Consider the following 72,089-nt stretch of genomic DNA (forward strand, 5'->3'; position numbering starts at 1 on the left):
TAAGGAAAGTCAGTCTTCTTGTACTTAATTCGGCATTGTGCCCTTTTAATTTAATGCCGACGCAATGTCTGTGTTTCATCGTCAATAAGAACGTCAGAGGGATACAGTAAATCTGAAGTGAAGCATCGGAATCTATAACTAGTGTCACAGGAATGGTTCAAAACATAGTCAGTATGCAGAGTCAGAATTCTTGTACTAAAGTCGGCATTGTGCATTTTATATTTAATTCCGATGCAATTTATGTGTTTCATCGTCAATAAGAAGGACGAAGGGACACAGTAAACCTGGAGTGAAGTTTCGTAATCTATAACAAGTGTCACAGGGATGGCTCAAAACATAGACAGTAAGAAGAGTCAGTATTCTTGTACTTAAGTCGGCATTGTGCCTTTCGTATTTAATTCCGATGCAATTTCTGTGTTTCATCTCCAATAAGAAGGTCAAAGGGATACAGTAAACCTGAAGTGAAGCATCAGAGTCTATAACTAGTGTCACAGGAATGGTTCAAAACATAGTCAGTAAGAAGAGTCAGTCTTCTTGTACTTAAGTTGGCATTTTGCCTTTTGTAATTAATTCCGATGCAATTTCTGTGTTTCATCGTCAATAAGAAGGTCCAAGGGATACAGTAAACCTGAAGTGAGGCATCGGAATCTATAACTAGTGTCACAGGAATGGTTCAAAACATAGATAGTGGGAAGAGTCAGTATTTCTTGTACTTAAGTCGGCATTGTGCGTTTTGTATTTAATTCCGATGCAATTTCTGTGTTTCATCATTAATAAGTGGGTCAGAAGGATACAGTAAACCTGAAGTGAAGCATCGGAATCTATAACTAGTGTCACAGGAATGGTTCAAAACATAGTCAGTAAGAAGAGTCAGTCTTCTTGTACTTAGGTCGGCATTGTGCCTTTTGTATTTAATTCCGATGCTATTTTTGTGTTTCATCGTCAATAAGAAGGTCAAAGGGAGACAGTAAAACGGGAGTGAAGCATCGGAATCTATAACTAGTGTCACAGAAATGGTTCAATGCATAGTCAGTAAGAAGAGTCACTCTTTTTGTAGTTAAGTCGGCATTGTGCCTTTTGTATTTAATTCCGATGCAATTTCTGTGATTCATCGTCAATAAGAAGGTCCAAGCGATACAGTAAACCTGGGGTGAAGCATCGGAATCTATAACGAGTGTCACACAAATGGTTCAAATCATAGTCAGTAAGAAGAGTCAGTCTTCTTGTACTAAAGTCGGCATTGTGCCTTTTGTATTTAATTCCGATGCTATATCTGAGTTTCATCGTCAATAAGAAGGTCCAAGGGATACAGTAAACCTGGAGTGAAGCATCGGAATCTATAACTAGTGTCACAGGGATGGTTCAAAACATAGACAGTAAGAATAGTCAGTACTCTTGTACTTATGTCGGCATTGTGCCTTTTGGATTTAATTCCGATGTAATTTCTGTGTTTCATCTTCAATAAGAACGTCCAAGGGATACAGTAAACCTGAAGTGAAGCATCAGAGTCTCTAACTAGAGTCACAGGAATGGTTCAAAACATAGTCAGTAAGAAGAGTCAGTCTTCTTGTACATAAGTCGGCATTGTGCCTTTTGTATTTAATTCCGATGCAATTTCTGTGTTTCTTCGTCAATAAGAATGTCCAAGGGATACAGAAAACCTGAACTGAAGCATCGGAATCTATAACTAGTGTACCAGGAATGGTTCAAAGCATAGACAGTGGGAAGAGGCAGTCTTCTTGTACTTAAGTCGGCATTGTGCCTTTAGTATTTAATTCCGATGCAATTTCTGTGTATCATCGTCAATAAGAAGATCCAAGGGATACAGTAAACCTGGAGTGTAGCATCGGGATCTATAACTAGCGTCACAGGAATGGTCCAAAACATAGTCAGTAAGAAGGGTCAGTCTTCTTGTACTTATGACGGCTTTTGCCTTTTCTATTTCATTCCGATGCAATTTCTGAGCTTTATCGTCAGTAAGAAGGTCGAAGGGATATAGTAAACCTGCAGTGAAGCATCGCAATCTATAACTAGTGTCACAGGAATGGTTCAAAACATAGACAGTAACTATGGTCAGTCTTCTTGTACTTAAGTCGGCATTGTGCCTTTTTTATTTAATTCCGATGCAATTTCTGTGTTTCATCGTCAATAAGAAGGTCCAAGGGATACAGTAAACCTGGAGTGAAGCATCGGAATCTATAACTACTGTCACAGGAATGGTTCAAAACATCGACAGTAAGAAGAGTCAGTCTTCTTGTACTTGATTCGGCATTGTGCCTTTTGTATTTAATTCCGATGCAATTTCTGTGTTTCCTCGTCAATAAGAAGGTCCAAGGAATACAATAAACCTGAAGTGAAGCACCGGTATCTATAACTAGTGTCACAGGAATGGTTCAAAGCATAGTCAATAAGAAGAGTCAGTCTTCCTGTACTTAAGTCGGCATTGTGCATTTTGTATTTAATTCCGATGCAATTTCTGTGTTTCATCGTCAATAAGAAGGTCAAACGGATACAGTAAACCTGGAGTGAAGCATCGGAATCTATAACTAGTGTCACAGGAATGGTTCAAAACATAGACAGTAGGAAGAGTCAGTCTTCTTGTATTTAAGTCTGCATTGTGCCTTTTCTATTTACTTCCGATGCAATTTCTGTGTTTCATCGTCAATAAGAAGGTCCAATGGATACAGTAAACCGGGAGTGAAGCATCGGAATCTATAACTAGTGTCACAGGAATGGTTCAAAGCATAGACAGTAGGAAGAGTCAGTCTTCTTGTACTTAAGTCGGCATTGTGCCTTTTGTATTTAATTCCGATGCAATTTCTGTGTTTCATCGTCAATAAGAAAGTAAGATGGATACAGTAAACCTGAAGTGAAGCATCGGAATCTATAACTAGTGTCTCAGGAATGGTTCAAAACATAGACAGTAGGAAGAGTCAGTCTTATTGTACCTAAGTCGGCATTGTGCCTTTTGCATTTTATTCCGATGCAATTTCTGTGTTTCATTGTCAATAAGAAGGTCAGAGGGATACAGTAAACCTGAAGTGAAGCATCGGAATCTAAAACTAATGTCACAGAAATGGTTCAAATCATAGACAGTAGGAAGAGTCAGTCTTCTAGCACTTAAGTCGGCAGTGTGCCTTTTGTATTTAATTCCGATGCAATTTCTGTGTATGATCGTCAATAAGAAGGTCAGAGGGGTACAGTAAACCTGAAGTGAAGCATTGGAATCTATAACTAGTGTCACAGGAACGGTTCAAACATAGACAGTAAGAAGAGTCAGTTTTCTTGTACTTAAGTCAGCATTGTGCCTTTTGTATTTAATTCCGATGCAATTTCTGTGTTTCATCGTCAATAAGAAGGTCAGAGGGATACAGTAAACCTGAAGTGAAGCATCGGAATCTATAACTAGTGTCACATGAATGGTTCAAACATAGACAGTAAGAAGAGTCAGTTTTCTTGTACTTAAGCCGGCATTGTGCTTTTGTATTTAATTCCGAAGCAATTTCTGTGATTCATCGTCAATAAGAAGGTCAGAGGGATACAGTAAACCTAAAGTGAAGCATAGGAATCTATAACGTGTCACAGGATTGGTTCAAAACGTAGACAGTAAGAAGAGTCTGTTTTCTTGTACTTAAGTCGGCGTTGTGCCTTTTGTATTTAATTCCGATGCAATTTCTGTGTTTGCTCGTCAATAAGAAGGTCAGAGGGATACAGTAAACCTGAAGTGAAGCATCGGAATCTATAACTAGTGTCACAGGAACGGTTCAAAAATAGACAGTAAGAAGAGTCAGTTTTCTTGTACTTAAGTCGGCATTGTGCCTTTTGTATTTAATTTCGATGCAATTTCTGTGTTTCATCGTCAATAAGAAGGTCAGAGGGATACAGTAAACCAGAAGTGAAGCATCGGAATCTATAACTAGTGTCACATGAATGGTTCAAACATAGACAGTAAGAAGAGTCAGTTTTCTTGTACTTAAGTCGGCATTGTGCTTTTGTATTTAGTTCCGGAGCAATTTCTGTGATTCATCGTCAATAAGAAGGTCAGAGGGATACAGTAAACCTAAAGTGAAGCATAGGAATCTACAACGTGTCACAGGATTGGTTCAAAACATAGACAGTAAGAAGAGTCTGTTTTCTTGTACTTAAGTCGGCGTTGTGCCTTTTGTATTTAATTCCGATGCAATTTCTGTGTTTGCTCGTCAATAAGAAGGTCAGAGGGATACAGTAAACCTGAAGTGAAGCATCGGAATTTATAACTAGTGTCACATGAATGGTTCAAACATAGACAGCAAGAAGAGTCAGCTTTCTTGTACTTAAGTCGGCATTGTGCCTTTTGTATTTAATTAAGATGCAATTTCTGTGTTTCATCGTCAATAAGAAGGTCAGAGGGATACAGTAAACCTGAAGTGGAGCATCGGAATCTATAACTAGTGTCACAGGAATGGTTCAAAACATAGACAGTAAGAAGAATCAGTTTTCTTGTACTTAAGTAAGCATTGTGCCATTTCTATTTAATTCCGATGCAATTTCTGTGTTTCATCGTCAATAAGAAGGTCAGAGGGATACAGTAAACCTGTAGTGAAGCATCGGATTTTATAACTAGTGTCACATGAATGGTTCAAATCATAGACAGTAAGAAGAGTCAGTTATTTTGTACTTAAGTCGGCATTGTGCCTTTTGTATTTAATTCCGATGCAATTTCTGTGTTTCATCGTAAATACGAAGGTCAGAGGGATACAGTAAACCTGAAGTGAAGCATCCGAATCTATAACTAGTGTCACAGGAATGGTTCAAAACATAGACGGTAAGAAGAGTCAGATTTCTTGTACTTAAGTCGGCATTGTGCCTTTTGTATTTAATTCCGATGCACTTTCAGTGTTTCATCGTCAATAAGAAGGTCAGAGGGATACAGTGAACCTGAAGTGAAGCATCGGAATCTATAACTAGTGTCACAGGAATGGTTCAAAACATAGACAGTAAGAAGAGTCAGTTTTCTTGTACTTAAGTCGGCATTGTGCCTTTTGTATTTAATTCCGATGCAATTTCTGTGTTCGATCGTCAACAAGAATGTCAGAGGGATGCAGTAAACTTGAAGTGAAGCATCGGGATCTATAACTAGTGTCACAGGAATGGTTCAAATCATAGACAGTAAGAGGAGTCAGTTTTCTTGTACTTAAGTCGGCATTGTGCCTTTTGTATTTAATTCCGATGCAATTTCTGTGTTTCATCGTCAATAAGAAGGTCAGAGGGATACAGTAAACCTGAAGTGAAGCATCGTAATCTACAACTAGTGTAACATGAATGCTTCAAACATAGACAGTAAGAAGAGTCAGCTTTCTTGTACTTAAGTCGGCATTGTGCCTTTTGTATTTAATTCCGATGCAATTTCTGTGTTTCATCGTCAATAAGAAGGTCAGAGGGATACAGTAAACCTGAAGTGAAGCATCGGAATCTATAACTAGTGTCACAGGAGTGGTTCAAAACATAGACAGTAAGAAGAATCTGTTTTCTTGTACTTAAGTCGGCATTGTGCCTTTGGTATATAATTCCGACGCAATTTCTGTGTTTCATCGTCAATAAGAAGGTCAGAGTGATACAGTAAACCTGAAGTGAAGCATCGGAATCTATATTTAGTGTCACAGGAATGGTTCAAAACATAGGCAGTAAGAAGAGTCAGATTTCGTGTACTTAAGTCGGCATTGTGCCTTTTGTATTTAATTCCGATGCAATTTCTGTGTTTCATCGTAATAAGAATGTCAGAGGGATACAGTAAACCTTAAGTGAAGCATCGGAATCTATAACTAGTGTCACAGGAATGGTTCAAAACATAGACAGTAAGAAGAGTCAGTATTCTTGTACTTAAGTCGGCATTGTGCCTTTTGTATTTAATTCCGATGCAATTTCTGTGTTTCATCGTCAATAAGAAGGTCAGAGGGATACAGTAAACCTGAAGTGAAGCATCGGAATCTGTAACTAGTGTCATAGGTATGGTTCAGAACATAGACAGTAAGAAGGGTCGGTTTTCTTGTACTTAAGTCGACATTGTGCCTTTTGTATATAATTTCGATGCAATTTCTGTGTTTCATCGTCAATAAGAAGGTCAGAGTGATACAGTAAACCTGAAGTGAAGCATCGGAATCTATAACTAATGTCACAGGAATGGTGCAAAGCATTGTCAGTAAGAAGAGTCAGTATTCTTGTACTTAAGTCGTCATTGTGCCTTTTGTATTTAATTCCGATGCAATTTCTGAATTTCATTGTCAATAAGGAGGTCGGAGGGACACAGTAAACCTGAAGTGAAGCATCGGAATCTATAACTAGTGTCACAGGAATGGTTCAGAACATAGACATTAAGAAGAGTCAGTTTTCCTGTACTTGAGTCAGCAATGTGCCTTTTGTATTTTATACCGATGCAATTTCTGTCTTTCATCGACAATAAGAAGATCAGAGGGATACAGTAAACATGAAGTGTAACATGGGAATCTATAACTAGTGTCACAGGAATGGTTCAAAGCATTGACTGTAAGAAGAGTCAGTTTTCTTGTACTTAAGTCTTCATTGTGCCTTTTGCATTTAACTCCGAAGCAATTTCTGTGTTTTATCGTCTATAAGAAGGTCAGAGGGATACAGTAAACCTGAAGTGAAGCATCGGAATCTGTAAGTAGTGTCACAGGAATGGTTCAAAACATAGACAGTAAGAAGAGTCAGTTTTCTTGTACTTAAGTCGGCATTGTGGCTTTTGTATTTAATTCCGATGCAATTTCTGTGTTTCATCGTCAGTAAGAAGGTCAGAGGGATACAGTAAACCTGAAGTGAAGCATCGAAATCTATAACTAGTGTCACATGAATGGTTCAAAACATAGACAGTAAGATGAGTCAGTTTTCGTGTACCTAAGTCGGCATTGTGCCTTTTGTGTTTATTTCCGATGCAATTTCTGTGTTTCATCGTCAATACGAAAGTCAGAGGGATACAGTAAACCTGAAGTGAAGCATCGGAATCTATAACTAGTAGCACAGGAGTGGTCCAATACACATACAGTAAGAAGAGTCAGTTTTCTTGTACATAAGTCGGCATTGTGCCTTTTGTATTAACTTCCGATGCAATTTCTGTGTTTCATCGTCAATAAGAAGGTCAGAGGGATACAGTAAACCTGAAGTGAAGCATCAGAATCCATAACTAGTGTCACATGTATGATGCAAAACATATAAAGTAAGAAGAGTCAGTTTTCTTGTACATAAGTCGGCATTGTGCCTTTTGTATTTAATTCCGATGCAATTTCTGTGTATCATCGTCGATAAGAAGGTCAGAGGGATACAGTAAACCTGAAGTGAAGCATCGGTATCTATAACTAGCGTCACAGAAATGGTTCAAAACATAGACAGTGAGAAGAGTCAGTTTTCTTGTACTTAAGTCGGCATTGTGCCTTTTGTATTTATTTCCGATGCAATTTCTGTGTTTCATCGTCAATAAGAAGGTCAGAGTGATACAGTAAATATGAAGTGAAGCATCGGAATCTATAACTAGTGTCACATGAATGGTTCAAAACATAGACAGTAAGAAGAGTCATTTTTCTTGTACTTAAGTCGGCATTGTGGCTTTTGTATTTAATTCCGATGCAATTTCTGTGTTTCATCGTCAATAAGAAGGTCAGAGGGATACAGTAAACCTGAAGTGAAGCATCGGAATCTATAACTAGTGTCACATGAATGGTTCAAAGCATATAAAGTAAGAAGAGTCAGTTTTCTTGTACTTAAGTCGGCATTGTGCCTTTTGTATTTAATTCCGATGCAATTTCGGTGTATCATCGTCAATAAGAAGGTCAGAGGGATACAGTAAACCTGAAGTGAAGAATCGGAATCTATAACTAGTGTCACAGGAATGGTTCAAAACATAGACAGTAAGAAGAGTCAGTTTTCTTGTACCTAAGTCGGCATTGTGCCTTTTTCATTTAATTCCGATGCAATTTCTGTATTTCATCAACAATAAGAAGGTCAGAGGGATACAGTAAACCTGAAATGAAGCATCGGAATCTATAACTAGTGTCACAGGAATGGTTGAAATCTTAGACAGTAAGGGGAGTCAGTTTTCTTGTACTTAAGTCGGCACTGTGCCTTTTGTATTTAATTCCGATGCAATTTCTGTGTTTCATCGTCAATAAGAAGGTCAGAGGGATACAGTAAACCTGAAGTGAAGCATCGGAATCTATAACTAGTGTCACGGGAATGGTTCAAAGCATAGACAGTAAGTAGAGTCAGTTTTCTTGTACTTAAGTCGGCATTGTGCTTTTTGTATTTAATTCCGTTGTAATTAATGTGGTTCATCAGCAATAAGAAGGTCAGAGGGATACAGTAAACCTGAGCATCGGAATCTATAACTAGTGTCACAGGAATGGTTCAAAACATAGACAGTAAGAAGAGTTAGTTTTCTTGTACTTAAATCGGCATTGTGCCTTTTCTATTTAATTCCGATGTAATTTCTGTGTTTCATCGTCAATATGAAGGTCAGAGGGATACAGTAAACCTGAAGTGAAGCATTGGAATCTGTAACTAGTGTCATAGGTATGGTTCAGAACATAGACAGTAAGAAGGGTCGGTTTTCTTGTACTTAAGTCGGCATTGTGCCTTTCGTATATAATTCCGATGCAATTTCTGTGTTTCATCGCCAATAAGATGGTCAGAGTGATACAGTAAACCTGAAGTGAAGCATCGGAATCTATAACTAATGTCACAGGAATGGTGCAAAACATTGACAGTAAGAAGAGTCAGTTTTCTTGTATTTAAGTCGTCATTGTGCCTTTGTATTTAATTCCGATGCAATTTCTGTGTTTCATCGTCAATAAGAAGGTCAGAGGGATACAGTAAACCTGAAGTGAAGCATCGTAATCTACAACTAGTGTAACATGAATGGTTCAAACATAGACAGTAAGAAGAGTCAGCTTTCTTGTACTTAAGTCGGCATTGTGCCTTTTGTATTTAATTCCGATGCAATTTCTGTGTTTCATCGTCAACAAGAAGGTCAGAGGGATACAGTAAACCTGAAGTGAAGCATCGGAATCTATAACTAGTGTCACAGGAGTGGTTCAAAACATAGACAGTAAGAAGAATCTGTTTTCTTGTACTGAAGTCGGCATTGTGCCTTTGGTATATAATTCCGATGCAATTTCTGTGTTTCATCGTCAATAAGAAGGTCAGAGTGATAAAGTAAACCTGAAGTGAAGCATCGGAATCTATATTTAGTGTCCCAGGAATGGTTCAAAACATAGGCAGTAAGAAGAGTCAGATTTCTTGTACTTAAGTCGGCATTGTGCTTTTGTATTTAACTCCAAAGCAATTTCTGTGATTCATCGTCAATAAGAAGGTCAGAGGGATACAGTAAACCTGAAGTGAAGCATCGGAATCTTTAACTAGTGTCGCAGGATTGGTTCAAAACATAGACAGTACGAAGAGTCAGTTTTCTTGTACTGAGGTCGGCATTGTGCCTTTTGTATTTAATTCCGATGCAATTTATGTCTTTCGTCGACAATAAGAAGATCAGAGGGATACAGTATACATGAAGTGAAACATGGGAACCTATAACTAGTGTCACAGGAATGGTTCAAAACATTGACCGTAAGAAGAGTCAGTTTTCTTGTACTTATGTCGGCATTGTGCCTTTTGTATTTAACTCCGAAGCAATTTCTGTGTTTCATCGTCAATAAGAAGGTCAGAGGGATACAGTAAACCTGAACTGAAGCATCGGAATCTGTAACTAGTGTCACAGGAATGGTTCAAAGCATAGACAGTAAGAAGAGTCAGTTTTCTTGTACTTAAGTCGGCATTGTGCCTTTTGTATTTATTTCCGATGCAATTTCTGTGTTTCATCGTCAACAAGAAGGTCAGAGGGATACAGTAAACCTGAAGTGAAGCATCGGAATCTGTAACTAGTGTCACAGGAATGGTTCAAAACATAGACAGTGAGAAGAGTCAGTTTTCTTGTACTTAAGTCGGCATAGTGCCTTTTGTATTTAATTCCGATGTAATTTCTGTGTTTCATCGTCAACAAGATGGTCAGAGGGATACAGTAAACCTGAAGTGAAGCATCGGAATCTATAACTAGTGTCACATGAAGGGTTCAAAACATAGACAGTAAGAAGAGTCAGTTTTCTTGTACTTAAGTCGGCATTGTGGCTTTTGTATTTAATTCCGATGCAATTTCTGTGTTTCATCGTCAATAAGAAGGTCAGAGGGATACAGTAAACCTGAAGTGAAGCATCGGAATTTACAACTAGTGTCACATGAATGGTTCAAAACATAGACAGTAAGAAGAGTCAGTTTTCGTGTACTTAAGTCGGCATTGTGCCTTTTGTATTTAATTCCGATGCAATTTCTGTGTTTCATCGTCAATAAGAAAGTCAGAGGGATACAGTAAACCTGAAGTGAAGCATCGAAATCTACAACTAGTGTCACAGGAGTGGTTCAAAACATATACAGTAAGAAGAGTCAGTTTTCTTGTACATAAGTCGGCATTGTGCCTTTTGGATTTACTTCCGATGCAATTTCTGTGTTTAATCGTGAATAAGAAGGTCAGAGGGATACAGTAAACCTGAAGTGAAGCATCGGAATCCATAACTAGTGTCACATGTATGATGCAAAACATATAAAGTATGAAGAGTCAGTTTTCTTGTACTTAAGTCGGCATTGTGCCTTTTGTATTTAATTCCGATACAATTTCTATGTTTCATCGTCTATAAGAAGGTCAGAGGGATACAGCAAACCTGAAGTGAAGAATCGGAATCTATAACTAGTGTCACAGGAATGGTTCAAAACATAGACAGTAAGAAGAGTCAGTTTTCTTGTACCTAAGTCGGCATTGTGCCTTTTGTATTTAATTCCGCTGCAATTTCTGTATTTCATCAACAATGAGAAGGTCAGAGGGATACAGTAAACCTGAAATGAAGCATCGGAATCTATAACTAGTGTCATTGCAATAGTTGAAATCTTAGACAGTAAGGGGAGTCAGTTTTCTTGTACTTAAGTCGGCATTGTGCCTTTTGTATTTAATTCCGATGCAATTTCTGTGTTTCATCGTCAATAAGAAGGTCAGAGGGATACAGTAAACGTGAAGTGAAGCATCGGAATCTATAACTAGTGTCACAGGAATGGTTCAAAACATAGACAGTAAGAAGAGTCAGTTTTTTTGTACCTAAGTCGGCATTGCGCTTTTTGTATTTAATTCCGATGCAATTTCTGTGTTTCATCGTCAATAAGAAGGTCAGAGGGATACGGTAAACCTGAAGTGAAGCATCGGAATCTATATTTAGTGTGACAGGAATGGTTCAAAACATAGGCAGTAAGAAGAGTTAGATTTCTTGAACTTAAGTCGGCATTGTGCCTTTTCTATTTAATTCCGATGAAATTTCTATGTTTCATCGTCAATAAGAAGGTCAGAGTTATACAGTATACCTGAAGTAAAGCATCGGAATCTATAACTAGTGTCACAGGAATGGGTCAAAACATAGACAGTAAGAAGGGTCAGTTTTCTTGTACTTAAGTCGGCATTGTGCTTTTGTATTTAACTCCGAAGCAATTTCTGTGATTCATCGTCAATAAGAAGTTCAGAGGGATACAGTAAACCTGAAATGAAGCATCGGAATCTATAACTAGTGTCACAGGATTGGTTCAAATCATAGACAGTAAGAAGATTCTGTTTTCTTGTACTTAAGTCGGCGTTGTGCCTTTTGTATTTAATTCCGATGGAATTTCTGTGTTTCATCGTCAATAAGAAGGTCAGAGGGATACGGTAAACTTGAAGTGAAGCATCGGAATCTATAACTAGTGTCGCAGGACTGGTTCAAAACATAGACAGTACAAAGAGTCAGTTTTCTTGTACTTAAGTCGGCATTGTGCCTTTTGTATTTAATTCCGATGCAATTTCTGTGTTTGATTGTCAATAAGAAGGTCAGAGTGGTACAGTAAACCTGAAGTGAAGCATCAGAATCTATAACTAGTGTCACATGAATGGTTCGAACATAGACAGCAACAAGAGTCAGCTTTCTTGTACTTAAGTTGGCATTGTGCCTTTTGTATTTAATTCCGATGCAATTTCTGTGTTTCATCGTCAATAAGAAGGTCAGATGGATACAGTAAAAATGAAGTGGAGCATCGGAATCTATAACTAGTGTCACAGGAATGGTTCAAAACATAGACAGTAAGAAGAATCAGTTTTCTTGTACTTAAGTAAGCATTGTGCCATTTCTATTTAATTCCGATGCAATTTCTGTGTTTAATCGTCAATAAGAAGGTCAGAGGGATACAGTAAACCTGTAGTGAAGCATCGGATTCTGTAACTAGTGTCACATGAATGGTTCAAATCATAGACAGTAAGAAGAGTCAGTTATTTTGTACTTAAGTCGGCATTGTGCATTTTGTATTTAATTCCGATGCAATATCTGTGTTTCATCGTAAATACGAAGGTCAGAGGGATACAGTAAACCTGAAGTGAAACATCCGAATCTATAACTAGTGTCACAGGAATGGTTCAAAACATAGACGGTAAGAAGAGTCAGATATCTTGTACTTAAGTCGGCATTGTGCCTTTTGTATTTAATTCCGATGCACTTTCAGTGTTTCATCGTCAATAAGAAGGTCAGAGGGATACAGTGAACCTGAAGTGAAGCATCGGAATCTATAAGTAGTGTCACAGGAATGGTTCACAACATAGACAGTAAGAAGAGTCAGTTTTCTTGTACTTAAGTCGGCATTGTGCCTTTTGTATTTAATTCCGATGCAATTTCTGTGTTCGATCGTCAATAAGAATGTCAGATTGATGCAGTACACCAGAAGTGAAGCATCGGAATCTATAACTAGTGTCACAGGAATGGTTCAAATCATAGACAGTAAGAGGAGTCAGTTTTCTTGTACTTAAGTCGGCATTGTGACTTTTGTATTTAATTCCGATGCAATTTCTGTGTTTCATCGTCAATAAGAAGGTCAGAGGGATACAGTAAACCTGAAGTGAAGCATCGTAATCTATAACTAGTGTAACATGAATGGTTCAAACATAGACAGTAAGAACAGTCAGCTTTCTTGCACTTAAGTCGGCATTGTGCCTTTTGGATTTTATTCCGATGCAATTTCTGTGTTTCATCGTCAATAAGAAGGTCAGAGGGATACAGTAAACCTGAAGTGAAGCATTGGAATCTATAACTAGTGTCACAGGAGTGGTTCAAAACATAGACAGTAAGAAGAATCAGTTTTCTTGTACTTAAGTCGGCATTGTGCCTTTTCTATTTAATTCCGATGCAATTTCTGTGTTTCATCGTCAAAAAGAAGGTCAGAGGGATACAGTAAACCTGAAGTGAAGCATCGGATTCTATAACTAGTGTCACATGAATGAATCAAATCATAGACAGTAAGAAGAGTCAGTTATTTTGTACTTAAGTCGGCATTGTGCCTTTTGTATTTAATTCCGATGCAATTTCTGTGTTTCATCGTCAATAAGAAGGTCAGAGGGATACAGTAAACCTGAAGTGAAGCATCCGAATCTATAACTAGTGTCACAGGAATGTTTCAAAACATAGACAGTAAGAAGAGTCATTTTTCTTGTACTTAAGTCGGCATTGTAGCTTTTGTATTTAATTCCGATGCAATTTCTGTGTTTCATCGTCAATAAGAAGTTCAGAGGGATACTGTAAAGTTGAAGTGAAGCATCGGAATCTATAACTAGTGTCACAGGAATGGTTCAAAACTTAGACAGTAAGAGGCGTAATTTTTCTTGTACTTAGGTCGGCATTGTGCCTTTTGTATTTAATTCCGAAGCAATTTCTGTGTATCATCGTCAATAAGAAGGTCAGAGGGATACAGTAAACCTGAAGTGAAACATCGGAAACTATAACTAGTGTCACCGGAATGGTTCAAACATAGACAGTAAGAAGAGTCAGTTTTCTTGTACTTAAGTCGGAATTGTGCTTTTTGTATTTAATTCCGATGCAATTTCTGTGTTTCATCGTCAATAAGAAGGTCAGAGGGATACAGTAAACCTGAAGTGAAGCTTCGGAATCTATAACTAGTGTCAAAGGAATGGTTCAAAACATAGACAGTAAGAAGAGTCAATTTTCTTGTACTTAAGTCGACATTGTGCCTTTTGTATTTCATTCCGATGCAATTTCTGTGTTTGATCGTCAATAAGAAGGTCAGAGGGATGCAGTAAACCTGAAGTGAAGCATCGGAATCTATAACTAGTGTCACAGGAATGGTTCAAAACATAGACAGTAAGAAGAGTCAGTTTTCTTGTACTTAAGTCGGCATTGTGCCCTTTCTATTTAATTCCGATGCAATTTCTGTGTTTCATCGTCAATAAGAAGGTCAGAAGGATACAGTGAACCTGAAGTGAAGCATCAGAATCTATAACTAGTGCCACAGGAATGGATCAAAACATAGACAGTAAGAAGAGTCAGTTTTCTCGTACTTAAGTCGGCATTGTGCCTTTTGTATTTAATTCCGATGCAATTTCTATGTTTGATCGTCAATAAGAAGGTCAGAGGGATACAGTAAACCTGAAGTGAAGCATCGGAATCTATAACTTGTGTCACAGGAATGGTTCAGAACATAGACAGTAAGAAGAGTCAGTTTTCTAGTACGTAAGTCGGCATTGTGCCCTCTGTAGTTAATTCCGATGCAATTTCTGTGTTTCATCGTCAATAAGAAGGTCAGAGGGATACAGTAAGCCTGAAGTGATGCATCGGAATCTATAAGTAGTGTCACAGGAATGGTTCAAACATAGACTGTGAGAAGAGTCAGTTTTCTTGTACTTAAGTCGGCATTGTGCCTTTTGTATTTAACTCCGATGCAATTTCTGTGTTTCATCGGCAATGAGAATGTCAGAGGGATACAGTAAACCTGAGGTGAAGCATCGGAATCTATAACTAGTGTCACAGGAATGGTTCAAAACATAGACAGTAAGAAGAGACAGTTTTCTTGTACTTAATTCGGCATTGTGCCTTTTGTATTTAATTCCGTTGCAATTTCTGTGTTTCATCGTCAATAAGAAGGTCAGAGGGATACAGTCAACCAGAAGTGTAGCATCCGAATCTATAACTAGTGTCACAGCAATGGTTCAAACTTAGACACTAAGAAGATTCAGTTTTCTTGTACTTAAGTCGGCATTATGCCTTTTGTATTTAATTCCAATGCAATTTCTGTGTTTCATCGTCAATAAGAAGGTCAGAGGGATACAGTAAAACTGAAGCGAAGCATCGGAATCTATAACTAGTGTCACAGGTATGGTTCAAAACATAGACAGTAAGAAGAGTCAGTTTTCTTGTACTTAAGTCGGCATTGTGCCTTTTGTATTTAATTCCGATGCATTTTCAGTGTTTCATCGTCAATAAGAAGGTCAGAGGGATACAGTGAACCTGAAGTGAAGCATCGGAATCTATAACTAGTGTCACCGGAATGGTTCAAAACCTAGACACTAAGTAGAGTCAGTTTTCTTGTCCTTAAGTCGGCAATGTGCCTTTTGTATTTAATTCCGATGCAATTTCAGTGTTTCATTGTCAATAAGAAGGTCAGAGTGATATAGTAAACCTGAAGTGAAGCATCCGAATCTATAACTAGTGTCACAGGAATGGTTCAAATCATAGACTGTAAGAAGAGTCAGTTTTCTTGTACATAAGTTGGCATTGTGCTTTTGTATTTAATTCCGATGTTCAATTTCTGTGTTTGATCGTCAATAAGAAGGTCAGAGGGATACAGTAAACCTGAAGGGAAGCATCGGAATCTATAACTAGTGTCACAGGAATAGTTCAAAACGTAGACAGTAAGAAGAGTCAGTTTTCTTGTACTTAAGTCGGCATTGTGCTTTTTGTATTTAATTCCGATGCAATTTCTGTGTTTCATCGTCAATAAGAAGGTCAGAGGGATACAGTAAACCTGAAGTGAAGCATCGGAATCTATAACTAGTGTCACATTAATGGTTCCACACATAGACAGTAAGAAGAGTCAGTTTCTTGTACTTAAGTCGGCATTGTGTCTTTTGTATTTAATTCCGATGCAATTTCTGTGTTTCATCGTCAATAAGAAGGTCAGCGGGATACAGTAAACCTGAAGTGAAGCATCGGAATGTATAACTAGTGTCACAGGAATGGTTCAAATCATAGAGAGTAAGAAGAGTCAGTTTTCTTGTACTTAAGTCGGCATTGTTCCTTTTCTGTTTAATGCCGATGCAGTTTCTGTATTTCATCGTCAATAAGAAGGTCAGAGGGATACAGTAAACCTGAAGTGAAGCATCGGAATCTATAACTAGTGTCACTGGAATGGATCAAAACATAGACAGTAAGAAGAGTCAGTTTTCTTGTACTTAAGTCGACATTGCGCCTTTTGTATTTAATTCCGAAGCAATTTCTGTGACTCATCGTCAATAAGAAGGTCAGAGGGATACAGTAAACCTGAAGTGAAGGATAGGAATCTATAACTAGTGTCACAGGAATGGTTCAAAGCATAGACAGTAAGAAGAGTCAGTTTTCTTGTTCTTAAGTTGGCAATGTGCGTTTTGTATTTAATTCCGATGCAATTTCAGTGTTTCATTGTCAATAAGAAGCTCAGAGTGATACAGTAAAAATGAAGTGAAGCATCCGAATCTATAACTAGTGTCACAGCAATGGTTCAAACATAGACAGTAAGAAGAGTCAGTTTTCTTGTACATAAGTCGGCATTATGCCTTTTGTATTTAATTCCGATGCAATTTCTGTGTTTCATTGTCAATAAGTAGGTCAGAGGGATACAGTAAACCTGAAGCGAAGCATCGGAATCCGTAACTTGTGTCACATGAATGATTCAAAGCATATAAAGTAAGAAGAGTCAGTTTTCCTGTACATAAGTCGGCATTGTGCCATTTGTATTTAATTCCGATGCAATTTCAGTGTTTCATCGTCAATAAGAAGGTCAGAGGGATACAGTGAACCTGAAGTGAAGCATCGGAATCTATAACTAGTGTCAAAGGAATGGTTCGAAACATAGACAGTAAGAAGCGTCAGTTTTCTTGTACTTAAGTCGGCATTGTGCTTTTGGTATTTAATTCCGATGCATTTTCTGTGTTTCATCGTCAATAAGAAGGTCAGGGGGATACAGTAAACCTGAAGTGAAGCGTCGGAATCTATAACTAGTGTCACAGGAATGGTTCAAAACATAGACAGTAAGAAGAGTCAGTTTTCTTGTACTTAAGTCGGCAATGTGCCTTTTGTATTTAATTCCGATGCAATTTCAGTGTTTCATTGTCAATAAGAAGGTCAGAGTGATACAGTAAACCTGAAGTGAAGCATCCGAATCTATAACTAGTGTCACAGGAATGGTTCAAATCATAGACTGTAAGAAGAGTCAGTTTTCTTATACTTAAGTTGGCATTGTGCCTTTTGTAGTTAATTCCGATGCAATATCTGTGTTTCATCGTCAATAAGAAGGTCAGAGGGATACAGTAAACCTGAAGTGAAGCATTGGAATCTATAACTAGTGTCACAGGAATGGTTCATAACATAGACAGTAAGAAGAGTCAGTTTTCTTGTACTTAAGTCGGCATTGTGCCTTTCGTATATAATTCCGATGCAATATCTGTGTTTCATCGTCAATAATAAGGTCAGAGGGATACAGCAAGCCTGAAGTGAGGCATCGGAATCTACAACTAGTGTCACAGGAATGGTTCAAAACATAGACTGTGAGAAGAGTCAGTTTTCTTGTACTTAAGTCGGCATTGTGCCTTTTGTATTTAACTCCGATGCAATATCTGTGTTTCATCGTCAATGAGAATTTCAGAGGGATACAGTAAACCTGAAGTGAAGTATCGGAATCTATAACTAGTGTCACAGGAATGGTTCAAAACATAGCCAAAAAAAATGGTTCAAATGGCTCTGAGCACTATGGGACTCAACTGCTGAGGTCATTAGTCCCCTAGAATTTAGAACTAGTTAAACCTAACTAACCTAAGGACATCACAAACATCCATGCAGGAGGCAGGATTCGAACCTGCGACCGTAGCGGTCTTGTGGTTCCAGACTGCAGCGGATTTAACCGTACGGCCACTTCGGCCGGCAAAACATAGACAGTAAGAAGAGTCAGTTTTCTTATACTTAAGTCGGCATTGTGCCTTTTGTATTAAATTCCGTTGCAATTTCTGTGCTTCATCGTCAATAAGAAGGTAAGAGGGATAGAGTAAACAAGAAGTGTAGCATCGGAATCTATAACTAGTGTCAGAGCAATGGTTCAAACTTAGACACTAAGAAGAGTCAGTTTTCTTGTACTTAAATCAGCATTATGCCTTTTGTATTTAATTCCAATGCAATTTCTGTGTTTCATCGTCAATAAGAAGATCAGAGGGATACAGTAAAACTGAAGCGAAGCATTGGAATCTATAACTAGTGTCACAGGTATGGTTCAAAACATAGACAGTAAGCAGAGTCAGTTTTTTTGTACTTAAGTCGGCATTGTGCCTTTTGTATTTAATTCCGAAGCATTTTCCGTGTTTCATCGTCAATAAGAAGGTCAGAGGGATACAGTGAACCTGAAGTGAAGCATCGGAATCCATAACTAGTGTCACAGGAATGGTTCAAAACTTAGACAGTAATAAGAGTCAGTTTTCTTGTCCTTAAGTCGGCAATGTGCCTTTTGTATTTAATTCCGATGCAATTTCAGTGTTTCATTGTCAATAAGAAGGTCAGAGTGATACAGTAAACCTGAAGTGAAGCATCCGAATCTATAACTAGTGTCACAGGAATGGTTCAAATCATAGACTGTAAGAAGAGTCAGTTTTCTTGTACTTATGTCGACATTGTGCCTTTTGTATTTAATTCCGATGCAATTTCAGGGTTACATGGTGAATAAGAAGGTCAGAGGAATACAGTGAACCTGAAGTGAAGCATCGGAATCTATAACTAGTGTCACAGGAATGGTTCAAAACATAGACAGTAAGAAGAGTCAGTTTTCTTGTACTTAAGTCGGCATTGTGCCTTTTGTATTAAATTCCGATGCAATTTCTGTGTTTGATCGTCAATAAGAAGGTCAGAGGGATACAGTAAACCCAAAGTGAAGCATCGGAATCTATGGCTAGTGTCACAGGAATGGTTCAAAACATAGACAGTAAGAAGAGTCAGTTTTCTTGTACTTAAGTCGGCATTGTGCCTTTTGTATTTAATTCCGATGCAATTTCTGTGTTTCATCGTCAATAAGAAGGTCAGAGGGATACAGTAAACCTTAAGTGAAGCATCGGAATCTATGACTAGTGTCACAGCAATGGTTCAAACATAGACAGTAAGAAGAGTCAGTTTTCTTGTACATAAGTCGGCATTAAGCCTGTTGTATTTAATTCCGATGCAATTTCTGTGTTTCATCGTCAATAAAAAGGTCAGAGGGATACAGTGAACCTGAAGTGAAGCATCGGAATCTATAACTAGTGTCACAGGAATGGTTCAAAACATAGACAGTAAGAAGAGTCAGTTATCTTGTCCTTAAGGGGAGTTGGAATGCCGGAAAATGGAAAAAATTCACATTTTCAGTTTTTAACCTTATAACTTAATTTGAAATTTTCTGCTTAAAATGGTGCAAAATTTGTTAAGAAATTCCAATTGGAAGTATTTTTATTTAATTTTTCAAAATTACATGTGCGCCCAGCAAAGTTACCCATCTTGTGATTTGTACACATTTAAATCTTCGCATTTCCGAAAACATTACATATAGAAGGCTGTGGATTTCACTCTTCAGTTGTAGAATCTTTGATCCTTCCATAGGTACCATTGTTTTTACGACTAGCTGTGTTTATTGTTCAGTTTTTGATCTGTGAGTGTTTGTTTTGAGCCTCGAGTTTAGTTTGTCGCTCATTTGGAGTTTGTTATCTGTCTTGTTTTGACTTTCAGTGGTGAGTGCGTAGTTTCTACGATGCCTAGGAGTGCATCATTATTTAAAAAGCGAAAGTTTCGCGGTAATAGATTTACAAATAACGTTTGTTCAAGTGATTCTGCTTCAGCACCTGTTGATGCTGGTGAAAGTTCTGACGTTTGTACAGCTGAGATGTGTGAAGGAGACACGCCCACCAGTGCATCAAAAAAGAAGTTATCAAACTGTGCAAGTGAAATTACAGATGAAGCTTCTAATGAACAATATGTTTTAGTCGACTTTCCTGTTTTTACTGAGTTTATGAAGAAATGTTTGTGTTGTAATCTTTGTGGAGGTTCTTTTGATATGAACATAACAAAATCTATAGGACTTTCCTGCAAAATTGCTATAGTTTGTGCCAGTTGTGAAAATGAGACCTGTTTTTGGAGCTCTAAAACATGCAGTAGCAATTTGTTTGAGAGTAATATCAGGCTAATGTATGCAATGAGAGCAATTGGTAAAGGACATACTGCTGCTCAAACATTTTGTGCCATAATGAATCTTCCACCTCCACCTGCTAAAATTGACAATTACACTGAAGTGATAGGAGATGCTGTTCAGTCTGTAGCAGATTTATCAATGAAAGCTGCTGCCAGTGAAGCAAAATATATAAATGAAGGAAACCCAGATATCCCTGTTGCTTTTGATGGAACCTGGCAGAAAAGGGGTCACACATCCAAAAATGCTGTTGCTACTGTTACTAGTGTGGACAGCGGTAAAGTTTTGGACTATGAAGTGCTCACTAAACATTGTTACCATTGTGCATCTGGTAAGATAGAAGCAGCTCACATATGTAGCAAGAATTATGAAGGTACGAGTGGAGGCATGGAGGCTGCCGCTGCTGTGAAAATGTTTAGCAGATCAGAAAAAGAACGGGGAGTATTTTACACAAAATTCCTTGGAGATGGGGACTCCAAGGCATACAAAAGTGTTACAGAATCCATGCCATATGTCAATAAGACAATAACTAAACTAGAATGTGTCGGTCATGTTCAGAAACGAATGGGCACTCGTCTAAGGAAACTGAAACAGAATCTGAAGGACAAAATTTTGTCAGATGGTAAAACCATTAGAGGTCGCCTGTCAGATAAAATTATAAATGAATTACAACAATACTATGGTATGGCAATAAGAAATAATGCAAATAATTTGCAGGAAATGAGACAAGCTGTATGGGCCACATATTTACATCGATCATCAACTGATGATAATCCTCAACATTTTGCTTGTCCAGATGGTCCTCAGTCATGGTGCAATTATAGAAAATCTCAAGCTACTGGGGATCCTTATCACCATAAAAATTATATTCCATTGGCTGTTATGGAAGTAATTAAACCAATATATAGAGACTTGGGGCATCCTGATCTTCTGCGAAAATGTCTTCATGGTTGTACCCAGAATCAAAACGAGTCGTTCAACAACCTCATTTGGACTCGTGTACCTAAGAATGTATTTGTTGGGATAAAAACATTGAAATGGGGAGTCAGTGATGCTGTTATTTCATTCAATGATGGTCATATGGGTAGGCTAAAGGTCATGGCAAGGCTCGGCATTGCTCCTGGTATCAACACCATCAGAGGTCTTCAGCTTCTGGACAGCGTGCGAGTAAGGAAGGCTCAGTATGCAGCTGAATTTAATACAAAAAAAGCAAGGGCAGCAAGGAGAAGAAAGCTTCTAGGTGAAGAAGAAGAACTAGAAGATGACCCTGATTACTCTGCTGGACACTTTTGATAATAGAATAAAAGGTATTTGTGAATTTTCATAATAAATTACTTTAATCGCATTTTCTGGCATTTGACATTTTTAGTGTTACATGTACCTTTATCTCATAAACCACTCAACCAACAACATTCAAATTTTCAGAAATGCTGCAAAACAGTTCAAAGAGGCCACTGAACTAGAATCATGACAAGAACTGGCTTATTCTCTGAACTAGGGAAGTTTATGTTATACTTTTTCCAATAAAAAATGGCTTAATGGTAAAAAATTCATAAATACTATACCAACAAAAAGAAAACATTGGTTCTAGTTCAGTGGGCTCACAATATATGCTGAAAACCTCTGCCAGAATTTCAAAGTTCTGAAGATAATAGTTCCAAAGAAAAAGGTACACAAAGTTAGCAAATTTAACATTGGCGAGATAGGGCATTCCAACTCCCCTTAAGTCGGCAATGTGCCTTTTGTATTTAATTCCGATGCAATTTCAGTGTTTCATTGTCAATGAGCAGGTCCAAGGGATACAGTAAACCTGAAGTGATGCATCGGAATGTATAACTAGTGTCACAGGAATGGTTCAAATCACAGACTGTAAGAAGAGTCAGTTTTCTTGTACTTAAGTATTTAATTCCGATGCAATTTCAGGGTTTCATCGTGAATAAGAAGGTCAGAGGAATACAATGAACCTGAAGTGAAGCATCGGAATCTATAACTAGTGTCACAGGAATGGTTCAAAACATAGACAGTAAGAAGAGTCAGTTTTCTTGTACTTAAGTCGGCATTGTGCCTTTTGTATTTAATTCCGATGCAATTTCTGTGTTTCATCGTCAATAAGAAGGTCAGAGGGATACAGTAAACCTGAAGTGAAGCATCGGAATCTATGACTAGTGTCACAGCAATGGTTCAAACATAGACAGTAAGAAGAGTCAGTTTTCTTGTACATAAGTTGGCATTATGCCTTTTGTATTTAATTCCGATGCAATTTCTGTGTTTCATCGCCAATAAGAAGGTCAGAGGGATACAGTAAACCTGAAGCGAAGCATCGGAATCTGTAACTACTGTCACATGAATGATTCAGAACATATAAAGTAAGAAGTGTCAGTTTTCTTGTACTTAAGTCGGCATTGTGCCATTTGTATTTAATTCCGATGCAATTTCAGTGTTTCATCGTCAATAAGAAGGTCAGAGGGATACAGTGAACCTGAAGTGAAGCATCGGAATCTATAACTAGTGTCACAGGAATGGTTCAAAACATAGACAGTAAGAAGAGTCAGTTTTCTTGTCCATAAGTCGGCAATGTGCCTTTTGTATTTAATTCCGATTCAATTTCAGTGTTTCATTGTCAATAAGAAGGTCAGAGGGATACAGTAAACCTGAAGTGAAGCATCCGAATCTATAACTAGTGTCAAAGGAATGGTTCGAAACATAGACAGTAAGAAGAGTCAGTTTTCTTGTACTTAAGTAGGCATTGTGCTTTTTGGATTTAATACCGATGCAATTTCTGTGTTTGATCGTCAATAAGAAGGTCAGAGGGATACAGTAAACCTGAAGTGAAGCATCGGAATCCATAACTAGTGTCACAGGAATGGTTCAAAACATAGACAGTAAGAGGAGTCAGTTTTCTTGTACTTAAGTCGGCATTGTGCTTTTGGTATTTAATTCCGATGCAATTTCTGTGTTTCATCGTCAATAAGATGGTCAGAGGGATACAGTAAACCTGAAGTGAAGCATCGGAATCTATAACTAGTGTCACAGGAATGGTTCAAAACATAGACAGTAAGAAGAGTCAGTTTTCTTGTCCTTAAGTCGGCAATGTGCCTTTTGTATTTAAATCCGATGCAATTTCAGTGTTTCATTGTCAATAAGAAGGTCAGAGTGATACAGGAAACCTGAAGTGAATCATCCGAATCTATAACTAGTGTCACAAGAATGGTTCAAATCATAGACAGTAAGAAGAGTCAGTTTTCTTGTACTTAAGTTGGCATTGTGCCTTTTGTATTTAATTCCGATGCAATTTCTGTGTTTGATCGTCAATAAGAAGCTCAGAGGGATACAGTAAACCTGAAGGGAAGCATCGGAATCTATAACTAGTGTCACAGGAATGGTTCAAAACATAGACAGTAAGAAGAGTCAGTTTTCTTATACTTAAGTCGGCATTGTGCTTTTTGTATTTAATTCCGATGCAATTTCTGTGATTCATCGTCAATAAGAAGGTCAGAGGGATACAGTAAACCTGAAGTGAAGCATAGGAATCTATAACTAGTGTCACAGGAATGGATTAAAACATAGACAGTAAGAAGAGTCAGTTTTCTTGTACTTAAGTCGGCATTGCGCCTTTTGTATTTAATTCCGATGCAATTTCTGTGTTTCATCGTCAATAAGGAGGTCAGGGGGATACAGCAAACCTGAAGTGAAGCGTCGGAATCTATAACTAGTGTCACAGGAATGGTTCAAAACATAGAGAGTAAGAAGAGTCAGTTTTCTTGTACTTAAGTCGGCAATGTGCCTTTTGTATTTAATTCCGATGCAATTTCTGTGTTTCATCGTCAATAAGAAGGTCAGAGGGATACAGTAAACCTGACGTGAAGCATAGGAATCTATAACTAGTGTCACAGGAATGGATCAAAACATAGACAGTAAGAAGAGTCAGTTTTCTTGTACTTAAGTCGGCATTGCGCCTTTTGTATTTAATTCCGATGTAATTTCTGTGTTTCATCGTCAATAAGGAGGTCAGGGGGATACAGCAAACCTGAAGTGAAGCGTCGGAATCTATAACTAGTGTCACAGGAATGGTTCAAAACATAGACAGTAAGAAGAGTCAGTTTTCTTGTCCTTAAGTCGGCAATGTGCCTTTTGTATTTAAATCCGATGCAATTTCTGTGTTTCATTGTCAATAAGAAGGTCAGAGTGATACAGTAAACCTGAAGTGAATCATCCGAATCTATAACTAGTGTCACAAGAATGGTTCAAATCATAGACAGTAAGAAGAGTCAGTTTTCTTGTCCTTAAGTCGGCAATGTGCCTTTTGTATTTAATTCCGATGCAATTTCAGTGTTTCATTGTCAATAAGAAGGTCAGAGTGATACAGTAAACCTGAAGTGAAGCATCCGAATCTATAACTAGTGTCACAGGAATGGTTCGAATCATAGACTGTAAGAAGAGTCAGTTTTCTTGTACTTATGTCGACATTGTGCCTTTTGTATTTAATTCCGATGCAATTTCAGGGTTACATGGTGAATAAGAAGGTCAGAGGAATACAGTGAACCTGAAGTGAAGCATCGGAATCTATAACTAGTGTCACAGGAATGGTTCAAAACATAGACAGAAAGAAGAGTCAGTTTTCTTGTACTTAAGTCGGCATTGTGCCTTTTGTATTAAATTCCGATGCAATTTCTGTGTTTGATCGTCAATAAGAAGGTCAGAGGGATACAGTAAACCCAAAGTGAAGCATCGGAATCTATGGCTAGTGTCACAGGAATGGTTCAAAACATAGACAGTAAGAAGAGTCAGTTTTCTTGTACTTAAGTCGGCATTGTGCCTTTTGTATTTAATTCCGATGCAATTTCTGTGTTTCATCGTCAATAAGAAGGTCAGAGGGATACAGTAAACCTTAAGTGAAGCATCGGAATCTATGACTAGTGTCACAGCAATGGTTCAAACATAGACAGTAAGAAGAGTCAGTTTTCTTGTACATAAGTCGGCATTAAGCCTGTTGTATTTAATTCCGATGCAATTTCTGTGTTTCATCGTCAATAAGAAGGTCAGAGGGATACAGTGAACCTGAAGTGAAGCATCGGAATCTATAACTAGTGTCACAGGAATGGTTCAAAACATAGACAGTAAGAAGAGTCAGTTTTCTTGTGCTTAAGTCGGCAATGTGCCTTTTGTATTTAATTCCGATGCAATTTCAGTGTTTCATTGTCAATGAGCAGGTCCAAGGGATACAGTAAACCTGAAGTGATGCATCGGAATGTATAACTAGTGTCACAGGAATGGTTCAAATCACAGACTGTAAGAAGAGTCAGTTTTCTTGTACTTAAGTCGACATTGTGCCTTTTGTATTTAATTCCGATGCAATTTCAGGGTTTCATCGTGAATAAGAAGGTCAGAGGAATACAATGAACCTGAAGTGAAGCATCGGAATCTATAACTAGTGTCACAGGAATGGTTCAAAACATAGACAGTAAGAAGAGTCAGTTTTCTTGTACTTAAGTCGGCATTGTGCCTTTTGTATATAATTCCGATGCAATTTCTGTGTTTCATCGTCAATAAGAAGGTCAGAGGGATACAGTAAACCTGAAGTGAAGCATCGGAATCTATGACTAGTGTCACAGCAATGGTTCAAACATAGACAGTAAGAAGAGTCAGTTTTCTTGTACATAAGTTGGCATTATGCCTTTTGTATTTAATTCCGATGCAATTTCTGTGTTTCATCGTCAATAAGAAGGTCAGAGGGATACAGTAAACCTGAAGCGAAGCATCGGAATCTGTAACTACTGTCACAAGAATGATTCAGAACATATAAAGTAAGAAGTGTCAGTTTTCTTGTACTTAAGTCGGCATTGTGCCATTTGTATTTAATTCCGATGCAATTTCAGTGTTTCATCGTCAATAAGAAGGTCAGAGGGATACAGTGAACCTGAAGTGAAGCATCGGAATCTATAACTAGTGTCACAGGAATGGTTCAAAACATAGACAGTAAGAAGAGTCAGTTTTCTTGTCCATAAGTCGGCAATGTGCCTTTTGTATTTAATTCCGATTCAATTTCAGTGTTTCATTGTCAATAAGAAGGTCAGAGTGATACAGTAAACCTGAAGTGAATCATCCGAATCTATAACTAGTGTCACAAGAATGGTTCAAATCATAGACAGTAAGAAGAGTCAGTTTTCTTGTACTTAAGTTGGCATTGTGCCTTTTGTATTTAATTCCGATGCAATTTCTGTGTTTGATCGTCAATAAGAAGGTCAGAGGGATACAGTAAACCTGAAGGGAAGCATCGGAATCTATAACTAGTGTCACAGGAATGGTTCAAAACATAGACAGTAAGAAGAGTCAGTTTTCTTATACTTAAGTCGGCATTGTGCTTTTTGTATTTAATTCCGATGCAATTTCTGTGATTCATCGTCAATAAGAAGGTCAGAGGGATACAGTAAACCTGAAGTGAAGCATAGGAATCTATAACTAGTGTCACAGGAATGGATTAAAACATAGACAGTAAGAAGAGTCAGTTTTCTTGTACTTATGTCGGCATTGCGCCTTTAGTATTTAATTCCGATGCAATTTCTGTGTTTCATCGTCAATAAGGAGGTCAGGGGGATACAGCAAACCTGAAGTGAAGCGTCGGAATCTATAACTAGTGTCACAGGAATGGTTCAAAACATAGAGAGTAAGAAGAGTCAGTTTTCTTGTACTTAAATCGGCAATGTGCCTTTTGTATTTAATTCCGATGCAATTTCTGTGTTTCATCGTCAATAAGAAGGTCAGAGGGATACAGTAAACCTGAAGTGAAGCATAGGAATCTATAACTAGTGTCACAGGAATGGATCAAAACATAGACAGTAAGAAGAGTCAGTTTTCTTGTACTTAAGTCGGCATTGCGCCTTTTGTATTTAATTCCGATGTAATTTCTGTGTTTCATCGTCAATAAGGAGGTCAGGGGGATACAGCAAACCTGAAGTGAAGCGTCGGAATCTATAACTAGTGTCACAGGAATGGTTCAAAACATAGAGAGTAAGAAGAGTCAGTTTTCTTGTACTTAAGTCGGCATTGTGCTTTTTCGATTTAATTCCGATGCAATTTCTGTGTTTCATCGTCAATAAGATGGTCAGAGGGATACAGTAGACCTAAAGTGAAGCATCGGAATCTATAACTAGTGTCACAGGAATGGTTCAAAACATAGAAAGTAAGAAGAGTCAGTTTTCTTGTCCTTAAGTCGGCAATGTGCTTTTGTATTTAATTCCGATGCAATTTCAGTGTTTCATTGTCAATAAGAAGGTCAGAGTAATACAGTAAACCTGAAGTGAAGCATCCGAATCTATAACTAGTGTCACAGGAATGGTTCAAATCATAGACTGAAAGAAGAGTCAGTTTTCATGTACTGTAGTTGGCATTGTGCCATTTGTATTTAATTCCGATGCAATTTCTGTATTTGATCGTCAATAAAAAGGTCAGAGGGATACAGTAAATCTCAAATGAAGCATCGGAATCTGTAACTAGTGTCACATGAATGATTCAAACATATAAAGTAAGAAGAGTCAGTTTTCTTGTACTTAAGTCGGCATTGTGCCATTTGTATTTAAATCCGATGCAATTTCTGTGTTTCATCGTCAATAAGAAGGTCGGAGGGATACAGTGAACCTGAAGTGAAGCATCGGAATCTATAACTAGTGTCACAGGAATGGTTCAAAACATAGACAGTAAGAAGAGTCAGTTTTTTTGTCCTTAAGTCGGCAATGTGCCTTTTGTATTTAATTCCGATGCAATTTCAGTGTTTCATTGTCAATAAGAAGGTCAGAGGGATACAGTAAACCTGAAGTGAAGCATCCGAATCTATAACTAGTGTCAAAGGAATGGTTCGAAACATAGACAGTAAGAAGAGTCAGTTTTCTTGTACCTAAGTTGGCATTGTGCTTTTTGGATTTAATTCCGATGCAATTTCTGTGTTTGATCGTCAATAAGAAGGTCAGAGGCATACAGTAAACCTGAAGTGAAGCATCGGAATCCATAACTAGTGTCACAGGAATGGTTCAAAACATAGACAGTAAGAAGAGTCAGTTTTCTTGTACTTAAGTCGGCATTGTGCTTTTGGTATTTAATTCCGATGCAATTTCTGTGTTTGATCGTCAATAAGAAGGTCAGAGGGATACAGTACACCTGAAGTGAAGCATCGGAATCTATAACTAGTTTCACAGGAATGGTTCAAAACATAGACAGTAAGAAAAGTCAGTTTTCTTGTACTTAAGTCGGCATTGTGCCTTTTGTATTTAATTCCGATGCAATTTCTGTGTTTCATCGTCAATAAGAAGGTCAGAGGCATACAGTAAACCTGAAGTGAAGCATCGGAACCTACAACTAGTGTCACAGGAGTGGTTCAAAGCATAGACAGTAAGAAGAGTCAGTTTTCTTGTACTTAAGTCGGCATTGCGCCTTTTGTATTTAATTCCGAAGCAATTTCTGTGATTCATCGTCAATACGAAGGTCAGAGGGATACAGTAAACCTGAAGTGAAGCATAGGAATCTATAACTAGTGTCACAGGAATGGATCAAAACATAGACAGTAAGAAGAGTCAGTTTTCTTGTACTTAAGTCGGCATTGCGCCTTTTGTATTTTATTCCGATGTAATTTCTGTGTTTCATCGTCAATAAGGAGGTCAGGGGGATACAGCAAACCTGAAGTGAAGCGTCGGAATCTATAACTAGGGTCACAGGAATGGTTCAAAACATAGACAGTAAGAAGAGTCACTTTTCTTGTACTTAAGTCGGCATTGTGCCTTTTCGATGTAATTCCGATGCAATTTCTGTGTTTCATCGTCAATAAGATGGTCAGAGGGATACAGTAAACCTGAAGGGAAGCGTCGGAATCTATAACTAGTGTCACAGGAATGGTTCAAACATAGACAGTAAGAAGAGTCAGTTTTCTTGTACTTAAGTCGGCAATGTGCCTTTTCGATTCAATTCCGATGCAATTTCTGTGTTTCATCGACAATAAGATGGTCAGAGGGATACTGTACACCTGAAGTGAAGCATAGGAATCTATAACTACAGTCACTGGAATGGTTCAAAACATAGAGAAGAAGAAGAGTCAGTTTTCTTGTACTCATGTCGGCATTGATACTTTTCTAATTAATTCCGACACAATTTCTGTGTTTCATCGTCAATAAGAAGGTCAGAGGGATACAGTAAACCTGAAGTGAGGCATCGGAATCTATAACTAGTGTCACAGGAATGGTTCAAAACATAGACAGTAAGAAGAGTAAGTTTTCTTGAACTTAAGTCGGCATTGTGCCTTTTGTATTTAATTCCGAAGCAATTTCTGTGATTCATCGCCAATAAGAAGATCAGAGGGATACAGTAAACCTGAAGTGAAGCATAGGAATCTATAACTGGTGTCACAGGAATGGTTCAAAACATAGACAGTAAGAAGAGTCAGTTTTCTTGTACTTAAGTCGGCGTTGTGCCTTTTGTATTTAATTCCGATGCAATTTCTGTGTTTCATCGTCAATAAGAAGGTCAGAGGGATACAGCAAACCTGAAGTGAAGCATCGGAATCCATAACTAGTTTCAAAGGAATGGTTCAAACCATAGACAGTAAGAAGAGTCAATTCTCTTGTCATTAAGTCGACATTGTGCCTTTTGTATTTAATTCCGATGCAATTTCAGTGTTTCATCGTCAATAAGAAGGTCAGAATGATACAGTGAACCTGAAGTGAAGCATCGGAATCTATAACTAGTTTCACAGGAATGGTTCAAAACATAGACAGTAAGAAGAGTCAGTTTTCTTGTACTTAAGTTGGCATTGTGCCTTTTGTATTTAATTCCGATGCAATTTCTGTGTTTGATCGTCAATAAGAAGGTCAGAGGGATACAGTAAACCTGAAGTGAAGCATCGGAATCTGTAACTAGTGTCTGAGGAATGGTTCAAAACATAGACAGTAACAAGAGTCAGTTTTTTTGTACTTAAGTCGGCATTGTGCCTTTTGTGTTTAATACCGATGCAATATCTGTGTTTCCTCGTCAATAAGAAGGTCAGAGGGATACAGTGAACCTGAAGTGAAGCATCGGAATCTATAACTAGTGTCACAGGAATGGTTCAAAACATAGACTGTAAGAAGAGTCAGTTTTCTTGTACTTAAGTCGGCATTGTGCCTTTTGTATTTAACTCCGATGCAATTTCTGTGTTTCATCGTCAATAAGAAGGTCCGAGGGATACAGTAAACGTGAAGTGAAGCATCGGAATCTATAACTAGTGTCACAGGAGAGGTTCATAACATAGACAGTAAGAAGAGTCAGTCTTCTTGTACTTAAGTCGGCATTGTGACTTTTGTATTTAATTCCGATGCAATTTCTGTAATTCATCGTCAATAAGAAGGTCAGAGGGATACAGTAAACCTGAAGTGAAGCATCGGAATCTATAACTAGTGTCACAGGAATGGTTTAAACATAGACAGTAAGAAGAGTCAGCTTTCTTGTACTTAAGTCGGCATTGTGCCTTTTGTATTAAATTCCGATGCAATTTCTGTGTTTCATCGTCAATAAGAAGATCACAGGGATACAGTAAACCTGAAGTAAAGCATCGGAATCTATAACTAGTGTCACATGAATGGTTCAAAACATAGACAGTAAGAAGAGTCAGTTTTATTGTACTTAAGTCGGCATTGTGCCTTTTGTATTTAATTTCGATGCAATTTCTGTGTTTCATCGTCAATAAGAAATTCAGAGGGATACAGTAAACCTGAAGTGAAGCATCGGAATCTATAACTAGTATCACATGAATGGTTCAAACATAGACAGTAAGATGAGTCAGTTTTCTTGTACATAGGTCGGCATTGTGCCCTTTGTATTTAATACCGATGCAATTTCTGTGTTTCATCGTCAATAAGAAGGTCACAGGGATACAGTAAACCTGAAGTGAAGCATCGGAATCTATAACTAGTGTCAGAGGAATGGTTCAAACATAGACAGTAAGAAGAGTCAGTTTTCTTGTACTAAAGTCGGCATTGTGCCTTTTGTATTTAATTCCGATGCAATTTCTGTGTTTGATCGTCAATAAGAAGGTCAGAGGGATACAGTAAACCTGAAGTGAAGGATCGGAATCTATAACTAGTGTCACATGAATGGTTCAAAACATAGACAGTAAGAAGAGTCAGTTTTCTTGTACTTAAGTCGGCATTGTGCCTTTTCTATTTAATTCCGATGCAATTTCAGTGTTTCATCGTCAATAAGAAGGTCAGAGGGATACAGTGAACCTGAAGTGAAGCATCGGAAGCTATAACTAGTGTCACAGGAATGGTTCCAACATAGACAGTAAGAAGAGTCAGTTTTCTTGTACTTAAGTCGGCATTGTGCCTTTTGTATTCAATTCCGATGCAATCTCTGTGTTTGATCGTCAATAAGAAGGTCAGAGAGATACAGTAAACCTCAAGTGAAGCATCCGAATCTATAACTAGTGTCACAGGAATGGTGCAAAACATAGATAGTAAGAAGAGTCAGTTTTCTTGTACTTAAGTTGGCATTGTGCCTTTTGTATTTAATTCCAATGCAATTTCTGTGTTTGATCGTCAATAAGAAGGTCAGAGGGATACAGTAAACCTGTAGTGAAGCATCGGAATCTATAACTAGTGTCACAGGAATGGTTCAAAACATAAACAGTAAGAAGAGTCAGTTTTCTTGTACTTAAGTTGGCATTGTGCCTTTTGTATTTAATTCCGATGCAATTTCTGTGTTTGATCGTCAATAAGAAGGTCAGAGGGATACAGTAAACCTGAAGGGAAGCATCGGAATCTGGAACTAGTGTCACAGGAATGGTTCAAACATAGACAGTAAGAAGAGTCAATTTTTTTGTACTTAAGTCGGGATTGTGTCTTTTGTATTTAATTCCGATGCAATTTCAGTGTTTCATCGTCAATAAGAAGGTCGGAGGGATACAGTAAACCTGAAGTGAAGCATCGGAATCTATAACTAGTGTCACATTAATGGTTCAAACATAGACTGTAAAAAGAGTCAGTTTTCTTGTCCTTAAGTCGGCAATGTGTCTTTTGTATTTAATTCCGATGCAATTTCAGTGTTTCATTGTCAATAAGAAGGTCAGAGTGATACAGTAAACCTGAAGTGAAGCATCCGAATCTGTAACTAGTGTCACAGGAATGGTTCAAACATAGTCAGTAAGAAGAGTTAGTTTTCTTGTACTTAAGTTGGCATTGTGCCTTTTGTATTTAATTCCGATGCAATTTCTGTGTTTGATCGTCAATAAGAAGGTCCGAGGGATACAGTAAACCTGAAGTGAAGCATCCGAATCTATAACTAGTGTCACAGGAATGGTTCAAAACATAGACAGTAAGAAGAGTCAGTTTTCCTGTACTTAAGTTGGCATTGTGCCTTTTGTATTTAATTCCGATGCAATTTCTGTGTTTCATCGTCAATAAGAAGGTCACAGGGATACAGTAAACCTGAAGTGATGCATCGGAATCTATAACTAGTATCACATGAATGGTTCAAACATAGACAGTAAGATGAGTCAGTTTTCTTGTACATAGGTCGTCATTGTGCCCTTTGTATTTAATACCGATGCAATTTCTGTGTTTCATCGTCAATAAGAACGTCAGAGGGATACAGTGAACTTGAAGTGAAGCATCGGAATCTATAACTAGTGTCACAGGAATGGTTCATAACATAGACAGTAAGAAGAGTCAGTTTTCTTGTACCTAAGTCGGCATTGTGACTTTTGTATTTAATTCCGATGCAATTTCTGTGTTACATCGTCAATAAGAAGGTCAGAGGGATACAGTAAACCTGCAGTGAAGCATCGGAATCTATAACTAGTGTCACAGGAATGGTTCAAACATAGACAGTAAGAAGAGTCAGTTTTCTTGTACTTAAGTCAGCATTGTGCCTTTTGTATTTAATTCCATTGCAATTTCAGTGTCTCATCGTCAATAAGAAGGTCACAGGGATACAGTAAACCTGAAGTGAAGCATCGGAATCTATAACTAGTGTCACGTGAATGGTTCAAACATAGACAGTAAGAAGAGTCAGTTTTCTTGTACATAAGTCGGCATTGTGCCCTTTGTATTTAATTCCGATGCAATTTCTGTGTGTCATCGTCAATAAGAAGGTCAGAGAGATACAGTAAACCTGAAGTGAAGCATCGGAATCTATAACTAGTGTCACAGGAATGGTTCAAATCATAGACAGTAAGAAGAGTAAGTTTTCTTGAACTTAAGTCGGCATTGTGCCTTTTGTATTTAATTCCGAAGCAATTTCTGTGATTCATCGCCAATAAGAAGGTCAGAGGGATACAGTAAACCTGAAGTGAAGCATAGGAATCTATAACTAGTGTCACAGAAATGGTTCAAAACATAGACAGTAAGAAGAGTCAGTTTTCTTGTACTTAAGTCGGCATTGTGCTTTTGGTATTTAATTCCGATGCAATTTCTGTGTTTGATCGTCAATAAGAAGGTCAGAGGGATACAGTACACCTGAAGTGAAGCATCGGAATCTATAACTAGTTTCACAGGAATGGTTCAAAACATAGACAGGAAGAAAAGTCAGTTTTCTTGTACTTAAGTCGGCATTGTGCCTTTTGTATTTAATTCCGATGCAATTTCTGTGTTTCATCGTCAATAAGAAGGTCAGAGGCATACAGTAAACCTGAAGTGAAGCATCGGAACCTACAACTAGTGTCACAGGAGTGGTTCAAAGCATAGACAGTAAGAAGAGTCAGTTTTCTTGTACTTAAGTCGGCATTGCGCCTTTTGTATTTAATTCCGATGCAATTTCTGTGTTTCATCGTCAATAAGATGGTCAGAGGGATACAGTAAACCTGAAGTGAAGCGTCGGAATCTATAACTAGTGTCACAGGAATGGTTCAAACATAGACAGTAAGAAGAGTCAGTTTTCTTGTACTTAAGTCGGCATTGTGCCTTTTCGATTCAATTCCGATGCAATTTCTGTGTTTCATCGACAATAAGATGGTCAGAGGGATACTGTAAACCTGAAGTGAAGCATAGGAATCTATAACTACAGTCACTGGAATGGTTCAAAACATAGAGAGGAAGAAGAGTCAGTTTTCTTGTGCTCATGTCGGCATTGATCCTTTTCTAATTAATTCCGACACAATTTCTGTGTTTCATCGTCAATAAGAAGGTCAGAGGGATACAGTAAACCTGAAGTGAAGCATCGGAATCTATAACTAGTGTCACAGGAATGGTTCAAAACATAGACAGTAAGAAGAGTAAGTTTTCTTGAACTTAAGTCGGCATTATGCCTTTTGAATTTAATTCCGAAGCAATTTCTGTGATTAATCGCCAATAAGAAGGTCAGAGGGATACAGTAAACCTGAAGTGAAGCATAGGAATCTATAACTAGTGTCACAGGAATGGTTCAAAACATAGACAGTAAGAAGAGTCAGTTTTCTTGTACTTAAGTCGGCGTTGTGCCTTTTGTATTTAATTCCGATGCAATTTCTGTGTTTCATCGTCAATAAGAAGGTCAGAGGGATACAGCAAACCTGAAGTGAAGCATCGGAATCCATAACTAGTGTCAAAGGAATGGTTCAAACCATAGACAGTAAGAAGAGTCAATTCTCTTGTCATTAAGTCGTTATTGTGCCTTTTGTATTTAATTCCGATGCAATTTCAGTGTTTCATCGTCAATAAGAAGGTCAGAATGATACAGTGAACCTGAAGTGAAGCATCGGAATCTATAACTAGTTTCACAGGAATGGTTCAAAACATAGACAGTAAGAAGAGTCAGTTTTCTTGTACCTAAGTTGGCATTGTGCCTTTTGTATTTAATTCCGATGCAATTTCTGTGTTTGATCGTCAATAAGAAGGTCAGAGGGATACAGTAAACCTGAAGTGAAGCATCGGAATCTGTAACTAGTGTCTGAGGAATGGTTCAAAACATAGACAGTAACAAGAGTCAGTTTTTTTGTACTTAAGTCGGCATTGTGCCTTTTGTGTTTAATACCGATGCAATATCTGTGTTTCCTCGTCAATAAGAAGGTCAGAGGGATACAGTGAACCTGAAGTGAAGCATCGGAATCTATACCTAGTGTCACAGGATTGGTTCAAAACATAGACTGTAAGAAGAGTCAGTTTTCTTGTACTTAAGTCGGCATTGTGCCTTTTGTATTTAACTCCGATGCAATTTCTGTGTTTCATCGGCAATAAGAAGGTCAGAGGGATACAGTAAACGTGAAGTGAAGCATCGGAATCTATAACTAGTGTCACAGGAGAGGTTCATAACATAGACAGTAAGAAGATTCAGTCTTCTTGTACTTAAGTCGGCATTGTGACTTTTGTATTTAATTCCGATGCAATTTCTGTAATTCATCGTCAATAAGAAGGTCAGAGGGATACAGTAAACCTGAAGTGAAGCATCGGAATCTATAACTAGTGTCACAGGAATGGTTTAAACATAGACAGTAAGAAGAGTCAGTTTTCTTGTACTTAAGTCGGCATTGTGCCTTTTGTATTAAATTGCGATGCAATTTCTGTGTTTCATCGTCAATAAGAAGATCACAGGGATACAGTAAACCTGAAGTAAAGCATCGGAATCTATAACTAGTGTCACATCAATGGTTCAAACATAGACAGTAAGAAGAGTCAGTTTTCTTGTACATAAGTCGGCATTGTGCCCTTTGTATTTAATTCCGATGCAATTTCTGTGTTTTATCGTCAATAAGAAGGTCAGAGGGATACAGTAAACCTGAAGTGAAGCATCGGAATCTATAACTAGTGTCACATGAATGGTTCAAAACATAGACAGTAAGAAGAGTCAGTTTTCTTGTACTTAAGTCGGCATTGTGCCTTTTGTATTTAATTTCGATGCAATTTCTGTGTTTCATCGTCAATAAGAAATTCAGAGGGATACAGTAAACCTGAAGTGAAGCATCGGAATCTATAACTAGTATCACATGAATGGTTCAAACATAGACAGTAAGATGAGTCAGTTTTCTTGTACATAGGTCGGCATTGTGCCCTTTGTATTTAATACCGATGCAATTTCTGTGTTTCATCGTCAATAAGAAGGTCACAGGGATACAGTAAACCTGAAGTGAAGCATCGGAATCTATAACTAGTGTCAGAGGAATGGTTCAAACATAGACAGTAAGAAGAGTCAGTTTTCTTGTACTAAAGTCGGCATTGTGCCTTTTGTATTTAATTCCGATGCAATTTCTGTGTTTGATCGTCAATAAGAAGGTCAGAGGGATACAGTGAACCTGAAGTGAAGGATCGGAATCTATAACTAGTGTCACATGAATGGTTCAAAACATAGACAGTAAGAAGAGTCAGTTTTCTTGTACTTAAGTCGGCATTGTGCCTTTTCTATTTAATTCCGATGCAATTTCAGTGTTTCATCGTCAATAAGAAGGTCAGAGGGATACAGTGAACCTGAAGTGAAGCATCGGAAGCTATAACTAGTGTCACAGGAATGGTTCCAACATAGACAGTAAGAAGAGTCAGTTTTCTTGTACTTAAGTCGGCATTGTGCCTTTTGTATTCAATTCCGATGCAATTTCTGTGTTTGATCGTCAATAAGAAGGTCAGAGAGATACAGTAAACCTCAAGTGAAGCATCCGAATCTATAACTAGTGTCACAGGAATGGTGCAAAACATAGATAGTAAGAAGAGTCAGTTTTCTTGTACTTAAGTTGGCATTGTGCCTTTTGTATTTAATTCCGATGCAATTTCTGTGTTTGATCGTCAATAAGAAGGTCAGAGGGATAGAGTAAACCTGTAGTGAAGCATCGGAATCTATAACTAGTGTCACAGGAATGGTTCAAAACATAGACAGTAAGAAGAGTCAGTTTTCTTGTACTTAAGTTGGCATTGTGCCTTTTGTATTTAATTCCGATGCAATTTCTGTGTTTGATCGTCAATAAGAAGGTCAGAGGGATACAGTAAACCTGAAGGGAAGCATCGGAATCTAGAACTAGTGTCACAGGAATGGTTCAAACATAGACAGTAAGAAGAGTCAATTTTTTTGTACTTAAGTCGGGATTGTGTCTTTTGTATTTAATTCCGATGCAATTTCAGTGTTTCATCGTCAATAAGAAGGTCGGAGGGATACAGTAAACCTGAAGTGAAGCATCGGAATCTATAACTAGTGTCACATTAATGGTTCAAACACAGACTGTAAAAAGAGTCAGTTTTCTTGTCCTTAAGTCGGCAATGTGTCTTTTGTATTTAATTCCGATGCAATTTCAGTGTTTCATTGTCAATAAGAAGGTCAGAGTGATACAGTAAACCTGAAGTGAAGCATCCGAATCTGTAACTAGTGTCACAGGAATGGTTCAAAACATAGTCAGTAAGAAGAGTTAGTTTTCTTGTACTTAAGTTGGCATTGTGCCTTTTGTATTTAATTCCGATGCAATTTATGTGTTTGATCGTCAATAAGAAGGTCCGAGGGATACAGTAAACCTGAAGTGAAGCATCCGAATCTATAACTAGTGTCACAGGAATGGTTCAAAACATAGACAGTAAGAAGAGTCAGTTTTCTTGTACTTAAGTTGGCATTGTGCCTTTTGTATTTTATTCCGATGCAATTTCTGTGTTTCATCGTCAATAAGAAGGTCACAGGGATACAGTAAACCTGAAGTGATGCATTGGAATCTATAACTAGTATCACATGAATGGTTGAAACATAGACAGTAAGATGTGTCAGTTTTCTTGTACATAGGTCGTCATTGTGCCCTTTGTATTTAATACCGATGCAATTTCTGTGTTTCATCGTCAATAAGAACGTCAGAGGGATACAGTAAACCTGAAGTGAAGCATCGGAATCTATAACTAGTGTCACGTGAATGGTTCAAACATAGACGGTAAGAAGAGTCAGTTTTCTTGTACATAAGTCGGCATTGTGCCCTTTGTATTTAATTCCGATGCAATTTCTGTGTGTCATCGTCAATAAGAAGGTCAGAGGGATACAGTAAACCTGAAGTGAAGCATCGGAATCTATAACTAGTGTCACAGGAATGGTTCAAAACATAGACAGTAAGGAGAGTCAGTTTTCCTCTACTTAAGTCGGCATTCTGACTTTTCTATCTAATTCCGATGAAATTTCTGTGTTTCATCGTCAATAAGAAGGTCAGAGGGATACAGTAAACCTGAAGTGAAGCATCGGAATCTATAACTAGTGTCACAGGAAAGGTTGAAACATAGACAGTAAGAAGAGTCAGTTTTCTTGTACTTAAGTCGGCATTGTGCCTTTTGTGTTTAATTCCGATGCAATTTCTGTGTTTCATCGTCAATAAGAAGGTCAGACAGATACAGTAAACCTGAAGTGAAGCATCGGAATCTATAACTAGTGTCACAGGAATGGTTCAAAACATAGACAGTAAGAAGAGTCAGTTTTCTTGTACTTAAGTCGGCATTGTGCCTTTTGTATTTAATTCCGATGCAATTTCTGTGTTTCACCGTCAATAAGAAGGTCAGAGGGATACAGTAAACCTGAAGTGAAGCATCGGAATCTATAACTAGTGTCAGAGGAAAGGTTGAAACATAGACAGTAAGAAGAGTCAGTTTTCTTGTACTTAAGTCGGCATTGTGCCTTTTGTGTTTAATTCCGATGCAATTTCTGTGTTTCATCGTCAATAAGAAGGTCAGACAGATACAGTAAACCTGAAGTGAAGCATCGGAATCTATAACTAGTGTCACAGGAATGGTTCAAAACATAGACAGTAAGAAGAGTCAGTTTTCTTGTACATAGGTCGGCATTGTGCCCTTTGTATTTGATTCCAATGCAATTTCTGTGTTTCATCGTCGATAAGTAGGTCAGAGGGATACAGTAAACCTGAAGTGAAGCATCGGAATCTATAACTAGTGTCACATGAGTGGTTCAAAACATAGACAGTAAGAAGTGTCAGTTTTCTTGTACTTCAGTCGGCATTGTGCCTGTTCTATTTAATTCTGATGCAATTTCTGTGTTTCATCGTCAATAAGAAGGTCAGAGGGATACAGTAAACCTGAAGTGAAGCATCGGAATCTATAACTAGTGTCACAGGAATGGTTCAAAACATAGACAGTAAGGAGAGTCAGTTTTCTTGTACTTAAGTCGGCATTCTGACTTTTCTATCTAATTCCGATGAAATTTCTGTGTTTCATCGTCAATAAGAAGGTCAGAGGGATACAGTAAACCTGAAGTGAAGCATCGGAATCTATAACTAGTGTCACAGGAAAGGTTGAAACATAGACAGTAAGAAGAGTCAGTTTTCTTGTACCTTAGTCGGCATTGTGCCTTTTGTGTTTAATTCCGATGCAATTTCTGTGCTTCATCGTCAATAAGAAGGTCAGACAGATACAGTATACCTGAAGTTAAGCATCGGAATGTATAACTAGTGTCACATGAATGGTTGAAACATAGACAGTAAGAAGAGTCAGTTTTCTTGTACTTAAGTCGGCATTGTGCCTTTTGTATTTAATTCTGATGCAATTTCTGTGTTTCATCGTAATAAAGAAGGTCACAGGGAATACAGTAAACCTGAAGTGAAGCATCGGAATCTATAACTAGTGTCACATGTATGGTTCAAACATAGACAGTAAGAAGAGTCAGTTTTCTTGTACATGAGTCGGCATTGTGCCCTTTGTATTTAATTCCGATGCAATTTCTGTGTGTCATCGTCAATACGAAGGTCAGAGGTATACAGTAAACCTGAAGTGAAGCATCGAAATCTATAACTAGTGTCACGTGAATGGTTCAAAACATAGACAGTAAGAAGAGTCAGTTTTCTTGGACTTAAGTCGGCATTGTGCCTTTTGTATTTAATTCCGATGCCATTTCTGTGTTTCATCGTCAATAAGAAGGTCAGAGGGATAGAGTAAACCTGAAGTGATGCATCGGAATCTGTAACTAGTGTCACAGGAATGGTTCAAAACATAGACAGTAAGAACAGTCAGTTTTCTTAGACTTAAGTCGGCATTGTGCCTTTTGTATTTAATTCCGATGCCTTTTCTGTGTTTCATCGTCAATAAGAAGGTCAGAGGGATAGAGTAAACCTGAAGTGATGCATCGGAATCTATAACTAGTGTCACAGGAATGGTTCAAAACATAGACAGTAAGAAGAGTCAGTTTTCTTGTACTTAAGTCGACATTGTGCCTTTTGTATTTAATTCCGATGCAATTTCTGTGTTTGATCGTCAATAAGAAGGTCAGAGGGATACAGTACACCTAAAGTGAAGCATCGGAATCCATAACTAGTGTCACAGGAATGGTTCAAGACATAGACAGTGAGAAGAGTCAGTTTTCTTGTACTTAAGTCGGCATTGTGCCTCTTTTATTTAACTGCGATGCAATATCTGTGTTTCATCGTCAATAAGAAGGTCAGAGGGATACTGTAAACCTGAAGTGAAGCATCGGAATCCATAACTAGTGTCAAAGGAATGGTTCAAAACATAGACATTAAGAATAGTCAGTTTTCTTGTACTTAAGTCGGCATTGTGCCCTTTGTCTTTAATTCCGATGCAATTTCAGTGTTTCATCGTCAATAAGTAGGTCAGAGGGATACAGTAAACCTGAAGTGAAGCATCGGAATCCATAACTAATGTCACAGGAATGGTTGAATCATAGACAGTAAGAAGAGTCAGTTTTCTTGTACTTAAGTCGGCATTGTGCCTTTTGTATTTAATTCCGACGCAATTTCAGTGTTTCATCGTCAATAAGAAGGTCGGAGGGATACAGTGAACCTGAAGCAAAGCATCGGAATCTATAACTAGTGTCACATGAGTGGTTCAAACATAGACAGTAAGAAGAGTCAGTTTTCTTGTACATAGGTCGGCATTGTGCCCTTTGTGTTTGATTCCGATGCAATTTCTGTGTTTCATCGTCAATAAGTAGGTCAGAGGGATACAGTAAACCTGAAGTGAAGCATCGGAATCTATAACTAGTGTCACATGAATGGTTCAAAACATAGACAGTAAGAAGTGTCAGTTTTCTTGTTCTTAAGTTGGCATTGTGCCTTTTGTATTTAATTCCGATGCAATTTCTGTGTTTCATCGTCAATAAGAAGGTCAGAGGGATACAGTAAACCTGAAGTGAAGCATCGGAATCTATAACTAGTGACACAGGGATGGTTCAAAACATAGACAGTGAGAAGTGTCAGTTTTTTTGTACTTAAGTCGGCATTGTGATTTTCCTATTTAATTCCGATTCAATTTCTGTGTTTCATCGTCAATAAGAACGGCAGAGGGATTCAGTAAACCTGAAGTGAAGCATCGGATTCTATAACTAGTGTCACAGGAAAGGTTCAAACATTGACATTAAGAAGAGTCAGTTTTCTTGTACTTAAGTCGGCATTGTGCCTTTGGTGTTTAATTCCGATGCAATTTCTGTGTTTCATCGTCAATAAGAAGGTCAGAGGGATACATTAAACCTGAAGTGAAGCATCGGAATCTATAACTAGTGTCACATGAATGGTTCAAAACATAGACAGAAAGAACAGTCAGTTTTCTTGTACTTAAGTCGGCATTGTGCCTTTTGTATTTAATTCCGATGCAATTTCTGTGTTTCACCGTCAATAAGAAGGTCAGAGGGATACAGTAAACTTGAAGTGAAGCATCGGAATCTATAACTAGTGTCAGAGGAAAGGTTGAAACATAGACAGTAAGAAGAGTCAGTTTTCTTGTACTTAAGTCGGCATTGTGCCTTTTGTGTTTAATTCCGATGCAATTTCTGTGTTTCATCGTCAATAAGAAGGTCAGACAGATACAGTAAACCTGAAGTGAAGCATCGGAATCTATAACTAGTGTCACAGGAATGGTTCAAAACATAGACAGTAAGAAGAGTCAGTTTTCTTGTACATAGGTCGGCATTGTGCCCTTTGTATTTGATTCCAATGCAATTTCTGTGTTTCATCGTCGATAAGTAGGTCAGAGGGATACAGTAAACCTGAAGTGAAGCATCGGAATCTATAACTAGTGTCACATGAGTGGTTCAAAACATAGACAGTAAGAAGTGTCAGTTTTCTTGTACTTAAGTCGGCATTGTGCCTTTAGTATTTAATTCCGAAGCAATTTCTGTGTTTCATCGTCAATAAGAAGGTCAGAGGGATACAGTAAACCTGAAGTGAAGCATCGGAATCTATAACTAGTGTCACAGGAATGGTTCAAAACATAGACAGTAAGGAGAGTCAGTTTTCTTGTACTTAAGTCGGCATTCTGACTTTTCTATCTAATTCCGATGAAATTTCTGTGTTTCATCGTCAATAAGAAGGTCAGAGGGATACAGTAAACCTGAAGTGAAGCATCGGAATCTATAACTAGTGTCACAGGAAAGGTTGAAACATAGACAGTAAGAAGAGTCAGTTTTCTTGTACCTTAGTCGGCATTGTGCCTTTTGTGTTTAATTCCGATGCAATTTCTGTGCTTCATCGTCAATAAGAAGGTCAGACAGATACAGTATACCTGAAGTTAAGCATCGGAATGTATAACTAGTGTCACATGAATGGTTGAAACATAGACAGTAAGAAGAGTCAGTTTTCTTGTACTTAAGTCGGCATTGTGCCTTTTGTATTTAATTCTGATGCAATTTCTGTGTTTCATCGTAATAAAGAAGGTCACAGGGAATACAGTAAACCTGAAGTGAAGCATCGGAATCTATAACTAGTGTCACATGTATGGTTCAAACATAGACAGTAAGAAGAGTCAGTTTTCTTGTACATGAGTCGGCATTGTGCCCTTTGTATTTAATTCCGATGCAATTTCTGTGTGTCATCGTCAATACGAAGGTCAGAGGTATACAGTAAACCTGAAGTGAAGCATCGAAATCTATAACTAGTGTCACGTGAATGGTTCAAAACATAGACAGTAAGAAGAGTCAGTTTTCTTGGACTTAAGTCGGCATTGTGCCTTTTGTATTTAATTCCGATGCCATTTCTGTGTTTCATCGTCAATAAGAAGGTCAGAGGGATAGAGTAAACCTGAAGTGATGCATCGGAATCTGTAACTAGTGTCACAGGAATGGTTCAAAACATAGACAGTAAGAACAGTCAGTTTTCTTAGACTTAAGTCGGCATTGTGCCTTTTGTATTTAATTCCGATGCCATTTCTGTGTTTCATCGTCAATAAGAAGGTCAGAGGGATAGAGTAAACCTGAAGTGATGCATCGGAATCTATAACTAGTGTCACAGGAATGGTTCAAAACATAGACAGTAAGAAGAGTCAGTTTTCTTGTACTTAAGTCGACATTGTGCCTTTTGTATTTAATTCCGATGCAATTTCTGTGTTTGATCGTCAATAAGAAGGTCAGAGGGATACAGTACACCTAAAGTGAAGCATCGGAATCCATAACTAGTGTCACAGGAATGGTTCAAGACATAGACAGTGAGAAGAGTCAGTTTTCTTGTACTTAAGTCGGCATTGTGCCTCTTTTATTTAACTGCGATGCAATATCTGTGTTTCATCGTCAATAAGAAGGTCAGAGGGATACTGTAAACCTGAAGTGAAGCATCGGAATCCATAACTAGTGTCAAAGGAATGGTTCAAAACATAGACATTAAGAATAGTCAGTTTTCTTGTACTTAAGTCGGCATTGTGCCCTTTGTCTTTAATTCCGATGCAATTTCAGTGTTTCATCGTCAATAAGTAGGTCAGAGGGATACAGTAAACCTGAAGTGAAGCATCGGAATCCATAACTAATGTCACAGGAATGGTTGAATCATAGACAGTAAGAAGAGTCAGTTTTCTTGTACTTAAGTCGGCATTGTGCCTTTTGTATTTAATTCCGACGCAATTTCAGTGTTTCATCGTCAATAAGAAGGTCGGAGGGATACAGTGAACCTGAAGCAAAGCATCGGAATCTATAACTAGTGTCACATGAGTGGTTCAAACATAGACAGTAAGAAGAGTCAGTTTTCTTGTACATAGGTCGGCATTGTGCCCTTTGTGTTTGATTCCGATGCATTTTCTGTGTTTCATCGTCAATAAGTAGGTCAGAGGGATACAGTAAACCTGAAGTGAAGCATCGGAATCTATAACTAGTGTCACATGAATGGTTCAAAACATAGACAGTAAGAAGTGTCAGTTTTCTTGTTCTTAAGTTGGCATTGTGCCTTTTGTATTTAATTCCGATGCAATTTCTGTGTTTCATCGTCAATAAGAAGGTCAGAGGGATACAGTAAACCTGAAGTGAAGCATCGGAATCTATAACTAGTGACACAGGGATGGTTCAAAACATAGACAGTGAGAAGTGTCAGTTTTTTTGTACTTAAGTCGGCATTGTGATTTTCCTATTTAATTCCGATTCAATTTCTGTGTTTCATCGTCAATAAGAACGGCAGAGGGATTCAGTAAACCTGAAGTGAAGCATCGGATTCTATAACTAGTGTCACAGGAAAGGTTCAAACATTGACATTAAGAAGAGTCAGTTTTCTTGTACTTAAGTCGGCATTGTGCCTTTGGTGTTTAATTCCGATGCAATTTCTGTGTTTCATCGTCAATAAGAAGGTCAGAGGGATACATTAAACCTGAAGTGAAGCATCGGAATCTATAACTAGTGTCACATGAATGGTTCAAAACATAGACAGAAAGAACAGTCAGTTTTCTTGTACTTAAGTAGGCATTGTGCCTTTTGTATTTAATTCCGATGCAATTTCCGTGATTCATCGTCAATAAGAGGGTCAGAGGGATACAGTAAACCTGAAGTGAAGCATCGGAATCTGTAACTAGTGTCACACGAATGGTTCAAAACATAGACAGTAAGAAGAGTCAGTTTTCTTGTACTCAAGTCGGCATTGTGCCTTTTGTATTTCATTCCGTTCCAATTTCTGTGTTTCATCGTCAATAAGAAGGTCAGAGGGATACAGTAAACCTGAGCTGAAGCATCGGAATCTATAACTAGTGTCACAGGAATGGATCAAAACATAGACAGTAAGAAGAGTCAGTTTTCTTGTACTTAAGTCGGCATTGCGCCTTTTGTATTTAATTCCGATGTAATTTCTGTGTTTCATCGTTAATAAGGAGGTCAGGGGGATACAGCAAACCTGAAGTGAAGCGTCGGAATCTATAACTAGTGTCACAGGAATGGTTCAAAACATAGAGAGTAAGAAGAGTCAGTTTTCTTGTACTTAAGTCGGCATTGTGCTTTTTCGATTTAATTCCGATGCAATTTCTGTGTTTCATCGTCAATAAGATGGTCAGAGGGATACAGTAAACCTAAAGTGAAGCATCGGAATCTATAACTAGTGTCACAGGAATGGTTCAAAACATAGAAAGTAAGAAGAGTCAGTTTTCTTGTCCTTAAGTCGCCAATGTGCCTTTTGTATTTAATTCCGATGCAATTTCAGTGTTTCATTGTCAATAAGAAGGTCAGAGTAATACAGTAAACCTGAAGTGAAGCATCCGAATCTATAACTAGTGTCACAGGAATGGTTCAAATCATAGACTGAAAGAAGAGTCAGTTTTCTTGTACTTTAGTTGGCATTGTGCCTTTTGTATTTAATTCCGATGCAATTTCTGTGTTTGATCGTCAATAAAAAGGTCAGAGGGATACAGTAAACCTGAAGGGAAGCATCGGAATCTATAACTAGTGTCACAGGCATGGTTCAAAACATAGACAGTAAGAAGAGTCAGTTTTCTTGTACTTAAGTCGGCATTGTGCTTTTTGTATTTAATTCCGATGCAATTTCTGTGTTTCATCGTCAATAAGAACGTCAGAGGGATACAGTAAACCTGAAGCGAAGCATCGGTATCTGTAACTAGTGTCACATGAATGATTCAAAACATATAAAGTAAGAAGAGTCAGTTTTCTTGTACTTAAGTCGGCATTGTGCCATTTGTATTTAATTCCGATGCAATTTCAGTGTTTCATTGTCAATAAGAAGGTCAGAGGGATACAGTAAACCTGAAGTGAAGCATCCGAATCTATAACTAGTGTCAAAGGAATGGTTCGAAACATAGACAGTAAGAAGAGTCAGTTTTCTTGTACCTAAGTTGGCATTGTGCTTTTTGGATTTAATTCCGATGCATTTTCTGTGTTTGATCGTCAATAAGAAGGTCAGAGGCATACAGTAAACCTGAAGTGAAGCATCGGAATCCATAACTAGTGTCACAGGAATGGTTCAAAACATAGACAGTAAGAAGAGTCAGTTTTCTTGTACTTAAGTCGGCATTGTGCTTTTGGTATTTAATTCCGATGCAATTTCTGTGTTTGATCGTCAATAAGGTCAGAGGGATACAGTACACCTGAAGTGAAGCATCGGAATCTATAACTAGTTTCACAGGAATGGTTCAAAACATAGACAGTAAAAAAGTCAGTTTTCTTGTACTTAAGTCGGCATTGTGCCTTTTGTATTTATTTCCGATGCAATTTCTGTGTTTCATCGTCAATAAGAAGGTCAGAGGCATACAGTAAACCTGAAGTGAAGCATCGGAACCTACAACTAGTGTCACAGGAGTGGTTCAAAGCATAGACAGTAAGAAGAGTCAGTTTTCTTGTACTTAAGTCGGCATTGCGCCTTTTGTATTTAATTCCGAAGCAATTTCTGTGATTCATCGTCAATAAGAAGGTCAGAGGGATACAGTAAACCTGAAGTGAAGCATAGGAATCTATAACTAGTGTCACAGGAATGGATCAAAACATAGACAGTAAGAAGAGTCAGTTTTCTTGTACTTAAGTCGGCATTGCGCCTTTTGTATTTAATTCCGATGTAATTTCTGTGTTTCATCGTCAATAAGGAAGTCAGGGGGATACAGCAAACCTGAAGTGAAGCGTCGGAATCTATAACTAGTGTCACAGGAATGGTTCAAAACATAGACAGTAAGAAGAGTCAGTTTTCTTGTACTTAAGTCGGCATTGTGCCTTTTCGATTTAATTGCGATGCAATTTCTGTGTTTCATCGTCAATAAGATGGTCAGAGGGATACAGTAAACCTGAAGTGAAGCATCGGAATCTATAACTAGTGTCACAGGAATGGTTCAAAACATAGAAAGTAAGAAGAGTCAGTTTTCTTGTCCTTAAGACGGCAATGTGCCTTTTGTATTTAATTCCGATGCAATATCAGTGTTTCATTGTCAATAAGAAGGTCAGAGTGATACAGTAAACCTGAAGTGAAGCATCCGAATCTATAACTAGTGTCAAAGGAATGGTTCGAAACGTAGACAGTAAGAAGAGTCAGTTTTCTTGTACTTAAGTTGGCATTGTGCTTTTTGGATTTAATTCCGATGCAATTTCTGTGTTTGATCGTCAATAAGAAGGTCAGAGGCATACAGTAAACCTGAAGTGAAGCATCGGAATCCATAACTAGTGTCACAGGAATGGTTCAAAACATAGACAGTAAGAAGAGTCAGTTTTCTTGTACTTAAGTCGGCATTGTGCTTTTGGTATTTAATTCCGATGCAATTTCTGTGTTTCACCGTCAATAAGAAGGTCAGGGGGATACAGTAAACCTGAAGTGAAGCGTCGGAATCTATAACTAGTGTCACAGGAATGGTTCAAACATAGACAGTAAGAAGAGTCAGTTTTCTTGTACTTAAGTCGGCATTGTGCCTTTTCGATTCAATTCCGATGCAATTTCTGTGTTTCATCGACAATAAGATGGTCAGAGGGATACAGTAAACCTGAAGTGAAGCATAGGAATCTATAACTACAGTCACTGGAATGGTTCAAAACATTGAGAAGAAGAAGAGTCAGTTTTCTTGTACTCATGTCGGCATTGATCCTTTTCTAATTAATTCCGACACAATTTCTGTGTTTCATCGTCAATAAGAAGGTCAGAGGGATACAGTAAACCTGAAGTGAAGCATCGGAATCTATAACTAGTGTCACAGGAATGGTTCAAAACATAGACAGTAAGAAGAGTAAGTTTTCTTGATTTTAAGTCGGCATTGTGCCTTTTGTATTTAATTCCGAAGCAATTTCTGTGATTCATCGCCAATAAGAAGGTCAGAGGGATACAGTAAACCTGAAGTGAAGCATCGGAATCTGTAACTAGTTCACAGGAATGGTTCAAAACATAGACAGTAAGAAGAGTCAGTTTTCTTGTACCTAAGTTGGCATTGTGCTTTTTGGATTTAATTCCGATGCAATTTCTGTGTTTGATCGTCAATAAGAAGGTCAGAGGCATACAGTAAACCTGAAGTGAAGCATCGGAATCCATAACTAGTGTCACAGGAATGGTTCAAAACATAGACAGTAAGAAGAGTCAGTTTTCTTGTACTTAAGTCGGCATTGTGCTTTTGGTATTTAATTCTGATGCAATTTCTGTGTTTGATCGTCAATAAGAAGGTCAGAGGGATACAGTACACCTGAAGTGAAGCATCGGAATCTATAACTAGTTTCACAGGAATGGTTCAAAACATAGACAGTAAGAAAAGTCAGTTTTCTTGTACTTAAGTCGGCATTGTGCCTTTTGTATTTATTTCCGATACAATTTCTGTGTTTCATCGTCAATAAGAAGGTCAGAGGCATACAGTAAACCTGAAGTGAAGCATCGGAACCTACAACTAGTGTCACAGGAGTGGTTCAAAACATAGACAGTAAGAAGAGTCAGTTTTCTTGTACTTAAGTCGGCATTGTGCTTTTGGTATTTAATTCCGATGCAATTTCTGTGTTTGATCGTCAATAAGGTCAGAGGGATACAGTACACCTGAAGTGAAGCATCGGAATCTATAACTAGTTTCACAGGAATGGTTCAAAACATAGACAGTAAAAAAGTCAGTTTTCTTGTACTTAAGTCGGCATTGTGCCTTTTGTATTTATTTCCGATGCAATTTCTGTGTTTCATCGTCAATAAGAAGGTCAGAGGCATACAGTAAACCTGAAGTGAAGCATCGGAACCTACAACTAGTGTCACAGGAGTGGTTCAAAGCATAGACAGTAAGAAGAGTCAGTTTTCTTGTACTTAAGTCGGCATTGCGCCTTTTGTATTTAATTCCGAAGCAATTTCTGTGATTCATCGTCAATAAGAAGGTCAGAGGGATACAGTAAACCTGAAGTGAAGCATAGGAATCTATAACTAGTGTCACAGGAATGGATCAAAACATAGACAGTAAGAAGAGTCAGTTTTCTTGTACTTAAGTCGGCATTGCGCCTTTTGTATTTAATTCCGATGTAATTTCTGTGTTTCATCGTCAATAAGGAAGTCAGGGGGATACAGCAAACCTGAAGTGAAGCGTCGGAATCTATAACTAGTGTCACAGGAATGGTTCAAAACATAGACAGTAAGAAGAGTCAGTTTTCTTGTACTTAAGTCGGCATTGTGCCTTTTCGATTTAATTGCGATGCAATTTCTGTGTTTCATCGTCAATAAGATGGTCAGAGGGATACAGTAAACCTGAAGTGAAGCATCGGAATCTATAACTAGTGTCACAGGAATGGTTCAAAACATAGAAAGTAAGAAGAGTCAGTTTTCTTGTCCTTAAGACGGCAATGTGCCTTTTGTATTTAATTCCGATGCAATATCAGTGTTTCATTGTCAATAAGAAGGTCAGAGTGATACAGTAAACCTGAAGTGAAGCATCCGAATCTATAACTAGTGTCAAAGGAATGGTTCGAAACGTAGACAGTAAGAAGAGTCAGTTTTCTTGTACTTAAGTTGGCATTGTGCTTTTTGGATTTAATTCCGATGCAATTTCTGTGTTTGATCGTCAATAAGAAGGTCAGAGGCATACAGTAAACCTGAAGTGAAGCATCGGAATCCATAACTAGTGTCACAGGAATGGTTCAAAACATAGACAGTAAGAAGAGTCAGTTTTCTTGTACTTAAGTCGGCATTGTGCTTTTGGTATTTAATTCCGATGCAATTTCTGTGTTTCACCGTCAATAAGAAGGTCAGGGGGATACAGTAAACCTGAAGTGAAGCGTCGGAATCTATAACTAGTGTCACAGGAATGGTTCAAACATAGACAGTAAGAAGAGTCAGTTTTCTTGTACTTAAGTCGGCATTGTGCCTTTTCGATTCAATTCCGATGCAATTTCTGTGTTTCATCGACAATAAGATGGTCAGAGGGATACAGTAAACCTGAAGTGAAGCATAGGAATCTATAACTACAGTCACTGGAATGGTTCAAAACATTGAGAAGAAGAAGAGTCAGTTTTCTTGTACTCATGTCGGCATTGATCCTTTTCTAATTAATTCCGACACAATTTCTGTGTTTCATCGTCAATAAGAAGGTCAGAGGGATACAGTAAACCTGAAGTGAAGCATCGGAATCTATAACTAGTGTCACAGGAATGGTTCAAAACATAGACAGTAAGAAGAGTAAGTTTTCTTGATTTTAAGTCGGCATTGTGCCTTTTGTATTTAATTCCGAAGCAATTTCTGTGATTCATCGCCAATAAGAAGGTCAGAGGGATACAGTAAACCTGAAGTGAAGCATCGGAATCTGTAACTAGTTCACAGGAATGGTTCAAAACATAGACAGTAAGAAGAGTCAGTTTTCTTGTACCTAAGTTGGCATTGTGCTTTTTGGATTTAATTCCGATGCAATTTCTGTGTTTGATCGTCAATAAGAAGGTCAGAGGCATACAGTAAACCTGAAGTGAAGCATCGGAATCCATAACTAGTGTCACAGGAATGGTTCAAAACATAGACAGTAAGAAGAGTCAGTTTTCTTGTACTTAAGTCGGCATTGTGCTTTTGGTATTTAATTCTGATGCAATTTCTGTGTTTGATCGTCAATAAGAAGGTCAGAGGGATACAGTACACCTGAAGTGAAGCATCGGAATCTATAACTAGTTTCACAGGAATGGTTCAAAACATAGACAGTAAGAAAAGTCAGTTTTCTTGTACTTAAGTCGGCATTGTGCCTTTTGTATTTATTTCCGATACAATTTCTGTGTTTCATCGTCAATAAGAAGGTCAGAGGCATACAGTAAACCTGAAGTGAAGCATCGGAACCTACAACTAGTGTCACAGGAGTGGTTCAAAGCATAGACAGTAAGAAGAGTCAGTTTTCTTGTACTTAAGTCGGCATTGCGCCTTTTGTATTTAATTCCGAAGCAATTTCTGTGATTCATCGTCAATAAGAAGGTCAGAGGGATACAGTAAACCTGAAGTGAAGCATAGGAATCTATAACTAGTGTCACAGGAATGGATCAAAACATAGACAGTAAGAAGAGTCAGTTTTCTTGTACTTAAGTCGGCATTGCGCCTTTTGTATTTAATTCCGATGCAATTTCTGTGTTTCATCGTCAATAAGAAGGTCAGAGGGATACAGTAAACCTGAAGTGAAGCATCGGAATCTATAACTAGTGTCACATGAATGGTTCAAAACATAGACAGTAAGAAGAGTCAGTTTTCTTGTACTTATGTCGGCATTGTGCCTTTTGTATTTAATTTCGATGCAATTTCTGTGTTTCATCGTCAATAAGAAATTCAGAGGGATACAGTAAACCTGAAGTGAAGCATCGGAATCTATAACTAGTATCACATGAATGGTTCAAACATAGACAGTAAGATGAGTCAGTTTTCTTGTACATAAGTCGGCATTGTGCCCTTTGTATTTAATACCGATGCAATTTCTGTGTTTCATCGTCAATAAGAAGGTCACAGGGATACAGTAAACATGAAGTGAAGCATCGGAATCTATAACTAGTGTCAGAGGAATGGTTCAAACATAGACAGTAAGAAGAGTCAGTTTTCTTGTACTAAAGTCGGCATTGTGCCTTTTGTATTTAATTCCGATGCAATTTCTGTGTTTGATCGTCAATAAGAAGGTCAGAGGGATACAGTAAACCTGAAGTGAAGGATCGGAATCTATAACTAGTGTCACATGAATGGTTCAAAACATAGACAGTAAGAAGAGTCAGTTTTCTTGTACTTGAGTCGGCATTGTGCCTTTTCTATTTAATTCCGATGCAATTTCAGTGTTTCATCGTCAATAAGAAGGTCAGAGGGATACAGTGAACCTGAAGTGAAGCATCGGAAGCTATAACTAGTGTCACAGGAATGGTTCCAACATAGACAGTAAGAAGAGTCAGTTTTCTTGTACTTAAGTCGGCATTGTGCCTTTTGTATTCAATTCCGATGCAATTTCTGTGTTTGATCGTCAATAAGAAGGTCAGAGGGATACAGTAAACCTGAAGGGAAGCATCGGAATCTAGAACTAGTGTCACAGGAATGGTTCAAAACATAGACAGTAAGAAGAGTCAATTTTTTTGTACTTAAGTCGGGATTGTGTCTTTTGTATTTAATTCCGATGCAATTTCAGTGTTTCATCGTCAATAAGAAGGTCGGAGGGATACAGTAAACCTGAAGTGAAGCATCGGAATCTATAACTAGTGTCACAGAAATGGTTCAAACATAGACTGTAAAAAGAGTCAGTTTTCTTGTCCTTAAGTCGGCAATGTGTCTTTTGTATTTAATTCCGATGCAATTTCAGTGTTTCATTGTCAATAAGAAGGTCAGAGGGATACAGTAAACCTGAAGTGAAGCATCCGAATCTATAACTAGTGTCACAGGAATGGTTCAAAACATAGTCAGTAAGAAGAGTTAGTTTTCTTGTACTTAAGTTGGCATTGTGCCTTTTGTATTTAATTCCGATGCAATTTCTGTGTTTGATCGTCAATAAGAAGGTCCGAGGGATACAGTAAACCTGAAGTGAAGCATCCGAATCTATAACTAGTGTCACAGGAATGGTTCAAAACATAGTCAGTAAGAAGAGTCAGTTTTCTTGTACTTAAGTTGGCATTGTGCCTTTTGTATTTATTTCCGATGCAATTTCTGTGTTTCATCGTCAATAAGAAGGTCACAGGGATACAGTAAACCTGAAGTGATGCATCGGAATCTGTAACTAGTATCACATGAATGGTTGAAACATAAACAGTAAGATGAGTCAGTTTTCTTGTACATAGGTCGTCATTGTGCCCTTTGTATTTAATACCGATGCAATTTCTGTGTTTCATCGTCAATAAGAACGTCAGAGGGATACAGTGAACGTGAAGTGAAGCATCGGAATCTATAACTAGTGTCACAGGAATGGTTCATAACATAGACAGTAAGAAGAGTCAGTTTTCTTGTACTTAAGTCGGCATTGTGACTTTTGTATTTAATTCCGATGCAATTTCTGTGTTTCATCGTCAATAAGAAGGTCAGTGGGATACAGTAAACCTGCAGTGAAGCATCGGAATCTATAACTAGTGTCACAGGAATGGTTCAAACATAGACAGTAAGAAGAGTCAGTTTCCTTGTACTTAAGTCGGCATTGTGCCTTTTGTGTTTCATTCCGATGCAATTTCTGTGTTTCATCGTCAATAAGAAAGGTCAGACAGATACAGTAAACCTGAAGTGAAGCATCGGAATCTATAACTAGTGTCACAGGAATGGTTCAAACATAGACAGTAAGAAGAGTCAGTTTTCTTGTACATAGGTCGGCATTGTGCCCTTTGTATTTGATTCCAATGCAATTTCTGTGTTTCATCGTCGATAAGTAGGTCAGAGGGATACAGTAAACCTGAAGTGAAGCATCGGAATCTATAACTAGTGTCACATGAGTGGTTCAAAACATAGACAGTAAGAAGTGTCAGTTTTCTTGTACTTAAGTCGGCATTGTGCCTTTTGTATTTAATTCCGAAGCAATTTCTGTGTTTCATCGTCAATAAGAAGGTCAGAGGGATACAGTAAACCTGAAGTGAAGCATCGGAATCTATAACTAGTGTCACAGGAATGGTTCAAAACATAGACAGTAAGGAGAGTCAGTTTTCTTGTACTTAAGTCGACATTCTGACTTTTCTATCTAATTCCGATGAAATTTCTGTGTTTCATCGTCAATAAGAAGGTCGGAGGGATACAGTAAACCTGAAGTGAAGCATCGGAATCTATAACTAGTGTCACAGGAAAGGTTGAAACATAGACAGTAAGAAGAGTCAGTTTTCTTGTACCTTAGTCGGCATTGTGCCTTTTGTGTTTAATTCCGATGCAATTTCTGTGCTTCATCGTCAATAAGATGGTCAGACAGATACAGTATACCTGAAGTTAAGCATCGGAATGTATAACTATGGTCACATGAATGGTTGAAACATAGACAGTAAGAAGAGTCAGTTTTCTTGTACTTAAGTCGGCATTGTGCCTTTTGTATTTAATTCCGATGCAATTTCTGTGTTTCATCGTCAATACGAAGGTCAGAGGTATACAGTAAACCTGAAGTGAAGCATCGAAATCTATAACTAGTGTCGCGTGAATGGTTCAAAACATAGACAGTAAGAAGAGTGAGTTTTCTTGGACTTAAATCGGCATTGTGCCTTTTGTATTTAATTCCGATGCCATTTCTGTGTTTCATCGTCAATAAGAAGGTCAGAGGGATAGAGTAAACCTGAAGTGATGCATCGGAATCTATAACTAGTGTCACAGGAATGGTTCAAAACATAGACAGTAAGAAGAGTCAGTTTTCTTGTACTTAAGTCGGCATTGTGCCTTTTGTATTTAATTCCGATGCAATATCTGTGTTTGATCGTCAATATGAAGGTCAGAGGGATACAGTACACCTGAAGTGAAGCATCGGAATCTATAACTAGTGTCACAGCAATAATTCAAAACATAGACAGAAAGAAGAGTCAGTTTTCTTGTACTTAAGTCGGCATTGTGCCTTTTGTATTTAATTCCGATGCAGTTTCTGTGATTAATCGTCAATAAGAGGGTCAGAGGGATACAGTAAACCTGAAGTGAAGCATCGGAATCCATAACTAGTGTCACAGGAATGGTTCAAAACATAGACAGTAAGAAGAGTCAATTTTCTTGTACTTAAGTCGGCATTGTGCCTTTCGTAGTTAATTCCGATGCAATTTCAGTGTTTCATCGTCAATAAGAAGGTCAGAGGGATACAGTGAACCTGAAGTGAAGCATTGGAATCTATAACTAGTGTCACAGGAATGGCTCAAAACATAGACAGTAAGAAGAGTCAGTTTTCTTGTACTTAAGTCGGCATTGTGCCTTTGGTGTTTAATTCCGATGCAATTTCTGTGTTTCATCGTCAATAAGAAGGTCAGAGGGATACATTAAACCTGAAGTGAAGCATCGGAATCTATAACTAGTGTCACATGAATGGTTCAAAACATAGACAGAAAGAACAGTCAGTTTTCTTGTACTTAAGTCGGCATTGTGCCTTTTGTATTTAATTCCGATGCAATTTCCGTGATTCATCGTCAATAAGAGGGTCAGAGGGATACAGTAAACCTGAAGTGAAGCATCGGAATCTGTAACTAGTGTCACAGGAATGGTTCAAAACATAGACAGTAAGAAGAGTCAGTTTTCTTGTACTCAAGTCGGCATTGTGCCTTTTGTATTTCATTCCGTTGCAATTTCTGTGTTTCATTGTCAATAAGAAGGTCAGAGGGATACAGTAAACCTGAGGTGTAGCATCGGAATCTATAACTAGTGTCACAGGAATGGTTCAAAACATAGACAGTAAGAAGAGTCAGTTTTCTAGTACTTAAGTCGGCATTGTGCCTTTTCTATTTAATTCCGTTGCAATTTCTGTGTTTCATCGTCAATAAGAAGGTCAGAGGGATACAGAAAACCTGAAGTGAAGCATCGGAATCTATTTACTAGTGTCACAGGAATGGTTCAAAACATAGACAGTAAGAAAAGTCAGTTTTCTTGTACTTAAGTCGGCATTGTGCCTTGTCTATTTAATTCCGATGCAATTTCTGTGTTTCATCAACAATAAGAAGGTCAGAGGGATACAGTAAACCTGAAGTGAAGCATCGGAATCTATAACTAGTGTCACATGAATGGTTCAAACATAGACAGTAAGAAGAGTCAGTTTTCTTGTACTTAGTTAACATTGTGCCTTTTGTATTTAATTCCGATGCAATTTCTGCGTTTTATCGTGAATAAGAAGGTCAGAGGGATACAGTAAACCTGAAGTAAAGCATCGGAATCTATAACTAGTGTCACAGTAATGGTTCAGAACATAGACAGTAAGATGAGTCAGTTTTCTTGTACTTAAGGCGGCATTGTGCTTTTTGGATTTAATTCCGATGCAATTTCTGTGTCTCATCGTCAATAAGAAGGTCAGAGGGATACAGTAAACCTGAAGTGAAGCATCGGAAACTATAACTAGTGTCACAGGAATGGTTCAAAACATAGACAGTAAGAAGAGTCAGTTTTCTTGTACTGAAGCCGGCATTGGCCTTTTGTATTTCATTCCGTTGCAATTTCTGTGTTTCATCGTCAATAAGAAGGTCAGAGGGATACAGTAAACCTGAGGTGAAGCATCGGAATCTATAACTAGTGTCACAGAAATGGTTCAAAACATAGACAGTAAGAAGTGACAGTTTTCTAGTACTTAAGTCGGCATTGTGCCTTTTCTATTTAATTCCGATGCAATTTGTGTGTTTCATCGTCAATAAAAAGGTCTGTGGGATACAGTAAACCTGAAGTGAAGCTTACGAATCTATAACTAGTGTTACAGAAATGGTTCAAAACATAGACAGTAAGAAGAGTCAGTTTTCTTTTACTTAAGTCTGCATGGTGCCTTTTGTATTTAATTCCGGTGCAATTTCTGTGTTTCATCGTCAATAAGAAAGTCAGAGGGATACAGTAAACCTGAAGTGAAGCATCGGAATCTATAACTAGTGTCACATGAATGGTTCGAAACATAGACAGTAAGAAGAGCCAGTCTTCTAGTAATTGAGTCGGCATTGTGCCTTTTGTATGTAATTACGATGCAATTTCTTTGTTTCATCGTCAATAAGAAGGTCAGAGGGATACAGTAAACCCGAAGTGAAGCATCGGAATCCATAACTAGTGTCAAAGGAATGGTTCAAAACATAGACAGTAGGAAGAGTCAGTTCTCTTGTACTTAAGTCGGCATTGTGCTTTTGTATTTAATTCCGATGCAATTTCTGTGTTTCATCGTCAATAAGAAGGTCAGAGGTATACAGTAAACTTGAAGTGAAGCATCGGAATCTATAACTAGTGTCACGGGAATGCTTCAAAACATAGACAGTTAGAAGAGTCAGTTTTCTTGTACTTCAGTCGGCATTGTGCCTGTTCTATTTAATTCTGATGCAATTTCTGTGTTTCATCGTCAATAAGAAGGTCAGAGGGATGCAGTAAACCTGAAGTGAAGCATCGGAATCCATAACTAGTGCCAAAGGAATGGTTCAAAACATAGACAGTAAGAAGAGTCAATTTTCTTGTACTTAAGTCGTCATTGAGCCTTTTCTATTTAATTCCGATGGAATTTCAGTGTTTCATCGTCAATAAGAAGGTCAGAGGGATACAGTGAACCTGAAGTGAAGCATCGGAATCTATAACTAGTGTCACAGGAATGGTTCAAAACATAGACAGTAAGAAGAGTCAGTTTTCTTGTATTTAAGTCGGTATTGTGCCTTTTGTATTTAATTCCGATGCAATTTCTGTGTTTGATCGTCAATAAGAAGGTCAGAGGGATACAGTACACCTGAAGTGAAGCATCAGAAGCTATAACTAGACTCACAGGAATGGTTCCAAACATAGACAGTGAGAAGAGTGAGTTTTCTTGTACTTAAGTCGGCATTGTGCCTTTTGTATTTAAATGCGATGCAATTCCTGTGTTTCATCGTCAATAATAAGGTCAGAGGGATACAGTAAACCTGAAGTGAAGCATCGGAATCTATAACTAGTGTCACAGGAATGGTTCAAAACTTAGTCAGTAAGAAGAGTCAGTTTTCTTGTACTTAGGTCGGCATTGTGCCTTTTGTATTTAATTCCGATGCAATTTCTGTGTTTCATCGTCAATAAGAAGGTCAGAGGGATACAGTAAACCTGAGGTGAAGCATCGGAATCTATAACTAGTGTCACAGGAATGGTTCAAAACATAGACAGTAAGAAGAGTCAGTTTTCTAGTACTTAAGTCGGCATTGTGCCTTTTCTATTTAATTCCGATGCAAATTCTGTGTTTCATCGTCAATAAGAAGGTCACAGGGATACAGTAAACCAAAAGTGAAGCATCGGAATCTATAACTAGTGTCACAGGAATGGTTCAATTATAGACAGTAAGAAGAGTCAGATTTCTTGTACTTAAGTCAGCATTGTGCCTTTTGTATTTAATTCCGATGCAATTTCTGTGTTTCATCGTCAATAAGAAGGTCAGAGGGATACAGTGAACCTGAAGTGAAGCATCGGAACTTATAACTAGTGTCACAGGAATGGTTCAAAACATAGACAATAAGAAGAGTCAGTTTTCTTGTACTTAAGTCGGCATTGTGCCTTTTGTATTTAATTCCGATGCAATTTGTGTGTTTCATCGTCAATAAGAAGGTCTGTGGGATAATGTAAACCTGAAGTGAAGCATCGGAATCAACAACTAGTGTCACATGAATGGTTCAAACATAGACGGTAAGAAGAGTCAGTTTTCTTGCACATAAGTCGGCATTGTGCCTTTTGTATTTAATTCCGATGCAATATCTATGTTTCATCGTCAATACGAAGGTCAGACGGATACAGTAAACCTGAAGTGAAGCATCGGAATCTATAACTAGTGTCACATGAATAGTTCAAATCATAGACAGTAAGAATAGTCAGTTTTCTTGTACTTAAGTCGGCATTGTGCCTTTTATATTTAATTCCGATGCAATTTCTGTGTTTCATCGTCAATAAGAAGGTCAGATGAATACAGTAAACCTGAAGTGAAGCATCGGAATCTATTTACTAGTGTCACAGGAATGGTTCAAAACATAGACAGTAAGAAAAGTCAGTTTTCTTGTACTTAAGTCGGCATTGTGGCTTGTCTATTTAATTCCGATGCAATTTCTGTGTTTCATCAACAATAAGAAGGTCAGAGGGATACAGTAAACCTGAAGTGAAGCATCGGAATCTATAACTAGTGTCACATGAATGGTTCAAACATAGACAGTAAGAAGAGTCAGTTTTCTTGTACTTAGTTGACATTGTGCCTTTTGTATTTAATTCCGATGCAATTTATGTGTTTTATCGTGAATAAGAAGGTCAGAGGGATACAGTAAACCTGAAGTGAAGCATCGGAATCTATAACTAGTGTCACAGTAATGGTTCAGAACATAGACAGTAAGATGAGTCAGTTTTCTTGTTCTTAAGTCGGCATTGTGCTTTTTGGATTTAATTCCGATGCGATTTCTGTGTCTCATCGTCAATAAGAAGGTCAGAGGTATACAGTAAACCTGAAGTGAAGCATCGGAAACTATAACTAGTGTCACAGGAATGGTTCAAAACATAGACAGTAAGAAGAGTCAGTTTTCTTGTACTGAAGCCGGCATTGGCCTTTTGTATTTCATTCCGTTGCAATTTCTGTGTTTCATCGTCAATAAGAAGGTCAGAGGGATACAGTAAACGTGAGGTGAAGCATCGGAAACTATAACTAGTGTCACAGAAATGGTTCAAAACGTAGAAAGTAAGAAGAGTCAGTTTTCTAGTACTAAAGTTGGCATTGTGCCTTTTCTATTTAATTCCGATGCAATTTGTGTGTTTCATCGTCAATAAGAAGGTCTGTGGGATACAGTAAACCTGAAGTGAAGCTTACGAATCTATAAGTAGTGTTACAGAAATGGTTCAAAACATAGACAGTAAGAAGAGTCAGTTTTCTTTTACTTAAGTCTGCATGGTGCCTTTTGTATTTAATTCCGGTGCAATTTCTGTGTTTCATCGTCAATAAGAAAGTCAGAGGGATACAGTAAACCTGAAGTGAAGCATCGGAATCTATAACTAGTGTCACATGAATGGTTCGAAACATAGACAGTAAGAAGAGCCAGTCTTCCAGTAATTGAGTCGGCATTGTGCCTTTTGTATGTAATTCCGATGCAATTTCTGTGTTTCATCGTCAATAAGAAGGTCAGAGGGATACAGTAAACCCGAAGTGAAGCATCGGAATCTATAACTAGTGTCACAGGAATGGTTCAAAACATAGACAGTAGGAAGAGTCAGTTCTCTTGTACTTAAGTCAGCATTGTGCTTTTGTATTTAATTCCGATGCAATTTCTGTGTTTCATCGTCAATAAGAAGGTCAGAGGTATACAGTAAACTTGAAGTGAAGCATCTGAATCTATAACTAGTGTCACGGGAATGCTTCAAAACATAGACAGTTAGAAGAGTCAGTTTTCTTGTACTTCAGTCGGCATTGTGCCTGTTCTATTTAATTCTGATGCAATTTCTGTGTTTCATCGTCAATAAGAAGGTCAGAGGGATGCAGTAAACCTGAAGTGAAGCATCGGAATCCATAACTAGTGTCAAAGGAATGGTTCAAAACATGGACAGTAAGAAGAGTCAATTTTCTTGTACTTATGTCGGCATTGAGCCTTTTGTATTTAATTCCGATGGAATTTCAGTGTTTCATCGTCAATAAGAAGGTCAGAGGGATACAGTGAACCTGAAGTGAAGCATCGGAATCTATAACTAGTGTCACAGGAATGGTTCAAAACATAGACAGTAAGAAGAGTCAGTTTTCTTGTATTTAAGTCGGTATTGTGCCTTTTGTATTTAATTCCGATGCAATTTCTGTGATTCATCGTCAATAAGAGGGTCAGAGGGATACAGTAAACCTGAAGTGAAGCATCGGAATCTGTAACTAGTGTCACAGGAATGGTTCAAAACATAGACAGTAAGAAGAGTCAGTTTTCTTGTACTCAAGTCGGCATTGTGCCTTTTGTATTTCATTCCGTTGCAATTTCTGTGTTTCATTGTCAATAAGAAGGTCCGAGGGATACAGTAAACCTGAGGTGTAGCATCGGAATCTATAACTAGTGTCACAGGAATGGTTCAAAACATAGACAGTAAGAAGAGTCAGTTTTCTAGTACTTAAGTCAGCATTGTGCCTTTTCTATTTAATTCCGTTGCAATTTCTGTGTTTCATCGTCAATAAGAAGGTCAGAGGGATACAGAAAACCTGAAGTGAAGCATCGGAATCTATTTACTAGTGTCACAGGAATGGTTCAAAACATAGACAGTAAGAAAAGTCAGTTTTCTTGTACTTAAGTCGGCATTGTGCCTTGTCTATTTAATTCCGATGCAATTTCTGTGTTTCATCAACAATAAGAAGGTCAGAGGGATACAGTAAACCTGAAGTGAAGCATCGGAATCTATAACTAGTGTCACATGAATGGTTCAAACATAGACAGTAAGAAGAGTCAGTTTTCTTGTACTTAGTTAACATTGTGCCTTTTGTATTTAATTCCGATGCAATTTCTGCGTTTTATCGTGAATAAGAAGGTCAGAGGGATACAGTAAACCTGAAGTAAAGCATCGGAATCTATAACTAGTGTCACAGTAATGGTTCAGAACATAGACAGTAAGATGAGTCAGTTTTCTTGTACTTAAGTCGGCATTGTGCTTTTTGGATTTAATTCCGATGCAATTTCTGTGTCTCATCGTCAATAAGAAGGTCAGAGGGATACAGTAAACCTGAAGTGAAGCATCGGAAACTATAACTAGTGTCACAGGAATGGTTCAAAACATAGACAGTAAGAAGAGTCAGTTTTCTTGTACTGAAGCCGGCATTGGCCTTTTGTATTTCATTCCGTTGCAATTTCTGTGTTTCATCGTCAATAAGAAGGTCAGAGGGATACAGTAAACCTGAGGTGAAGCATCGGAATCTATAACTAGTGTCACAGAAATGGTTCAAAACATAGACAGTAAGAAGTGTCAGTTTTCTAGTACTTAAGTCGGCATTGTGCCTTTTCTATTTAATTCCGATGCAATTTGTGTGTTTCATCGTCAATAAAAAGGTCTGTGGGATACAGTAAACCTGAAGTGAAGCTTACGAATCTATAACTAGTGTTACAGAAATGGTTCAAAACATAGACAGTAAGAAGAGTCAGTTTTCTTTTACTTAAGTCTGCATGGTGCCTTTTGTATTTAATTCCGGTGCAATTTCTGTGTTTCATCGTCAATAAGAAGGTCAGAGGGATACAGTAAACCTGAGGTGAAGCATCGGAATCTATAACTAGTGTCACAGGAATGGTTCAAAACATAGACAGTAAGAAGAGTCAGTTTTCTAGTACTTAAGTCGGCATTGTGCCTTTTCTATTTAATTCCGATGCAAATTCTGTGTTTCATCGTCAATAAGAAGGTCACAGGGATACAGTAAACCAAAAGTGAAGCATCGGAATCTATAACTAGTGTCACAGGAATGGTTCAATTATAGACAGTAAGAAGAGTCAGATTTCTTGTACTTAAGTCAGCATTGTGCCTTTTGTATTTAATTCCGATGCAATTTCTGTGTTTCATCGTCAATAAGAAGGTCAGAGGGATACAGTGAACCTGAAGTGAAGCATCGGAACTTATAACTAGTGTCACAGGAATGGTTCAAAACATAGACAATAAGAAGAGTTAGTTTTTCTTGTACTTAAGTCGGCATTGTGCCTTTTGTATTTAATTCCGATGCAATTTGTGTGTTTCATCGTCAATAAGAAGGTCTGTGGGATAATGTAAACCTGAAGTGAAGCATCGGAATCAACAACTAGTGTCACATGAATGGTTCAAACATAGACAGTAAGAAGAGTCAGTTTTCTTGCACATAAGTCGGCATTGTGCCTTTTGTATTTAATTCCGATGCAATATCTATGTTTCATCGTCAATACGAAGGTCAGACGGATACAGTAAACCTGAAGTGAAGCATCGGAATCTATAACTAGTGTCACATGAATAGTTCAAATCATAGACAGTAAGAATAGTCAGTTTTCTTGTACTTAAGTCGGCATTGTGCCTTTTATATTTAATTCCGATGCAATTTCTGTGTTTCATCGTCAATAAGAAGGTCAGATGGATACAGTAAACCTGAAGTGAAGCATCGGAATCTATTTACTAGTGTCACAGGAATGGTTCAAAACATAGACAGTAAGAAAAGTCAGTTTTCTTGTACTTAAGTCGGCATTGTGGCTTGTCTATTTAATTCCGATGCAATTTCTGTGTTTCATCAACAATAAGAAGGTCAGAGGGATACAGTAAACCTGAAGTGAAGCATCGGAATCTATAACTAGTGTCACATGAATGGTTCAAACATAGACAGTAAGAAGAGTCAGTTTTCTTGTACTTAGTTGACATTGTGCCTTTTGTATTTAATTCCGATGCAATTTATGTGTTTTATCGTGAATAAGAAGGTCAGAGGGGATACAGTAAACCTGAAGTGAAGCATCGGAATCTGTAACTAGTGTCACAGTAATGGTTCAGAACATAGACAGTAAGATGAGTCAGTTTTCTTGTTCTTAAGTCGGCATTGTGCTTTTTGGATTTAATTCCGATGCAATTTCTGTGTCTCATCGTCAATAAGAAGGTCAGAGGTATACAGTAAACCTGAAGTGAAGCATCGTAAACTATAACTAGTGTCACAGGAATGGTTCAAAACATAGACAGTAAGAAGAGTCAGTTTTCTTGTACTGAAGCCGGCATTGGCCTTTTGTATTTCATTCCGTTGCAATTTCTGTGTTTCATCGTCAATAAGAAGGTCAGAGGGATACAGTAAACGTGAGGTGAAGCATCGGAAACTATAACTAGTGTCACAGAAATGGTTCAAAACATAGAAAGTAAGAAGAGTCAGTTTTCTAGTACTTAAGTTGGCATTGTGCCTTTTCTATTTAATTCCGATGCAATTTGTGTGTTTCATCGTCAATAAGAAGGTCTGTGGGATACAGTAAACCTGAAGTGAAGCTTACGAATCTATAAGTAGTGTTACAGAAATGGTTCAAAACATAGACAGTAAGAAGAGTCAGTTTTCTTTTACTTAAGTCTGCATGGTGCCTTTTGTATTTAATTCCGGTGCAATTTCTGTGTTTCATCGTCAATAAGAAAGTCAGAGGGATACAGTAAACCTGAAGTGAAGCATCGGAATCTATAACTAGTGTCACATGAATGGTTCGAAACATAGACAGTAAGAAGAGCCAGTCTTCTAGTAATTGAGTCGGCATTGTGCCTTTTGTATGTAATTCCGATGCAATTTCTGTGTTTCATCGTCAATAAGAAGGTCAGAGGGATACAGTAAACCCGAAGTGAAGCATCGGAATCTATAACTAGTGTCACAGGAATGATTCAAAACATAGACAGTAGGAAGAGTCAGTTCTCTTGTACTTAAGTCAGCATTGTGCTTTTGTATTTAATTCCGATGCAATTTCTGTGTTTCATCGTCAATAAGAAGGTCAGAGGTATACAGTAAACTTGAAGTGAAGCATCGGAATCTATAACTAGTGTCACGGGAATGCTTCAAAACATAGACAGTTAGAAGAGTCAGTTTTCTTGTACTTCAGTCGGCATTGTGCCTGTTCTATTTAATTCTGATGCAATTTCTGTGTTTCATCGTCAATAAGAAGGTCAGAGGGATGCAGTAAACCTGAAGTGAAGCATCGGAATCCATAACTAGTGTCAAAGGAATGGTTCAAAACATGGACAGTAAGAAGAGTCAATTTTCTTGTACTTAAGTCGGCATTGAGCCTTTTGTATTTAATTCCGATGGAATTTCAGTGTTTCATCGTCAATAAGAAGGTCAGAGGGATACAGTGAACCTGAAGTGAAGCATCGGAATCTATAACTAGTGTCACAGGAATGGTTCAAAACATAGACAGTAAGAAGAGTCAGTTTTCTTGTATTTAAGTCGGTATTGTGCCCTTTGTATTTAATTCCGATGCAATTTCTGTGATTCATCGTCAATAAGAGGGTCAGAGGGATACAGTAAACCTGAAGTGAAGCATCGGAATCTGTAACTAGTGTCACAGGAACGGTTCAAAACATAGACAGTAAGAAGAGTCAGTTTTCTTGTACTCAAGTCGGCATTGTGCCTTTTGTATTTCATTCCGTTGCAATTTCTGTGTTTCATTGTCAATAAGAAGGTCAGAGGGATACAGTAAACCTGAGGTGTAGCATCGGAATCTATAACTAGTGTCACAGGAATGGTTCAAAACATAGACAGTAAGAAGAGTCAGTTTTCTAGTACTTAAGTCGGCATTGTGCCTTTTCTATTTAATTCCGTTGCAATTTCTGTGTTTCATCGTCAATAAGAAGGTCAGAGGGATACAGAAAACCTGAAGTGAAGCATCGGAATCTATTTACTAGTGTCACAGGAATGGTTCAAAACATAGACAGTAAGAAAAGTCAGTTTTCTTGTACTTAAGTCGGCATTGTGCCTTGTCTATTTAATTCCGATGCAATTTCTGTGTTTCATCAACAATAAGAAGGTCAGAGGGATACAGTAAACCTGAAGTGAAGCATCGGAATCTATAACTAGTGTCACATGAATGGTTCAAACATAGACAGTAAGAAGAGTCAGTTTTCTTGTACTTAGTTAACATTGTGCCTTTTGTATTTAATTCCGATGCAATTTCTGCGTTTTATCGTGAATAAGAAGGTCAGAGGGATACAGTAAACCTGAAGTAAAGCATCGGAATCTATAACTAGTGTCACAGTAATGGTTCAGAACATAGACAGTAAGATGAGTCAGTTTTCTTGTACTTAAGTCGGCATTGTGCTTTTTGGATTTAATTCCGATGCAATTTCTGTGTCTCATCGTCAATAAGAAGGTCAGAGGGATACAGTAAACCTGAAGTGAAGCATCGGAAACTATAACTAGTGTCACAGGAATGGTTCAAAACATAGACAGTAAGAAGAGTCAGTTTTCTTGTACTGAAGCCGGCATTGGCCTTTTGTATTTCATTCCGTTGCAATTTCTGTGTTTCATCGTCAATAAGAAGGTCAGAGGGATGCAGTAAACCTGAGGTGAAGCACCGGAATCTATAACTAGTGTCACAGAAATGGTTCAAAACATAGACAGTAAGAAGTGTCAGTTTTCTAGTACTTAAGTCGGCATTGTGCCTTTTCTATTTAATTCCGATGCAATTTGTGTGTTTCATCGTCAATAAAAAGGTCTGTGGGATACAGTAAACCTGAAGTGAAGCTTACGAATCTATAACTAGTGTTACAGAAATGGTTCAAAACATAGACAGTAAGAAGAGTCAGTTTTCTTTTACTTAAGTCTGCATGGTGCCTTTTGTATTTAATGCCGGTGCAATTTCTGTGTTTCATCGTCAATAAGAAAGTCAGAGGGATACAGTAAACCTGAAGTGAAGCATCGGAATCTATAACTAGTGTCACATGAATGGTTCGAAACATAGACAGTAAGAAGAGTCAGTTTTCTTGTACTTAGTTGACATTGTGCCTTTTGTATTTAATTCCGATGCAATTTATGTGTTTTATCGTGAATAAGAAGGTCAGAGGGATACAGTAAACCTGAGGTGAAGCATCGGAATCTATAACTAGTGTCGCAGAAATGGTTCAAAACATAGACAGTAAGAAGTGTCAGTTTTCTAGTACTTAAGTCGGCATTGTGCCTTTTGTATTTAATTCCGATGCAATTTGTGTGTTTCATCGTCAATAAAAAGGTCTGTGGGATACAGTAAACCTGAAGTGAAGCTTACGAATCTATAACTAGTGTTACAGAAATGGTTCAAAACATAGACAGTAAGAAGAGTCAGTTTTCTTTTACTTAAGTCTGCATGGTGCCTTTTGTATTTAATTCCGGTGCAATTTCTGTGTTTCATCGTCAATAAGAAAGTCAGAGGGATACAGTAAACCTGAAGTGAAGCATCGGAATCTATAACTAGTGTCACATGAATGGTTCGAAACATAGACAGTAAGAAGAGCCAGTCTTCTAGTAATTGAGTCGGCATTGTGCCTTTTGTATGTAATTCCGATGCAATTTCTGTGTTTCATCGTCAATAAGAAGGTCAGAGGGATACAGTAAACCCGAAGTGAAGCATCGGAATCCATAACTAGTGTCAAAGGAATGGTTCAAAACATAGACAGTAGGAAGAGTCAGTTCTCTTGTACTTAAGTCGGCATTGTGCTTTTGTATTTAATTCCGATGCAATTTCTGTGTTTCATCGTCAATAAGAACTTCAGAGGTATACAGTAAACTTGAAGTGAAGCATCGGAATCTATAACTAGTGTCACGGGAATGCTTCAAAACATAGACAGTTAGAAGAGTCAGTTTTCTTGTACTTCAGTCGGCATTGTGCCTGTTCTATTTAATTCTGATGCAATTTCTGTGTTTCATCGTCAATAAGAAGGTCAGAGGGATGCAGTAAACCTGAAGTGAAGCATCGGAATCCATAACTAGTGTCAAAGGAATGGTTCAAAACATAGACAGTAAGAAGAGTCAATTTTCTTGTACTTAAGTCGTCATTGAGCCTTTTCTATTTAATTCCGATGGAATTTCAGTGTTTCATCGTCAATAAGAAGGTCAGAGGGATACAGTGAACCTGAAGTGAAGCATCGGAATCTATAACTAGTGTCACAGGAATGGTTCAAAACATAGACAGTAAGAAGAGTCAGTTTTCTTGTATTTATGTCGGTATTGTGCCTTTTGTATTTAATTCCGATGCAATTTCTGTGTTTGATCGTCAATAAGAAGGTCAGAGGGATACAGTACACCTGAAGTGAAGCATCAGAAGCTATAACTAGACTCACAGGAATGGTTCCAAACATAGACAGTGAGAAGAGTGAGTTTTCTTGTACTTAAGTCGGCATTGTGCCTTTTGTATTTAAATGCGATGCAATTTCTGTGTTTCATCGTCAATAATAAGGTCAGAGGGATACAGTAAACCTGAAGTGAAGCATCGGAATCTATAACTAGTGTCACAGGAACGGTTCAAAACTTAGTCAGTAAGAAGAGTCAGTTTTCTTGTACTTAGGTCGGCATTGTGCCTTTTGTATTTAATTCCGATGCAATTTCTGTGTTTCATCGTCAATAAGAAGGTCAGAGGGATACAGTAAACCTGAGGTGAAGCATCGGAATCTATAACTAGTGTCACAGGAATGGTTCAAAACATAGACAGTAAGAAGAGTCAGTTTTCTAGTACTTAAGTCGGCATTGTGCCTTTTCTATTTAATTCCGATGCAAATTCTGTGTTTCATCGTCAATAAGAAGGTCACAGGGATACAGTAAACCAAAAGTGAAGCATCGGAATCTATAACTAGTGTCACAGGAATGGTTCAATTATAGACAGTAAGAAGAGTCAGATTTCTTGTACTTAAGTCAGCATTGTGCCTTTTGTATTTAATTCCGATGCAATTTCTGTGTTTCATCGTCAATAAGAAGGTCAGAGGGATACAGTGAACCTGAAGTGAAGCATCGGAACTTATAACTAGTGTCACAGGAATGGTTCAAAACATAGACAATAAGAAGAGTCAGTTTTCTTGTACTTAAGTCGGCATTGTGCCTTTCGTATTTAATTCCGATGCAATTTGTGTGTTTCATCGTCAATAAGAAGGTCTGTGGGATAATGTAAACCTGAAGTGAAGCATCGGAATCAACAACTAGTGTCACATGAATGGTTCAAACATAGACAGTAAGAAGAGTCAGTTTTCTTGCACATAAGCCGGCATTGTGCCTTTTGTATTTAATTCCGATGCAATATCTATGTTTCATCGTCAATACGAAGGTCAGACGGATACAGTAAACCTGAAGTGAAGCATCGGAATCTATAACTAGTGTCACATGAATAGTTCAAATCATAGACAGTAAGAATAGTCAGTTTTCTTGTACTTAAGTCGGCATTGTGCCTTTTATATTTAATTCCGATGCAATTTCTGTGTTTCATCAACAATAAGAAGGTCAGAGGGATACAGTAAACCTGAAGTGAAGCATCGGAATCTATAACTAGTGTCACATGAATGGTTCAAACATAGACAGTAAGAAGAGTCAGTTTTCTTGTACTTAGTTGACATTGTGCCTTTTGTATTTAATTCCGATGCAATTTATGTGTTTTATCGTGAATAAGAAGGTCAGAGGGATACAGTAAACCTGAAGTGAAGCATCGGAATCTATAACTAGTGTCACAGTAATGGTTCAGAACATAGACAGTAAGATGAGTCAGTTTTCTTGTTCTTAAGTCGGCATTGTGCTTTTTGGATTTAATTCCGATGCAATTTCTGTGTCTCATCGTCAATAAGAAGGTCAGAGGTATACAGTAAACCTGAAGTGAAGCATCGGAAACTATAACTAACGTCACAGGAATGGTTCAAAACATAGACAGTAAGAAGAGTCAGTTTTCTTGTACTGAAGCCGGCATTGGCCTTTTGTATTTCATTCCGTTGCAATTTCTGTGTTTCATCGTCAATAAGAACTTCAGAGGGATACAGTAAACGTGGGGTGAAGCATCGGAAACTATAACTAGTGTCACAGAAATGGTTCAAAACATAGACAGTAAGAAGAGTCAGTTTTCTAGTACTTAAGTTGGCATTGTGCCTTTTCTATTTAATTCCGATGCAATTTGTGTGTTTCATCGTCAATAAGAAGGTCTGTGGGATACAGTAAACCTGAAGTGAAGCTTACGAATCTATAAGTAGTGTTACAGAAATGGTTCAAAACATAGACAGTAAGAAGAGTCAGTTTTCTTTTACTTAAGTCTGCATGGTGCCTTTTGTATTTAATTCCGGTGCAATTTCTGTGTTTCATCGTCAATAAGAAAGTCAGAGGGATACAGTAAACCTGAAGTGAAGCATCGGAATCTATAACTAGTGTCACATGAATGGTTCGAAACATAGACAGTAAGAAGAGCCAGTCTTCTAGTAATTGAGTCGGCATTGTGCCTTTTGTATGTAATTCCGATGCAATTTCTGTGTTTCATCGTCAATAAGAAGGTCAGAGGGATACAGTAAACCCGAAGTGAAGCATCGGAATCTATAACTAGTGTCACAGGAGTGGTTCAAAACATAGACAGTAGGAAGAGTCAGTTCTCTTGTACTTAAGTCAGCATTGTGCTTTTGTATTTAATTCCGATGCAATTTCTGTGTTTCATCGTCAATAAGAAGGTCAGAGGTATACAGTAAACTTGAAGTGAAGCATCGGAATCTATAACTAGTGTCACGGGAATGCTTCAAAACATAGACAGTTAGAAGAGTCAGTTTTCTTGTACTTCAGTCGGCATTGTGCCTGTTCTATTTAATTCTGATGCAATTTCTGTGTTTCATCGTCAATAAGAAGGTCAGAGGGATGCAGTAAACCTGAAGTGAAGCATCGGAATCCATAACTAGTGTCAAAGGAATGGTTCAAAACATGGACAGTAAGAAGAGTCAATTTTCTTGTACTTAAGTCGGCATTGAGCCTTTTGTATTTAATTCCGATGGAATTTCAGTGTTTCATCGTCAATAAGAAGGTCAGAGGGATACAGTGAACCTGAAGTGAAGCATCGGAATCTATAACTAGTGTCACAGGAATGGTTCAAAACATAGACAGTAAGAAGAGTCAGTTTTCTTGTATTTAAGTCGGTATTGTGCCTTTTGTATTTAATTCCGATGCAATTTCTGTGTTTGATCGTCAATAAGAAGGTCAGAGGGACACAGTACACCTGAAGTGAAGCATCAGAAGCTATAGCTAGACTCACAGGAATGGTTCCAAACATAGACAGTGAGAAGAGTGAGTTTTCTTGTACATATGTCGGCATTGTGCCTTTTGTATTTAAATGCGATGCAATTTCTGTGTTTCATCGTCAATAATAAGGTGAGAGGGATACAGTAAACCTGAAGTGAAGCATCGGAATCTATAACTAGTGTCACAGGAATGGTTCAAAACTTAGTCAGTAAGAAGAGTCAGTTTTCTTGTACTTAGGTCGGCATTGTGCCTTTTGTATTTAATTCCAATGCAATTTCTGTGTTTCATCGTCAATAAGAAGGTCAGAGGGATACAGTAAACCTGAAGTGAAGCATCGGAATCTATAACTAGTGTTACAGGAATGGTTCAAAACATAGACAGTAAGAAGAGTCAGTTTTCTTGTACTGAAGGCGGCATTGTGCCTTTTGTATTTCATTCCGTTGCAATTTCTGTGTTTCATCGTCAATAAGAAGGTCAGAGGGATACAGTAAACCTGAGGTGAAGCATCGGAATCTATAACTAGTGTCACAGGAATGGTTCAAAACATAGACAGTAAGAAGAGTCAGTTTTCTAGTACTTAGGTCGGCATTGTGCCTTTTCTATTTAATTCCGATGCAAATTCTGTGTTTCATCGTCAATAAGAAGGTCGCAGGGATACAGTAAACCAAAAGTGAAGCATCGGAATCTATAACTAGTGTCACAGGAATGGTTCAAAACATACACAGTAAGATGAGTCAGTTTTCTTGTACTTAAGTCAGCATTGTGCATTTTGTATTTAATTCCGATGCAATTTCTGTGTTTCATCGTCAATAAGAAGGTCAGAGGGATACAGTGAACCTGAAGTGAAGCATCGGAACTTATAACTAGTGTCACAGGAATGGTTGAAACATAGACAATAAGAAGAGTCAATTTTCTAGTACTTAAGTCGGCATTGTGCCTTTTGTATTTAATTCCGATGCAATTTGTGTGTTTCATTGTCAATAAGAAGGTCTGTGGGATACAGTAAACCTGAAGTGAAGCTTACGAATATATAACTAGTGTCACATGAATGGTTCGAAACATAGACAGTAAGAAGAGTCAGTTTTCTTGTACTTAAGTCGGCATTGTGCCTTTTGTAATTAACTCCGATGCAATTTCTGTGTTTCATCGTCAATAAGAAGGTCAGAGGGATACTGTAAACGTGAAGTGAAGCATCGGAATCTATAACTAGCGTCACAGCAGTTGTTCAAAACATAGACAGTAAGAAGAGTCATTTTTCTTGCATTTAAGTCGGCATTGTGCCTTTTGTATTTCATTCCGTTGCAATTTCTGTGTTTCATCGTCAACAAGCAGGTCAGAGGGATACAGTAAACCTGAAGTGAAGCATCGGAATCTATAACTAGTGTCACAGGAATGGTTCAATCATAGACAGTAAGAAGAGCCAGTTTTCTTGTACTTATGTCGGCATTGTGCCTTTTGTATTTAATTCCGATCCAATTTCTGTGTTTCATCGTCAATAAGAAGATCAGAGGGATACAG

The sequence above is a fragment of the Schistocerca americana genome, chromosome X (assembly GCF_021461395.2).
Source record: "Schistocerca americana isolate TAMUIC-IGC-003095 chromosome X, iqSchAmer2.1, whole genome shotgun sequence".
In the NCBI taxonomy this organism is placed as follows: domain Eukaryota; kingdom Metazoa; phylum Arthropoda; class Insecta; order Orthoptera; family Acrididae; genus Schistocerca; species Schistocerca americana.